The 70,427-nt window shown below is 42.4% G+C and overlaps 2 protein-coding genes and 1 long non-coding RNA gene across 4 annotated transcripts; 2 read left to right on the plus strand and 1 right to left on the minus strand.

The window, feature by feature from the left end:
- Window positions 1–2,393: 2,393 nt before the first annotated feature.
- Window positions 2,394–35,434, minus strand: BBS2 (Bardet-Biedl syndrome 2). Its single transcript, XM_012447919.2, has 17 exons — window positions 35,160–35,434; window positions 29,966–30,193; window positions 24,825–24,950; window positions 24,515–24,577; window positions 23,341–23,418; window positions 19,457–19,561; window positions 19,287–19,373; window positions 16,043–16,178; window positions 15,687–15,826; window positions 14,583–14,727; window positions 14,327–14,498; window positions 13,252–13,381; window positions 11,928–12,059; window positions 11,238–11,375; window positions 10,470–10,582; window positions 3,715–3,863; window positions 2,394–2,876 (listed from the first exon to the last, which is right to left on the minus strand). The coding sequence occupies exons 1-17, from the start codon at window positions 35,271–35,273 to the stop codon at window positions 2,770–2,772; spliced, it is 2,163 nt and encodes a 720-aa protein (XP_012303342.2). The 5' UTR covers window positions 35,274–35,434; the 3' UTR covers window positions 2,394–2,769.
- Window positions 11,682–16,484, plus strand: LOC135277247 (uncharacterized). Of its 2 annotated transcripts, XR_010344841.1 has the most exons (3): window positions 11,682–12,099; window positions 12,964–13,019; window positions 14,160–16,484. It is a non-coding gene; the product is annotated as an uncharacterized LOC135277247 (long non-coding RNA). The 2 variants fall into 2 exon arrangements; XR_010344840.1 differs by lacking the exon at window positions 14,160–16,484 and having other exon boundaries at window positions 12,964–13,950.
- A 6,788-nt stretch (window positions 35,435–42,222) lies between the features above and the next one.
- LOC110567062 (interferon-induced transmembrane protein 3-like) lies at window positions 42,223–42,498 on the plus strand. Its single transcript, XM_064382942.1, has one exon. It carries the CDS (start codon window positions 42,223–42,225, stop codon window positions 42,496–42,498), a length of 276 nt encoding a protein of 91 aa, XP_064239012.1.
- Window positions 42,499–70,427: the final 27,929 nt, after the last annotated feature.

Here is a 70,427-nt window from a genome sequence, read left to right on the forward strand (position 1 = left end):
ATAAGAACAACTTAAAGATGTCTTGCTGCAGGTCGACTACTTCTAGCCTTGCCATGAGTATTTTTAGGTCTAAGATGGAAGTCTTTTGGCTAAAGAACAATAGAGTGACCTTTGATGAGACTGTTAGGCTCCCTAAAAATGAAAGGCATTATATAATTTAAAACTAGCACCAACTAGAGATTTTAACCTCAAAGGTATAAATTAGACTATGGTTAAAACAGAAAAAAAGACTCAACAGTTAAGACTCAAGTTTCATCTTGAGTGACTAGACAGGTCACAGGTCACTAACTCTGTGATCTGACAAGGAGGTTATCTATGCTTCAGTTTCCTCCTCTGTGAGGCAGATTTATATATGTACGTATGTATGTTTGTTTGTTTGTTTGTTTGTTTGTTTTGGAGATGGAGCCTCCCTCTGTCACCCAGGCTGGAGTGCAGTGGCACGATCTCAGCTCACTGCAACCTCCGTGTGAGGCAGATTTATGATGATACTTTACCACTTTGGAGGTTACTGAAAATAATACAGTATTTGTGGATTATCTCTTGAATTTATAGGTTGAAAATGGAAAAGTATTCGCATATTCTCATAATTAGGATTCCATAAGGCTTATATTTCAGATATAGGAGGGGCGATCCTAAGTGGCCACACTGAAACCAGTAAAATTAATGTATACCAACCTCAGGGAGATGCTCCACTTCCCCTAAACTGCTTATGAATGCTATTAAGATATTAAAACTACTGAAGTTTCACTCATTAAACCAATCCTGAAATCTACCTTAGGGTGACATTTTTCCTAGGGAAGAGACTGCTACCTGTTGGCACAAATACCTGTGTTCTCACAGGCACACAGCTAGATTCCATCTCCCGGCCTCCCTTGCAGATGTGGTCGTGTAACTCAATGGAATTGCGAGTGGAAATGATAGTGTGCTACTTTCACACCACACTTTTAAAAGAAGGAGGCATGTTTCCTTCTTACTCTCTTCTACAGGTGCTTAGCTATATGGTCATGCTCTGCTTAACAACAGGGATACAGTCTGAGAAATGCATTGTTAGGCTATTTTGTCATTATGCGAACACTGTACAGTGCACGTATACACACCTACATGGTATACCCTGCTCCACACCAAGGCTATATGGTATATGGTATAGCCTGTTATTCCTAGGCTACAAATCTGTACAGCATGGTACTATACTGAATACTGTAGGCAACTATAACATAATGCTAAGTATTTGTGTAATTCAACGTATCTAAACACAAAGGTACAGTAAAAATACAGTATTATAATCTTATGGTGCTTAAACTTCATTATCTGGCACATGGCTATAAATAACCACAAGGCCCTAGGACAGCCCTTGTCAAATAGGGTTCCAAGTGAGATGATAAAGCTCCACTGCCCTAAGGCCTCCTCCACTGTATGTACTGAATGTGAAAACAGTCACCCAAACCATTTTCCTTAGGCTTATTCCTTTAGTGAACTCAAAAGTTCATCCTACAGGATGACAGAGCTACATGATTAAAGGAACCTGGGTCCTTGCATAACTACAGAAAAATCCTTACATAATAAATGAAAAATGTGTCATGGTTTTGAGGTCTATTTGTTACAGCAGCTAATATTACCCCAACAAAGTGATCACTCTAAATTGACTCTTCCTTGATGTAAATTTGTTCTTTGTACCCCTCTTTCGGTGATTAAAAAGCAGCACACAAATCAAAATATCCACATTTTTTTTTTAAGATGGAGTTTCGCTCTTGTTGCCCAGGCTGGAGTATAGTGGTGTGATCTTGGCTCACTGCAATCTCCGCCTCCTGAGTTCAAGCAATTCTCCTGGCTCAGCCTCCTGAGTAGCTGGGATTACAGGTGTCTGCCACCATGCCTAGCTAATTTTTTGTATTTTTAGTTAAATGGGGTTTCACCATGTTGTCCAGACTGGTCTCAAACTCCTTACATCAGGTGATCCACCCACCTTGGCCTCCCAAGTGCTGGGATTACAGGTGTGAGCCACCGCACCTAGCCCAAATATCCACTTTTTTTTTTTTGAGACAGAGTCTCACTCTGTTGCCCAGCCTGGAGTGCAACGGCATGATCTCAGCTCACTGCAACCTCCACCTCCTGGGTTCAAGCGATTCTCCTGGCTCAGCCTCCTAAGTAGTTAAGACTACAGGTGCATGCCATCACGCCCAGCTAATTTTTTGTATTTTTAGTACAGATGGGGTTGCACCATGTTAGCCTGGATGGTCTTAATCTCCTGACCTCGTGATCTGCCCCCCTCAGTCTCCCAGAGTGCTGGGATTACAGGCGGGAGCCACTATGCCCAGCCGACATTTGTTTTCTTCTACAAAATACAAATGGGCAATTCTGATTTGATGGTGATTTTATAATCAATCAACACAAAGTTTAACATCTGTACATTTTAATGAAGAAGTAGATTATTTGAAAAGTACAAATTCAATTACAATTTCAAGAAAAAAGATGTATTAGTATACCATAAATAAGCAAAAATTGGACTTTGAAGCCCTAATACTTCAAAAGCATTCATCCTATTCCATACAAACCTAGTATCATTCAGCAACAGTACTACTGATTTAAAAATAGCAAGCGAATATATCTTCAAATGTAGTTCTTTAACTTGCACAACTCACCAAGGTTATTTTCATCCTTAGCACCCTGGGTTCACGAGGGTGTGATCCAAAGTAAACCAGCATAGATTTTTAACAGAAAACCTTTTCCAGGAACTTCATGACCTATATTTTCCTCTCCTATTTTCCTCTCCTATGAAGAAGCTGTCCCCCCTCGCATGATTCTGAACAGTGTGTTGATATTATTGCTTCGAATTGCATCCCGACAAGCAGTAATCACCTGGTTCTTTGGTTTTCCAACTGCATGAGAAGAAACATCAGAAAGTGAAAGATTATTAGACATGAAATTATAAAATTAGAGGCCAGTTTTAAAACAACGTAAAACCAGGAGAGAAAAGAGTTATATGTGAAATATAAATAATTTATCTTACCACTCCCTAAAAAAGATAACTTGGTGAAGGAATTTATTTAAAAAACTGACTTAGAGACCAACTCAAACCTATACACCAAAGTCAGTTTTACAGAAAAGGATCAAAGCTCATATTCACCTGGCAAAGATTATTTCTAAAGAGGTCAAAGCATTGACCTAAAACAGCAGAATTCAGGTATAAATCTCTGGCTATATTTCTGCATCCTTGGGTTTATCCTATTGTTCTTTTTCTAAATTTTTAAGTTAGACACTTAGCATTAATTAAGTCTCTTTTTTGCTAATTGGGCCTTGTATATATATAACCATAAATATGTACTACATATACCTATATAGTATATATACCTACTATATATACCTCAAAGGAAATATATAAACATAAACATATACTTATATATAATTGCAAACATCTTAGACAAACATACATTTATGTTTATATATTTCCTTTGTGGTATATATAGTAGGTTTTTCTTTAGAGGATACAGGAAGATGTAGGAAAAGGAGCTGCAGGTTTTCTTTTCCGTTGAAGTCTACAGACTAAAGCCAAACACCAGGCTGACTGAAACACAAGTGACATCGGTGCCAGCTCTGGAGTGTGAAAGGTATGCTACTTTCAGCCCCAATATGAATTACTGAATGCTTCCACCATCTTCAATGAGTACCACCAAAAACATTAAAGATAAAAGTGCAGCATTACGAAAAGAGACTTACCCCGCAGACGACCTGCTCTTTGAATTGCTTGATTTACTGCTTTGAGGTTTCCCAACAGTTCTGTGTGATTGTTACAGCGAATTTTATAACCATTTAGCAAGTCTCTATTAAGGTCATAGAGTTCCATATAACGACTCTTCATTGTTTTCCTGTGCAAATCAGTAGAAATTTGACATCATTTCATCTTGATGTGGCAAGCTTAAGAAAAACTTGCAAACTTCTTAGACATATAAAGAAAAGAAGACACCATTTTTTAAGCTATATTTTCATTAAAATGGAGTAACTGCTAGTTTGCTTTGAAAACATAGATAAGTTCCATAAAAATATTCTATTCCTTCCAAATAAACAAAAGACAAGTGGTCTTCCTTGGTTACTGGTCAATAGTTGGTTTTGATTTAGGTGGTTAAGAATGCTCAAGCCCGGCCAGGTACGGTGGCTCATGCCTGTAATCCCAGCACTTTGGGAGGCCGAGGCAGGCGGATCACCTGAGGTCAAGAGTTCGAGACCAGCCTGGCCAACATGGTGAAACCCTCCCTGTCTCTATTAAAAAAAAAAAAAGAATGTTCAAGCCCACTGTGTTGGGAGTAGGGACAAGTGAGCAAGGTGACAGCCCACCTTCCAAGTTTCAGATCAATATTCATTAAACTAAAGTGGCCCGGTCTTAAAGTATTTTTAGACAACCCAGCCTTGTATTTTATCAAAGTTTAAAAAACAGAGTCATAAAATTAAAATGAAAATGAGATCTACACTACACAACAATGAAAATGACTAAAGAAAAATAGAGCTGAAGATACCAAATGCTAGCAAAGACTTGGGGCAACTAGAATTCTCATGCATTGTGGACAGAAATGCAAAATGCTGCATCTACTTTGACAAGTGATTTGGCAGTCTCATACAAAGTTAACACACTCTGAATAACCCACCAATCCCATTGTAAGGTAAAACCCAAGAGAAATGAAAACATATATCTGCAAAAAACTTGTAAGCAAGTATTTGTAGCAGCTTTATTCTACTCACCAAAGTCTGGAAACAACCCAATTATTCTCAACTGGTGAATAGATAAATATCATATATCTCCATACAATGGAGTACTACTCAGCAATAAAATAGAAACAAACTACAGATACATGCAACAATAAGGATGAATCTCAAAGACATTATGTAAGTGAATGAAGCCAGACTCAAAAGGATATACAGATATAGTATGATTCTATTTATATGGTATTTTGAAAAAGGTAAAACTATAGGAAAAGAAGTAAGATGAGTGGTTGCCAGAAACTGGAGGTTAGGAGAGGTTCTGATACAAACAGCCACAAGAGTGACAGAAATATTCTTTTTTTTTTGAGACAAAGTTTCACTCTTGTTGCCCAGGCTGTAGTGCACTGGTACGATCTCCGCTCACTGCAACCTCCACCTCCTGGGTTCAAATGATTCTCCTGCCTCAGCCTCCTGAATAGCTGGGATTACAGGTACCTGCCACCACACCTAGGTCATTTTTTGTATTTTTAGTAGAGACGGGGTTTCACCATGTTGGCCAGGTTGGTTTCAAACTTGTGGCTTCAAGTGATCTTCCCACCTTGGCCTCCCAAAGTGCTGGGATTACAAGCATGAGCCCGGCCAGTGACAGAAATATTCTATATCTCAATTGTGGTTGCAGCAACATGATTACATACGTTTCTCAAAATTGATTAAACTGTAAACCTAAAAAGGGTAAATTTTCTGCCTGTATGAAGTTATATATCAATTAATTTGATTTAAAAAATAAAAATAAATATTGACATTTGCAGTCAAATGCCTAAAGCCAGTAACCCTTTTTGACTTAAGAGAGAGACGGAAAAACTAGAGGCCCTAGAGATAGTTGGCCAAAAAGAGCAAATATCTATCTCAATTTACAGATGATACAAGAATACATCTAGAAAAACTATAAGCTAATTAGTAAAGGGCATGTTATCAAATCAACAGATAAAAATCACCACTCATATATACAAACACAAAACCATAATTATAGAATAAGATATAATGTAAAAGATATTTACGCTTATAAATATCTTGTAATTGTCTAAAAATACAGAAAATACCAAAGCATAAACTTAAGAAACATCCAGTATCCATAAGAGGAACCCATTAACGCACTCCAGAAACACACAAAACATGACTTGAACAAATATAAAGACATGCCATGTTCTTAGATAGCAAGAGTGAACATCACTGCAGTGGGGTCAGTTCTGCCTAATACATTTCACATCATCTCAATTATAATACCGATTTTTGTTACAGAGCTATAACATTTCATGATGAAATTCACTGAAAGGAATAAACAAGCACAAGTAGCTACGAAAAACCATGAAAAAGAAAAACAACAGAGCTTGGGGACAGGGGCACCTACCCACACCAGATATTGAAACATACAAAACATCCATAAATGAAAGAATGGCACTATCAGTGGTAATTGCCAGGGCTAAAGGTAAGGAAGAACGGGTAGTTACTGTTTAACGGGTACAGAGTTTCAGGTTTAAGAGATAAAGAATTATGGAGATGCTGGTGGTGGTAACACACTATTTTTTTTTTTTGAGACAGAGTCTCACTCTGTCACCCAGGCTAGAGTGCAGTGGTGTGATCTCGGCTCACTGAAACCTCCGCCTCCCGGGTTCAAGCGATTCTTCTGCCTCAGCCTCCCGAGTAGCTGGGATTACAGGTGTGTACCACCACGCCCAGATAACTTTTGCATTTTTAGTAGAGACAGGGCTTCACCATGTTGGCCAGGCTGGTCTTGAACTCCTGACCTCCCACCTAGGCCTCCCAAAGAGCTGGGATTATAGGTGTGAGCCACCACGCCCGGCATTGTACACATTGTGAATGTATTTAATACCACTGAACTGTACACTAAAAGTAGTGTATAGTAGTTAAGATGGTAAATTTCACATTATGTATATTTTACCATGAGTGGGAAAAAAACCAAACTGTTCCTTCTCTGCTCCCACACCACAACAATCAACACAGAAGACTTCTATGACCAACTGTGGAGGTTTTTCCCACACACCAAGAAAACAATCAATTCTGTAGCAGACACCAGCTGGGTGTCCTCCAATTCTGTTCAGACATTGTTCACCTGGAGACAGTGTCAGATCCCACAGATTGAGGGTTCAGTCCCACAAGACTGCTCCGACTTCAGACAAACGTCACAAGTTCAGGCTGCCAGAACTTCAGACTGACCTACTTCAAGTTAGGGTTCCCACGATCCCCTCTCTGGGTTTGATTAATTTGCTAGATCAGTTCACAGAACTCAGGGAAACTTAATGGCACTTACTAGTTTATTATAAAGGATATTACAAAGGATACAGATGAAGAGATCCAAAGAGCAAAGTATTAGGGAAAGCACTTGGAGCTTCTATGCCTTCACTAGGTGCATCAACCTTCAGGAACCTCCATCTGTTCTGGTGTCCAGAAACTCTCTGAATGCTGTCCCTTTGGGTTTTGATGGAATCTCCATTATTTAGGCATGACTGACTAAACCACTGGCCATAAGTGATCAACTTAATTCTCAGTCTCTCTCCGCTCCCTAGAGGTTGGGAGAGAGGTGGGCAGAAAGTCCCAATCCTCTAATCCTGCCTTGGTTGTTCTGGTGGCTGACCCATATCCTGAAGCTACCTAGGAGCTGCCAGCTGTAAGTCAATCATTAGCATACAAAAAGACATCACTTTGGAGATTCTAAGGATTTTAGGAGTTATTATGTCAGGAAACAGGGTTGAAGATCAAATACATATTTTACGATATCACATATCACAATGAAATTTATATTTTCTTTTTTAGAGATAGGGTCTTGCTATGTTGTCAGGCTGGTCTTGAGCTCCTGGCCTCAAGCCATTCTCCTGCCTCGTCTTCCCAAAGCACTGGGATTATAGGCATAAGCTACTGCACCCAGACAAAAAATTTTTAAATAAAAAAGAATGGCTGAGGCAGGAGGATAGCTTGAGCCCAGGAGTTCAAGACCAGCCTGGGCAATATAGTGGGACCCTGTCTCTACCAAAAATAAAAAAAAAATTAGCTGGGTGTGGTGGTGCATGCCTGTAGTCCCAGCTACTCAGGAAGCTGAGGTAGGAGGATCCCTTGTACCTGGGAGGCCGAGGCTGCAGTGAGCTGTGATGACACCACTGCACTCCAGCCTGGCTGGGCAACAGAGCAAGATTCTGTCTCAAAATAAAATTATTTTTTAAAAAAGAATGCTATTGTCAAATGAAGAGACAAGACAGATCAATGGAATAGTACAGAAAATCCAGAAATAGTTTCAACTGTGTACAGAAATCCGATATATAATAAAGGCAGTATCTGAAATCATTGTGAGCATGATGAACTTTAAAGGAAGTAGTTATTAAAATAATGCAACATGGCCAGGTGTAGTGGTTCATGCCTGTAATCCCAGCACTTTGAGAGGCCAAGGCGGCCAGATCACTTGAGCCCAGGAGTTCAAGATCTGTCTGGGCAACATAGCGAGACCCTGGCTCTACAAAAAAACACAAAAATTAGCTGGGTATGGTGGCACACGCCTGTTGTCCCAGCTACTCCAGGGACAAAAGTGGGAGGATCACCTGAGCCAGGAGATTGAGGCTGCTGTAAGCTGTGATCTTGCCTTTGCACTCCAGCCTGGGTGACACAGTGAGACCCTCCTCTCTCTCTCTCTCTCTCTCTCTCTCTCACACACACACACACACACACACACACACACACAAATAATAATGTGATAGTCATATGGAAAATGATAAAACTGAGTTTATTATATGAACACCAGGATAAACTCCAACTGGAACAGAGACTTAATGTAAAAAAGGAAAATGTACAAGTACTAAAGGAAAACAGATAAATTTACTCTATACCCTGGGGGTAAAGAACTTTTCTAACTGTAACTCAAAATGTAAAAATATTAAGAAAATGTGGCTGGGCGCGGTGGCTCACACCTGTGATCCCATCACTTTGGTAGGCCGAGGTGGGCAGACCACCTGAGGTCAGTAATTTGAGACCAGCCTGGCCAAGAAGGTGAAACCCCATCTCTAAGAATATAAAAATTAGCCAGGCGTGATGACATGCACCTGTAGTCCCAGCTACTCAGGAGACTGAGGCAGGAGAATTGCTTGAACCTGGGAGGTGGAGGTTGCAGTGAGCTGAGATCGTGCCATTGCACTCCAGGTTGGGCAACAGAGCAAGACTCTGTCTCAAAAAATATATAAATAAAAAGCATTAAGAAAATAAGTGATCAATTTTACTACATACAAATTTTTTAAAGCTTTTACAAGGCAAAACCAACATTAAAGCAAAATTTTTTTTTTATCTAAGCAAAGGGAAAATCCAGATGACAAATTCAGAAAAACATATTTGCAACTCATATCACACATAAAAGATTAATATACCCACTATGGTTTGGATGTGGTTCGTCCCCGCCAAAACTGATGTTGAAGTTTAAATGCCAGTGCAGCAGGTTTGGGAGGCAGGCCTAGTAGAGGGTGTTTGGGTCATGGGGGCAGATCCCTCATTAATAGATTAATGCCATCTCTCAGGAATGGGTTCTTGCTCATGCAGGAATGAACTAGTTCTCAAAAGAGCGGGTTGTTATACAGCGAGGCTACCCCTCAGGCTTTGTCTCTCTGCCCATGTCCCCTTCTCCTTTGACCTTTTCTGCCATGTTTTGATGTCGTGCACGGCCCTCGACAGAAGTCAAGTGGACACCAGTGCCATGTTTCTTGAACATCCCAGTTGGGTGGCTGGTACATATGAAATCATTATATTCAACTACTTTTGTATGTGTTTGAAATTTTCAACAATACAATTATTTTTAAAAACCATTTACTTCTGAGCAAAACCATTATCATTATTTGCCAACAATTCAGGCCTCTCACGAAAAAACACAAGCAGCACTCTGGGTAAACTCTTGCCCCTAATATATACATATAAATTTCATCTATCACTTGTTAACTATTTTACTGAATTTTTTCAGTATATTTTATTGGCAAGGTAAATTTGGCATCCTAGCAAGCACCAAGGAAGAACTGCACATACTTAACTTTTTTATTGTAAAATGTTACATATTCAGAAAAATTCAAAGAATACTTAATGAAGTCAAACAAAACATCAAGACAGAAGTTTCCCAATGTATTTTTTCTGCACATAGTCCCTTCTTCTCTAGGAGAAAATACTATCTTATATGATAATCTCTTCCCTGAATTTATTTATATTTGTACTTATTGCATGTTTCCCAAACTATATAGTTTACTCTTTTCTCTAACTATATACACATGGATGCATTTTATACATAGTCTTTTAAGTCTGTCTTCTTTCAGTGTCCATTATGCTTATCAGATTTTTTCTTGCTCTTACATGTCATGGAGATTCATGCATTCTCACTGCTGTGTAGTATTCCACTGTATGAATATATCACAATTCATCCACTATCACTACACTGTTAATGCTAATTTGGATTGTTTCCACTTTGAGATTTTTATAAACAATGCCTTTACAAACATTCTTTTATAAATATCCTAGTTTATATGCATACATATAACTAAGCTATAACTTTCTTTAAGCTACAAACCAGGAATAGAATTGCTGGGTCATAGAGGACAGCATTTTCAACTTTACTGATAATGCCAACTTATTTTCCAAAGTCACTGTAACAAATTACACTTCTACTGGTAACATCTGAGTTGCTATTCCATACTGCTCACATTTTTAACCTTGCACCTGTACTAACCATGGTAAATACTCACATGTCCCTCATCAGACGAGCATCCTCAGCTCTGACCAGCAAACTTCGGATCAGATTAGAATGATCAGCCATGTCAGCACTGAGCTTCTGATGCACTGAATGATGTTCATCCACCTGGAGACCATGGACACTCAGGAATTAAAAAGGCCTCACAAACTTACTGAAACCAGACAGATGAAAAGACACTATTTACCAGATACAGAGACCCCCTTCTTTCCCCTGTTCACTTATGCCAATTAAGCTACCTCCTGTTATTTCACCTCTTTCTCAACAAGTTAATTCATCTGTGCTGCCTCCAATTTCAACAGGACACTCCATGTGAATCCTCCACATGCTTTAGCACCAGGAGCCCCACAACACACACAGTAATATTTTAGGGATTTGCAGTGGGAATATTGTATACTTTGGGGCCAATCAAAATCCTCTTTATTTTGCTCTTTTATTTTGAATTTGGGTTTTGGGAAAGACCTAAACTGAAGACCAAAGCAGATACTACAAATAAGATGAAGAGCTAACAAAGGAAAATATTCATTTATAAATGTATCACCTTAAACCAAACAAAGCAAGCATGGTTCTCAAGAGTTAAACACTTCCTTTTATAAAAGAAATCCTTTAACTAGTAAACTTTCCAATACTAGTTCAATTTTTATTTCAAGAATTGCAAAAATTATTGAGAACATCACTATAAGTTCATTAGCAGTATCATTAATCTCCTCAAACATTATTAGACTACCACATTCTCACAAATGCATCTACCACGTGCCCTCACCTTAACTAGCACCTTTCTTAATTCCTCAAAGTAGACAGGAAAATCCGCTTCTACTTGAAGGTCTTCAATAGCAAAAAATGATGCCATCGACTGGATGATATCGCCAGCCAAATCAATATCATCAGTATTTACAGTGATCTACCCAGAGAAAAAATAGACAAGTTTAGCATCCTCAGGTATTAGACAAACTTAGCTGAAATAGTACCTGAATTTCCCTACACTCAACAAAATTACTGAGCATATATTTATATGCAGTGTTGAATAAGGTAAGTTTAGCTCTCAAAGAAATTACAAACCGCATTATTTCCAGCAGCTAGCTAAAAGGCAAATCCTCTAGCCTTAGAAATTAAATGACAAACAATGAAAATATTTCTGTTGACCTCTGTATTCCCAAGCCTTTCCCAATTAGACAAGGAAGAGAGGAAGGGAAGGAGGCAGAAACATCTATTCCAGATTCTACTCCAGTGTCTAAGATGGTAACAGTAACAGACTAAGTTAAAACATGTGAATAAAATAAAACAAAACGTGGTTTTACAACCTTGACACTGATGTCCCCCACCTCACTTTGGACTAAATGGTAAACACCACATAAGAAATCTCCCCTCCCATTCCATGATCTAAGTGGTTGAATAAATAAATGAAAATAAATTTAAAAAGAAAAAATCTATGCCCCATGATATTAAACATTACCTCTCCACTAAGTTTTATTTTTATATACAGATGGCCACCATTCCGTAAAGATGTGAAACACACTTGAAATGGAGCATTCTGAAAGTGAGTGTCTTCTGGTAACAGAAAGTTCTGACTGAGCCATACAACAACCTTAAAAATGAACACAATGAAATGAGCCTCCATTTTTAAGGTACAGACATTCTTTTTTTTTTTTATATGCCCTCTAGATATGAAGGTACAGTCATTCTTCAAAGAAGAGTTCTCCTTCTTTCTAATTTTACTTTGTTGAGGAAAAAAAAATTATACTTCATCCCATACCAAGAAAACACTGAAACACTAGTCACAATCCCTTTTCTCACCTCACTCCTGCTCTTAAGTAACATTCATAATTATGCCTTGCCCTACAGCAGATGTGATTTTATATCATCCTCTACTTAGACATAGTCTTATATGCAATGTACAAAGATTCAGGTATGTTGCTGATTCTGTTACACAACAGCTCTTCTGTGGGTATAACTTGGATAATATAGTGTGCTTAAAACTATTCCATTCTATTCTTTAAGAAATGTAAAATGAAGTATACAATGTGCACACACCACAGATACATCCATGCAATAAGGAAAATATAAGTTTTAATGTTAATAGCAGTAACACCGTGCAGTGGCTTGCAACATGGGTTCCACATGAGAACCACCCATGAGGCCTTCTGGAAGGGCCCACATATAGAGTTTGTGGTTCCACAGGCCAGGCAGGGGCCTGAGAATCTACATGATTAAAAAGTCTCACCAAGAATTCCAAAGCTTAGCCAAGATTAAAGTCCGCTAGTATTAGTACTTTCAAATTTACAAGGTGCTATTATCATGCCAATCATGTAATCCTCGGGGACTCCCCCAGTAAAGTGGGTAAGATTATCCTCACCTACAGATAAGAAAACTGAGGTTCACACTGGTGAGGGGAATTCCCCAAGATCACTAAGAATTTAATGAGTTAAGGTAGCACTTAAAGCCAAAAACGTTCTTAGCTCCAAGTCCCACTCCTTTTCATCTTGCTGCAGGTTCGTCTTGAAATACTCTCTTGAAACCATAACGGGAAGAGAAGAATTAAACACTGGTAATAATTCACCGATAACCAAGGATTGCTCAGATGCTTTTTCAAAGTGAGAGAAGACATTTTAGGAATATTTTTATTACAGGTTGTAAGTCACCCCCAAGTTAGAGAATTCTTTCATATCATATTTACTGCTACCAATATAACACATTCATGTCATTTCCCCTTTCTATGAAATAACATCTAAAGGATTCTACCGTGCAAAAGCATTGAAAGAGAAAAGTGAGATACTCACCCTCTGTGCCCGTTCTGCAATGGTAAAGTTAACATAACTGATTGGCTCACTGGCAGAGTCCAGGCTGGTCAGTGCATACATGGAGAATCGAGGGAGCTGTCTTGTCAATTCAAATACATGAAACTGGGTGCTATGGCCAATAGATGAAATACAAGAGAATTGTTTTGTATAAAATGTTGCTTCAAAGTGCAAGGCCCAGAATATAAAGCCACTACTGGGCTACCAATTGATATTTAAGGATTTCACTTAAGAAGAAACCCCAAAACACATGAGGGTTAAAGTAGTACAGCAATATATTAGATTTAAGATTTAGAGATAGCATGAGTCTACATATATACCTGCATGCACTAAGGATTTAAAACACCATAAAGGGGATGTTAAAAGTTTCTTATCTTCCACAAGTATAGCAGTTCTTCTTCACTAGCTGAGGTTATGTATGAATGTAATATAAAGGTACATACTGACTCTTATACTTTTAGTGGCCAAAACTACAAGTTGACAAATTATCAATTAAACATTTTGTGATTATGAGATCACCTGATTAAAAACAGAAAATAACCATCTTAGCCAGGTGTGGTGGCTGACACCTATAATCCCAGCACTATGTGAAGCCAAGGAGGGCGAATGACCTGAGGTCAGGAGTTCAAGACCAGCCTGGCCAACACAGTGAAACCCTGTCTCTACTAAAAATACAAAAATTAGCTGGGTGTGGTGGCTGGCACCTGTGGTCCCAGTACCCAGGAGGCTGAGGCAGGAGAACTGCTTGAACCTGGGAGGCGGAGGTGGCAGTGAACTGAGATTGCTCCACTGCACTCTAGCATGGGCGACAGAGCAAGACTCTGTCTCAGTTAAAAAAAAAAAAAACCATCTTAAATTTACGTATCAGTTTTTTCTTTTTCTTTTTACAGGTTTCAAATTGAGGAAATGAAAGATCATGGGAAACTTTGACTGGGTAGATAGAACCATTAAACAGTTTCTCAGGATCCCCATAATCCACTGGGCAAATGGAAAATGTATTCATCTTGCCCTCCTCTAAGAGCTGTTTTTAAATGAACTGTGACTTGCAAAGGGTCACCTGCTTCTGTAACCCACAAATGCTTTCAAGTGCAGATCCACAGGGACATCTTTGGGAGGTGCAATAGGGATGCGGATGGAACTGGAGAGGTTGTGAATGCTGGGATGTACCACGTGGCTTTCACCTGCAAAAATTCCCTCTGCAAAAATCAACACTGCTCGGATGATGGTGTCTGCAGGGAAGAGGAAAAACAGTTAAAGAACAACTCCAAGATGGCACAGGTGCCTCTAAACACCAGCTGTAAATACTGTCTTACCATTAGAAGTAGAAATGCATACTTCTGTATGAGCAGTTTGGGTCTCATTCCCCAAACTGACTGAGAGCATGGTGTGGAGCCTGGTATTAGCTGGAATTATGCCCCGATGCCCATCAGCCTCATTCAGTGGACTGCCCAATTCAGCCTGCAAAACACCCCACCCATTTCCAGCTCAATCACCAAAACACTGAACCAATATCAATTTTAAATAATATCACTACTCAGCTTCAAAATACATAGTCTACAGCACCTTATTAATATAGTAATCTGATTCTTTAGAATTCAGAGAATTCACCTTATTCGCACTCCCTTGCTCTGTCTGGCCCTGTGGGAAAATACCCTTGCCTCTTTCTATAGGTATGGTCCACTATATCTCATCATGACTTTTACGTTTTTTAAGTATTATTCTTTTAAAGAAAGAAAAGAAATTCCCATAGTACACCAAACTCAAATACAGTAACACATGACAGGACAAATTAAAGTAACATTTCAGCCAGTTTGCTGTACATACACACAGTGTTTTTATAGTCGCCAACTTTTAAATGATTTGTTTTTGAAAAAGATAAAAGACATTCTATACATATTGTTCTTGCCTTTTGTCACTTAATAAGACCACAGATATCCTTCCATATCAGTCCAAGTATTCATTCTTTGAACTGCTTAAGATTCCCCAGCACATACTCTCTACTGCTGACGAACACTTAAGTTGTTTCCAGCTGTTTTCACTGCTATAAATAAATAATGCTGCAGGAAATATCCTCGAACAATCAGGAAAACATTTCTGCAATTTAACCACCTGGAAGTGAAATTTCAAGATCAAAGGATATATGCCCTCTCAATTCTGACACTGGCAAAAAGGCCACACCCTGGCAATGACACTCCCATTCTTCTACATTTGCCAATCCTCCCTGACCTGAGGTCAGGAGTTCAAGACCAGCCTGGCCAACACAGTGAAACCCTGTCTCTACTAAAAATACAAAAATTAGCTGGGTGTGGTGGCTGGCACCTGTGGTCCCAGTACCCAGGAGGCTGAGGCAGGAGAACTGCTTGAACCTGGGAGGTTCAACGTTTCAGCCTCCATTACCCTGTCACATTAGGACCTACCTTGGTGTTTTCCTCATAGTTACGGAGTTCCAGCAACAGATTCTGCTTCTTCTGACTCAGCTCTCGGATTAGGTCCTGCTCTACACTGGTGTCCATGAGGTTCCCCCTCATTTCAGCCATGCCAGGCAGGTAGCCCCGGACTGAACAGAAGGAAAAGACCCCAAGTATAACCAGGCATACATTTAGGTCATCAATTAACTGCTCTTAAAAACAAAAACCTAAGTTCTCCCCAACTTTGGTGAATTTATTAGAACTAGGGGATCTCAATACAAATACTTCTAGTGAAACTTCCTGGTATTTTGACCCAATCAAATGGAAAGTGTGACTTTTCAAGGATTTTCATCATCCCAATTTACTTTCCCCATCCACTGAGCAGCAGATTAACTGTATGTGGCCATCCATCCGGTAATCTCCTTCTACCACACCAGCAATTGCAGAAGAAAAATTGTCCTTAAAGATGACCTCCCCAGTTCGGTCACTTCGAGCATCAACCTAAAAATAAAACAAGAATTTAAAAAGTTGCTTACGCTATATGTTTAAAAACCACAAAATTTAAAAATAAAAATCAGCTTTAAAGGTCATTCAGTCTAGCAGTTTTCAAGAGTGTTCTATAAAGCCCTACGACTTCTCAGGAGATACCTATAACTGCTGGGGCCAAGACGGACCCAAAGGAGCCTCAACCAGCTGTGCTTTCTTCCTTTTAAATAAAAGCTGTTTTTCATACTGGCCGTCACACAATGCTTCACTTGAAGAAACAGGTCTGCTAAAAGCCAGTTCATACAGTACACATAGCACAGTGCAAAGGGCCTGGGCTTAATAGCCAAACTGCTCAGGTTCAGACTCTAGCTCTGACAAATACTATCCACGGCATCTTAGTGTCTTAATCACTCTGTGCTTGGTCTTTTAATCTGAGGAACAATAACCAGAACATGGAGAAAGTAACAGTAATACACTTCATAGGGTTATAATGAAATTAACATATATAAACAGGGCCTGACACACAGAAGTACATAATAAATGTTAGCTCTGTATAAAAGTTGTATCTTTGTTACATATAAATGTATAAAGTATGTTTAATCTGAAGTTCGAAAACTGTGGAGTTAGCCCAGTCTTCCACCACATGACCTTTTACAACAACCCTGTTAAGAGTCCCTCTTCCACATAAAAACTATTCAGATATCTTAGAGAGCTTTCCTATCCTCTAAGTCTCCCATTTGCAAGAGATAGAACAAATAAATAAATGACTGATCAGAAACAAATGCATCTCAAAAGCAATAATAAATGACCATCACTTAAAATATGATTATGAGGCCAGGCGTGGTGGCTCATGCCTGTAATCTCAGCACTTTAGGAGGCAGAGGTGGGCAGATCATGAGGTCAGAAGATTGAGACCATCCTGGCTAATACAGTGAAACCCCATCTCTACTAAATATGCAAAAAATTAGCTAGGCATGGTGGCATGTGCCTGTAGTCCCAGCTACTCAGGAGGCTGAGGCAGGAAAATTGCTTGAACCTGGGAGGCAGAGGTTTCAGTGAGGCAAGATCACACTGCACTCCAGCCTGGGTGACAGAATGAGATTCTGTCTCAAAAAAAAAAAAAAAAGAAGATTATGTTCCAGGCAAGGACACAGGTATTATCAACAAAAGGCTAGCTACAGAAAATCTGGCAGAGCAATCATTTCAATGACCAACGCTACTCACTATTTTTGTCTTTTCATAAACAATCTTCTGGGGAAAATTTTGCAACCAAAACATAAAGTAGTTTAGGTCACAGCCTATCTCTTGTCTACAGTATATCACTGTCAAGTATCCAAGCTATTAATAACATCATAGAAGCCTGACAATTAGGAATGCTAAAGCCTATGAAAGAACGAATGACCTGTATTTTTTTTACCAAAGCACATTACTATAACTCTGTAACTCAGACTGACTTGAACTTGCATCGTTTTAGTTAAAGCCTAGCTACCTAATGGCTTCTAGCACTGCATTTCCACAATATTTAGCAAATGGAAGGTTCATTTGCTAACTAAGAAGAACTACAAATTAATCTTTCTGTGGATATTCTGATCTTTTGCTTAATCCAACACGGAGGTTTTACCCTGAAAGAAAAGGATGGCCCTCCAACTCATCAAATGACATACAAAAGATGAAGTTAATTGGCTAGCAGCATTTATTTAGTACTTTCACACCCATATTCACCAGTTGGATCTGTATGCTTCCCTTTTGTATATTTCTGTTAAATGTAGACAATCGGTTTTTCCACTTATATAATTTTCTTATCTTTTTCATGCTCAAGAACAGATTATATAATAGAAATTCCTTAAAATTTCAAAAACATTTAACTAAAAAAAATCTAGGTCAAGAGTTATATTTCAAGGTAACCTGACAAGTTTTCAAATCTAGTAGTTTTCTAATTCTTAAATCAGTCATAATAATTTATATTCCCTCAATATATGGTCCACTGCTATGGTCTGAATGTGCCCTAACAAAATTCGTATGTTGAATCCTAACAGCCAAGGTAATGGTATTGGGAAGTGAGAGGTGAATAGCTAATAAGGGCAGAACCCCCATGAACAGGATTAGTGTCCTGTAAAAGAAAGCCCAGAGACATCCCTTGCCCCTTCCATCATGTAAGGCTTCTGTCTATGAGAAAGTGATCCCTCACCAGACACTGAATCTGCCAACACCTTGATAGGGGACTTCCCAGCCTCTGGAACTATAAGAAATAAATTTCTGTTGTTTATAAGCCACCCATGCTATGGTATTCTGTTACGGCAGCTCAAACCAACTAAGATATCTATTTCACAGACTTTCATATTTCTTAATAAGCAACTATACAGTCTTCTAATTTTTAGTACCCATAGTAATGACAAATCTAAGTGGAAAAGCAGAAACTGACATAACAACTCTTTACAATCTGTTCTTCACATAACACCAAAGGAATGCTTATAAAGTGCTAGAGAAAAGTAAAGATATATCAAAGAAGAAAAGATAAGAATTTGCTCATCCCCTTCAGGCAATCCAACACTGACAGACAAGAAAGCGAGGGCATTTTGTATCCATGGAGATCTGGCAGCTACCTAGGCAGTTTCTAAGAAGACAATCCTGACTTGCCAAAAGACTGTAAAAAATTCTGATTTGAAGTTAAAAAAGGAAAGCAAGAAAAAGGATTTTATTTTAAAGTTACAGCTCAGAAAACAATATGCTAACATGATTCTTCCCATTAGTGCTAAGTTTTCAGGCAGTTCTGAAGATTTATTAGAAAAGAGCTATTCAAACAATTCCTTAAAACTCCTTTTTTACTGTCCTACTCCCTAGAATCATCCTGGATGATGGATCTCAGTCCTTCAAAAAAGAGGTTTAGAAAGAATCTCCCTGAAGATTTCCCCCAAACAACACTTATAAGACTTACACTCCCTCACTTTGCAGTTCTTGATAAAGATAGCAGGAATAATGTGTCAAGAGTATTGAGTTAAATGTGAAAACACAGCCAAGGAACTGAAGTTTACATTCCAACATTACGGTTCTAAGTCCTATAGTAGATACACCTTAGACAATTATTAATTTGAATTACACCTGAACTTTGCTATTCAAACTTACCTTCCCATTGGACCAACCAGTTATGAGTTCATTCACTCCATCAGAATTAAGGTCAAAAGCATGAATGCTCATGGCATGATTTTTCGACTGAAAAAGAATTCCAATAATTAGCACAGAAGTCTCACAGTAAGTATCAAGTCGCTGAATATCAAAGGCTGAATTATACTAACTTTAATTCTCCAGTATCGGGCTGTTTTGTCATAAACTCCAACTGTGCCATTGGAAAGGGCATAACCAAATCGACTGCCATACATGGGACAAAGAGAAGTGACTACCTGGAAAACAATACATAAAAACGTAACATCTTTTCATTAAGGCTCAGTTTACTGTGAAGTACAGCTTTATAAGATTTCACACGCCTTGTTACAACTATGTTAAAATTAGATTTAAAGGCACTTCCAATCCATTAGTGGGGAATGTATTCCTCTTCTCTATGATACATGTCATCTATTTCAGAGTTGTATAATCAGATTTAAATAAACTCACAGAATTTGGTGTTTTAGAGCAATCTTATGTGGCAAGTTTCAGGAAATTATTTTTAAAAAACAAATGAAAACTAACGGACTAAGGAAGAAATAAGCTAAGTACACAAGATCAAGAATATGCACATACAATAGATATTATGTATGTTCACCCAAAAGGTTTTAATGATTATTACTTAACTTATAATGTCCTACAGTCTAAATTTTTAAGACTTACAACAATCCACAATTGAATATCTTACTTCATATGTATACTTTTCTATGACATAATTTATTGTTTGCTAGCTAGAAGTAAAAGAAAGAACACACAATCCTTTGAAAAGTAAAAACCCAAGCACATGGATCTGTGTAGTATGTAACAATATACAGAATGCATATATGATACAGAAATAGTTATAGGACTGTTCAAGGATTTGACATCCTTAAAAGGATAAAATTTTACGTACTGAACAAAACTTTCCTTTAAAGTTAAAACCAAAGCTTAATGATATCCATGATTCTGCAGATTACTTTCTAATTCTGCTCCTAATACAAGAGATATTAAGAAATAAATTGTATAAAGCAGAGAATAGTTATATAATTTCCTTTACACCTACAGCTTTTCTACAAAACCACCCACTTCACTTAACTATGAATACAAAGTGCTGTGTAGGATTCCAGAATTATTTAGCTCAAGGCATTCTTCTGACAATACTTAGTATTGTTCAACTGCCAAATGAATCATGATTTTGCTGATCTGGGGAAAAGATATTTGAACTAGGAGCAAAAACCTAACAAAGAGAACAGGAAAATGGCCCTGCAAATGAACAATGTTATAAAGTCCATATTTTCATAAATTTAGCCCCAGATTCCTGAGCTCCTTTAGTGCTTCCTTAGTTCACCAGTTCCTTCCTTTCATGGACTAGAAGATCAACAAGTCCCCTCAAATCCCTAACTCTATTCCAGGTTCTTATCCTCTTTTCTAGGATTTAGGAAAGAGGTGTTTCAAATATTTCAGTCTCCTCACATCTAGTATTAACAAGCAACAGAAATCCAACAAAATCTGAATGATTCCCACCAAAGGAGAAAATATTTACCACAAATTAGAATGAAAGGGATATGAGAATGCAGGACACAGCACCTATCAGCCAGGGATTCTCAAGTTTTTTTTAGTGGTGGGGGAGGTTGCAAACCCCTTTAAGAATCTAATGAAGGCTCCCGGCCCTCCTCCAGAAAGCACAGGTAAGCACATGCACACAAAACAGACTCCAGGGCCAAGTGCGGTGACTCACGCCTATAATATGAACACTTTGGGAGGTCAAGGCAAGTGGATTGCCTGAGGTCAGGACTTCAAGACCAGCCCGGCCAACATGGCAAAACCTCGTGTCTACTAAAAATATAAAAATTAGCTGGGTGTGGTGGTAGGTGCCAGTAATCCCAGCTACTTGGGAGGCTGAGGCGGGAGAATCGTTTGAACCTGGGGGGGTGGAGGTTGCAGTGAGCCAAGATTGCGCTATTGCACTCCAGCCTGGGTGACAAGAGCAAAACTCCAACTCAAAAAAAAAAAACAGACTCCCTGTATAGACACGCATCCTCAGACTGCTCCTTTTGGCACTCATTTGTCCTCTTCATTTTTTTCTTTGTCCACAACTATCATTTTACATCATACTGCCTATGAACATATAAAAGGTATAGTAGGACTTAGTAAAACCTGGTAACTCTTGCTAGAGGATAAATTCGTTAAAGTCACTGATAACACTGTACGTCAATATGTAGGTTTTGCTTTTTGGTCTCCTTTTTAGTTACAGGAAAAGAAGTGACCGTCTTAGACAGCTTTTATGACTGGCATGAAGCAAGCAATTTAAGGACAAGTGGCCAAGGTTAGTTTTGAGACCAGTGTCCTCAAGCTTTTCTAATATAGATTCCTAAATACCACATAACTAAATTTTGCAGAATCCCACCATTCTGATCTCTAAGACTCCCTTTCACTGGTTTCTTTCTGTCCATTTACAATGTTCACAAGCCATTGCTCCTTTATCTTTTTCTTATTCCTTAAGAATACCTTAAATTGTTTTTTTCTGTTTCAGTCTTGCCCAATCCTGAAAACTAGCAGCAAATAAATATCATAAGAATGTCAAAACCATAAAGGATACAGGTAATCTTTAGATATTGCTTTTTATTTTCTTTTTGTCTTTATTTTCCTAACTCTTAATACTGTTACTTTATTTATTTATTTTTTTCATTTTAATTTTGAGACAGAGTCTTGTTCTGTTGCCCTGGGTAAAATGCAGTGGTGTGATCATAGCTCACTGTATTCTCAAGCTCCTGGGCTCAAGGGATCCTCCTGCCTCACTCTCTCAAGCAGCTAGGACTACAGACATGTGCCATCATACCTGGCTAATTTTTTATATTTTTTGTAGAGATGGGGTCTTGTTGTTGCCCAGGAGGGTCTCAAACTCCTGGCCTCAAGTGATCCTCCTACCTTGGCCTCCCAAAGCACTGGCATTACAGGCATGAGCCACTGCATCAGGCCTAAACATTACTTTTTAAAAATAAAGTTTAAACTTTTTAAAGAAATATCTCAGGTTCTGTTACATGAGTAATTCTAATCACAAGTTTCTAACACCTAATTTTTTTTTTTTTAGAGCTAGAGTAACTAACACCTAATTTTTAAGCTTACCTACAGAAATGTGCCTAAGAAGTACTGAATTTGCATGAAGAAAAAAAATACAAAAATCTCATTTATGCATTTCAGCCCTATTCAATACATATGATCAGGAGGAGGAAGAAGAGGCATAAAGGTTCAAATGCTGACCATGACACTTCATAGCCAAGACACTGTACAAGTAACTCAACAAAAATGTAACATCAGGCCAGGCACAGTGGCTAACCCCTGTAACCTCAGCACTTTGGGAGGCCAAGGTGGGCAGATCACTTGAGGTCAGGAGTTCAAGACCAGCCTGGGCAACATGGCAAAACCCCATCTCTACTAAAAATACAAAAATTAGCTGGGCATGGTGGTGACACGCGCCTGTAGTCCCAGCTACTCAGAAGGCCAAGGCATGAGAATCATTTGAACCTGGGAGGTGGAATTTGCAGTGAGCCGAGATCACACCACTGCACGCCAGCCTGGGCAATGGAGTAAAACTCTGTCTCAAAACAACCAACCAACCAACCAGAACATCAGTTTCCTCATCTATGGAAATAATAATTTATCTTCCTATTAGGGTTGTTGTAAGGATTCAATAAGTTACTTCATATAAAGTACTTAGAGCACTACCTGGCATATGATAGGTACATAATAAATAGTTGACATTATTATTATTATTTGCATGTATTAACTAAGAAACGCCTTTATGTATTCACCTATACTCAATAATTTTTCTCTATTTAATCAGTCTTTTCAAAATATACCTTAATTAGGATTTTTACTGCTTTTCTTTCCATAACATACAGCTCTGTCTGACCCCCACAGTTTTTATCCTAAAACCATCTGGGTTGGGAGATGCCCCAGCACTCTCACTTGATGTTTCATCTAACAGTGCTGATTTATCTTGCCCAAGGTTACTGTAGTTAGAGGTGGCACTTCTTACCTCTGTTTCTGTCATTTCTGCCACAATCTCATCTTCCTTAAAAACTCGGATGTCAAAATCCTCAGATCCAACAAGCAGCTGAAAGGGAAATATCATACATGTTTAGGTAAGTGAAAACAACAAAATTTTCATAAACAAAACAAAAAGTTGCACAATACTTTCCATGCTGCTACTGCCACCGAAGACTGACTACCTCCTAATAGTCTGATGCTCAGGAATGCTCCCTCTATTGGGAGGATCAGCACATTCAGTCAGTGAAGAAACAGGGACTACTATACAGCTTTTATCCTGCCATCGGAATTGCACATCTTGCCAGAATAACCTATTTCCCTGAGTACCTGAAAATGCTCCCTGGATCAGCAACTTTCTCTGCCTACAGATGGAAGCCCTGTTCAAACACCAGAGTCCAGTGTCCATGGATAAGAGAGGGGCAAATCAGTGCCCAACACAGCACTTCACACCTACTGCTCAAGAAGCTAATTTCTAGGGTAACCATAAGAATAATTTCAAAGGCTAAAAGCCCATTTCTAAAACATTTAGATTCCTCAAAAAAGTTGGCCAAAATAGGCCGGGCGTGGTGGCTCACGCCTGTAATCCCAGCACTTTGGGAGGCTGAGGCAGGTGGATCATGAGGTCAAGAGATCGAGACCATTCTGGTCAACATGGTAAAACCCCGTCTCTACTAAAAATACAAAAAATTAGCTGGGTACGGTGGCACATGCCTGTAATCTCAGCTACTCAGGAGGCTGAGGCAGGAGAATTGCCTGAACCCAGGAGTCGGAGGTTGCGGTGAGCCGAGATCCCGCCATTGCACTCCAGCCTGGGTAACAAGAGTGAAACTCCGTCTCAAAAAAAAAAAAAAAAAAGTTGGCCAAAATTGAAAACTACATACTAACATGGTTTCAAAGCATGAGGAGCAATTCATGAGACTGCGGTCCTCTACCCTCTCTGTACCCTCCTGAGTCTCTGAAACACCATGGCTTTGACCTTTGTATTTATTAGATAAGCACAAGTGATTTACTGTTCAAAAGAGAAGAGAAAGACAAATGAGGTCAATTAGCTCAGCATTTAGGCATTCTCCTCGGAAAATCAGCCAGGAGAATCCTTTTTGTCACTGTCATGAGAAAATTTATTCAGCTAAACACAGAAGAGAGGTATCTCCTCCCCCACATACCTCTTTCTTTCCATCACCGTCAAAGTCACACAAGGCCAAGGAATGAACATTGTCTCCAGTAACCTGAAAATGAAACCCCAAACCATTAGCTTGCCATCTTTTTTTCATTTACTCCAAATATATTAGCTACGTGAAGGAGAGGATTACACAAAACACAAATGAATGTTATTCAAATTATTCATATCCTTTTTTAATACACAGAATTATAAATATTGTTCTGTATTTTAATTATTCAGTAGAGTTGGTGGTTAAAAAAGAACAAAAGTAAAAATGCTTAAGAGTACCAAAAAGAATGTTTTCTTCTTCATACCGTCCAAAAGAGATCACTTCCTTCATGATTGAAACCCTGCAGAGCACAATTGCCACCAATAATCGCAAGAGGGGAAGAAATGTCTCCCAAAGTCCCCAGCACAATTGCATTTGCCCCATCTGCTACCTAAGAAAAGTAAAAGGACACATTATCTTAGACATAATCATCTGCAGGCACACTGAAGGTAATGTATATCCATATTTTTGTTTGGATACCCAAATTCCTCTGTCAACATTTGTGAGACGTCAGATGGTCTCCTGAGAGGGCAGCCAGGGCTGTCCACTGAGACCTAACGTTGTGGCTTCTGCAAGGATGAGCATAGATGCAGGGTAAATCAGAGCCTTGGCTCTCACACTAAGCTGCTACAAAAAGCTGCTATGATACTCTGGGGCTCTCTGGGACCACAGGTTCCAGAGGGCAAATTCTCCGGAGAATCAAGACTTATGCATTTAAGCACCCAAACTCAGAATTTGTTTTAACAATTTTGGATAGAGATCTTTTAAATACTTATAATCCAGTTCTTTACTACTCTTTTAAATTTTACTATTCTTTGTACTAAAAAGTACAAAGAATAATAAAACACCCATGGTCCCACCATCCAAAATAAGTATCTGAGATTTCTTGAATAATTTACATAGGTATAAGTTAATTTATTTCTGAAAGACTCAAGGACATCTTTATAAACACTGTCTATTGTATAGGAAAATAATCGTTACTTACAGAATCTTTAAGTAGAAAAACTATAAAGATTGGCTATACAGGAAAGAAAAGACTTCATAAGAAATTAAAACTGTTAAATGGCCAAAGAAATAATAAAGTTAAAAGGTAAACAATGAAGTGAGAAAAAAAGCCCTACAATACATAAGACAAAAAGTTAATATAAGAAAAAGGTTAGTAAAAGGCAAATAAATACAAAAACAGTAAACACCGTAACCAAAAAAATAAACAAACAGGAAATATTAGAGATGAAATACAGTCAACAAACATGAAAAATGTTCATTCTCACAATATATCATTTTTCACTTTTTGGATTAGCAATGAAAAAGAACAATAATATCCACTACTAGTTAGGGCGTAATAAAACAGGCACTATCATTATTGAGGGGGGTATGGAAAATTGTAGTATTTCTAGGGAGCAGTTCACCAATGCCTATTGAAAATCTCATTTAAAAAAAAGTCTTGGGCCGGGCTTGGTGGCTCATGCCTTTAATCTGAGCACTCTGGAGGCCAAGGCAGGCAGATCACCTGAGGTCGGGAGTTCAAGACCAGCCTGACCAACATGGTGAAACCCCGTCTTTATAAAAAAAAATAAAAGAAAATAAAGAAAAAAAAAGTCTTTGACTAGGCAATTGTAAAGCTGTGTCCTTGTAATGTGAATTTATATGTCAACTTGGCTAGGCAATGGTACTCAGGTATTTGGTCAAACATATTCTAGAGTTGCTGTCAGGGTATTTTGCTGATGACATTAACATTTAAATCAGTAGATTCTGAGTAAAGCAGATTATTATCCATAATGTGGGTGGGCCTCACACATTACTTCGCCCATGCATTAATTGGGCCAAATTCTGAGTAAATTGAGTAGATTTTGAGTAAAACAGATTATTATCCATAATGTGGGTAGGCCTCACACATTAACTGGCCCACTCACATTATGGATAATAATCTGCTTTACTATTAAGTCCTTCCATACTTTTTATTAAGTACTTTCTATTAAGTATTGTTAATAGAAAAAAAAACTGACCTCCCCCAAGGAAGAAGGGATGCTACCAGCAAACAACCTTTGTACTTGAGCTTCAACATCAATTCTCTCCTAGGTCTCCAGTCTGCTGGCCCACCATGCAGATTTTCCACTTGCCAGGCTCCACAACTGTATAAGTCAATTCCTGAAAACAAGTATTTCCCCCTCTAATATGTACATATCCTATTGGTTCTGTTTTTCTGGAGAACCCCGACTATTACAATCCTAAACACAATTTCCGTTCTGAACAAAAACAATGTGACCTTGAAACAAGCAAAGGGCAAAAAAGTCCCAACCACTAAAGAAAAAAAGTGATCAGCTGGACTTCATAAAAATGAAAAACTTTTGCTCATCAAGAGATATGTATCTACTGGAACAAGCCACAGACTGAGAGAAAATATTTATTACATAGAAATCTAACAAAGAACTTATATACAGTATATCCATGAAATATCTACAAATCAATAATAAAGAGACAAACTACCGACACTTCACAGAAGACAAATAAATGGATAATAAGCACAAGAAAAGGTGCTTTGCATCAATGATTACCAGGGAAATGCAAAATGAAACCACAGTAAGATATCACTTTATACCTTTCAAAATGGCTAAAATTAAAGACTGGCAACAACAAATGTTGACAAAGGTTGTGCAGCAACTGCAACTCTCCTACTGCAGGCAGGAGTGTAAAGTGATACAACCACTTTGCAAAAACAGTTTGGCAGTGTTTTATAAAGTTCTTATAAACCATACAGCCCAGCAATTCCACTCCTGGGTATTTACCCAAGATAAATTAAAACATATATCCACAAAAAGTCTTATACAAAAAGTCTTATTTTTAAAAAATCCTTAGATAAAAATTGTTGTTAAAAACTGAAACAACCCAAATGTCCATCCACTTGTCTATCACCGAGAGAGTGGATAAACAAACCACAGTATATTCACACAATGGAATATACTATGTTTGTTACTCAGCAACAACAACAAAAAACTACTTTTGTATGCAACAACATGGAAAATTCTCGCAAGCATTATGTTAAGTGAAAGAAGCCAGACACCAAAGAATACATTCTGTATGATTCCATTTGTATGGAGTTCATCAACACGAAAAGCTAATCTAAGGTGATAGAAGTCAGAACAGCGAATGTCTATGGAAGACAGAAATTGACTGGAATGGGGTATACTTTCTGAAGTGATGAAAATGTTCTATATTTTTATTGGGGTATTGGTTATAGGGATCCAAACTCATTGAATTGTACACTTAAGGTCTGTGCGTTTTCATGTATGTACATTTTACCTTCAACAAAAAATATACAAAGAAGAAAACCAAGTTTTGTGGCTCACGTCTATAATTATAACACTTTGGGAAGCTGAGGCAGGAAGATTGCTTTAGCCCAGGAGTTTGAGACCTGCCTGGCCAACATAGTGAGACCCCATCTCTCTAAAAAATAAAAAATAAGCCAGGTGTGGTGGCCTACACCTGTAATTCCAGCATTTTGGGAGGCTGAGGCAGGTGGCTCACTTGAGGTCAGGAGTTCGAGACCAGCTTGGCCAACATGGTAAAATCCCATCTCTACTAAAAATACAAAAATTAGCTGGATGTGGTGGTACATGCCTGTAATCCCAGCTGCTTGAGGGGGCTGAGGCAGGTGAATCGCTTGAACCTGGGAAGCAGAGGTTGCAGTGAGCTGAGATCATACCACTGCACTTCAGCCTGGGGGACAGAGTAAGACTCAGGATCAAAAAAAATAATAATAAAAATAAATAAATTTTAAAAAATTAGCTGAGTGTGGTAGTACACACCTGTAGTCCCAGCTACTCAGAAGGCTGAAGTGGGAGAATCACTTGAGCCCATGAGGTCAAGGCTGCAATAAGCCGTGATAGTGCCACTGCACCCCAGCCTGGGTGACAGAGCAAGACTCTGTCTCAAAAAACAAAAAAGAAGAAAGAAAGAGAAAGAAAACCATTTGCATTTTCAGGAACTTATCCTTAGGAAATAATCAGGGAAGTAGTCAAAGGTATACAGTTATTACACTATGAACTGTAATAGAGAAACAATGGAAATAATATAAATGTTCAACAACATGGAAAGGTTAAACAAATTATATTAACACAACAAAATACCATAGAACCAATAAGAATGACATAACGGATATGTAGTAACTTCATACAAAGATGTTCACAACATATTATTGAATGAAAGAGCCACACATAATAGTCAGGGAGTGGAATGTCCATTAACTGATAAACAGATAAGTAAAATGCGGTATATACACACAATGGAATATTATTCGGCCATAAAAATGAATTATTGACACATGCTACAACATGGATCAACCTTGAAAATATTATGCTAAGAAAAAGAAGGTAGTCACAAATGATCACATATTATATAATTCTATTATTTAAGAAATGTCTAGAATATGCAAACTTCTAGAGACAGAAAGTAGACAACTGATTGCCTAAGGTAAGGAGGTTAAAGAAAAATGGGGCATGATACCAATGGGTATGGGTTTTATTTTGGGGGTAAAAATGTTGAAAATTGATTGTGTTGGGGGTTGTACAGCTCTCTGGATACACTAAAAACCACTGAACTATATACTTTCAGTAGGTTAGTTGTACATGTGAATCATATCTTAATAAAGCTGCTATAGAGTAAAAAAATAATAATAAAAGGCTACATGTATATATGATTCCATTTTACTACAAAATGTATTCATATATGCTTGGTAAAAAATTTGGATTCAAAAATCCAAGAGTTAAGTGTTATCTCTAGATGAAAAAAATAGGTATAATTTCTTTTACTTCCCTATCTTTTCTGTAATAAATACGAACTGCTGTAACCAACTTCATGCAAATCAAGTATTTTGAAGGCTTTCATGGTTTATACCAGTGACACAGAACTAAGTAATTAACCCAAAAGTAATAAATTCAACTGTTTCAACTATTCATATTTATAAGAGAAAAGACAGGGAAGTTTGTAAAACTTCATATTTGGGCATTAAAGTTGGGTATTAAAGTTGCAGCAGCCTGTAGGTGGCAGGCTACAGTAAGGGCTTCTCCTATAACTACTGCACTAAACTTTAATGCAAGTCCACCAGGAGACCTGTCTACTGGCTTCCCAGCTCTTGGCTGAATTCTCAACAGGAGATCTTGACAGATGGTAGTATCACAGATATACCTCATAAACTCAAGTGTCACCAAGTGCTTAGCACCCATAACCAAATAAATAAGTTCCGTGTACATAAAGCAGACATTAACAGCAAAATCTCCATGTTGTTTATCTACACTGTAACAGTCACATAATAAACATACCAAGATATATGATCTCATCTCTTCCAAGCATAAGAAATAGACATTAATGAGGAATGACAGTTTTATGGTAATGAAGGTTATTACTTGCCTCTCTGTAGAACAAATCTGAATTATTGTAGACATCATAAGCCAAAAGATTAGTCTGTGTCCCCACTAAAAGAGTATCACAGCCAAGCTCAGGGTTCAATACGCCTGCAGTCAGGCAGCTGACTGCCTGGTTAATGTTGAGAAGAGAAACATCAGATTCCAGGGGGCTCTGGAAGACCCTGGATGCACTGAAATGCTGGTTCCGTGTATGAGGATTATGAATAAAAACCTAAAACAAAAACCAGTTAATTATATTACCTTAAAATATAAAAAATTAGTATCATACTTTAAAAAAAACATGTTATTAACACATCAACATTAACAAGAAGTCACTTTAATCTCCTATAAAACTTAAAACACTTATACATAGTTCAATGCATGAACAACTTTCAGTCATTATGAGTCATGGAAATCAGGTGGTTCTTAGCCTTGTAAGCAACAAGGTAATGGAAAAGATCTAGTCACTGCTTACCAGGCCAGCTTACATGCTACCCCCTAGCAAGATGTCAAAGTACTCTTAGAAACTAGACTTTTCCTGATCAACCTAGAATAAGCTGCTACCATCTTCAATGTGATTGGCACACACCGAGAAGATCATGGAAAACAGCATAAACACTTCCTTTATTATCTTTCATCCAAGCACCTAATGAATTCACTTCCTAGACCTTAAAATGGTCTGCTAGTTAGTAAATTTGTTTCACAAACTTAAACTGAGTCATGCAAATCAAGTATCTTGAAGGCTTTCATAGTTTATACCAGTGATGTAGAACTAAGTAATTAGCCCAAAGATAATAAATTCAACAGTTTCAACTATCATAAATAAAATCTGAGTGTTTGCATAAATTATTCAACTTTCTTGGACTTCATCTGTAAAAAGGAGGTTTGCACTAGAAAATGCATTCTCAAGAGGGGTGAGATCACTCCCAGGACAAGTAACTGGGTTTCCAATAGGGGAATCATGTAGCCCTTCCCAGAGCCACACTATAAAAAGAGATATACAGTATATCTGAGGTATTAGAATTTCACTGGGGAAATTTTCATGATCTAAAAAACCTCCAAGGTGGGCAATATAAAAAAGGAGGGGGAGATGAGAAACACTGGACTAGGAATTCCTCAAGCCCCTTCTAGTTTTAAAGTTTGTAAAATTTACATGAGCATTTCATCTCTTTTGCATAAATCCAAACAGAATTCATTTTAAATTAATACCTACCCAAGGCAGCCTCTTCAACAAAAAATAATTTTTAAAAGAATTGACTAAAAACATAGATAAAGTGTGCAGCCACATGTTCCCATCTGTGTAGCACTTTATAACATGCTTTGATAAATGTTAATTACATTTGATCCTGACACCAATCCTTGATTTCCAGGTGAAATCAGAAGAGTTAAGGGCCTTTGCTAAGGTCTTGAGACTGGTGACAGGGCTAAGACAAGGGCCTGGAGTGCTTCAGACCCTGAGCTGTAGCCACCATATCACACTTCGTTTTATAACAGTTCTGAACAAAGCAATCCTTACAGAGTTTTCCAGAAATCAGATATGTTGAGAAAGAACAGGAGGGAAAATATCTTATCGGCTCCATATTCATTCTTACTGGAATGGAAAGACTTTGCAATTTTTACCAAGAGCAACAAGGGTCTCAGGAGTCAGATTTCTCCCCAGTTCCCTCCTGCTGTTCTCTGCACCCAGAGAGTCCACAGGGAGACAAGTCTGTCCCTTCAGGCGAGGAGAGAAAACCATCTCAGTCACACAACAAAATGACCACTCCCAGGGCTTCCAAAGGACTGGTTGAAGTTCACACATTTGTTCTAGCTGAGGAGATGCTATAAAGAATATAAATTAAACTGACCCCTAAGCATCACCATGAGAGAAAAAAATGTCCCCAGAGGAAAACTCTAACGTTCACCCTGCAAGAGATTCCTTTCATTTATTTATTTTTTGAGATGGAGTCTCACCCTGTTGCCCAGGCTGGAGTGCAGTGGCATGATCTCAGCTCACGGCAACCTCTGCCTCCTGGGTTCCAGCGATTCTCTTGTCTCACCCTCCCAAGTAGCTGGAATTACGGGTGTATATTTTTAGTAGAGACAGGGTTTCAGTTGGCAAGGTTGGTCTCAAACTCCTGACCTAAGGTGATCGGCCCGTCTCAGCCTCCCAAAGTGCTGGGATTACAGGCGTTGAGCCACTACCCCCAGACAGACATTTCTTTTAAAAATATCCTTGCTAAGGTCCAGAGTCAGCTCCATGTTCACAACAGGGTCCCAGATATAATGATAAAGTCCTGTTTCTAGAGATGCAGGCTTTAACCCTAGCTGGAATGTTTAATTGCTTTTAAGAGAATATATTCATGGCATTACTTGAGTTGTAAAATATTACTAATTCTTTTTAAGGTCTCAAGATAAAAGATCAGGCCAGAACTTTTTAGATTTGTTTATAGTTCTGAATACAAAGTAACTGTCCAATTACACAAGACAAGGGACCTCCTTTTATTTTTATTTATTTATTTACTTATTTATTTTTGGCTATTTTTGAAAACAGCCCTAGAATCAAGCATTCCTACCTTCCACTCCAGGTCACAGTCTGTATAAGGGCTGCCCTAGGGACCTCTGCCTGATCACCCTGCTTCTACTCCTACACCTACCTCCCTGCATCCCATCACAGAACATCCTCCACATACCAGCCAGTTAGCCTTTATCTAAAACATAAAGCGACTTCCAACACCCATTTTATCAAAACCCTTAGGGTCTTCCCTACTTACTCAATATAAATACCAAGGTCTTTGCCATGGCCTACAGGTTCCTATATGATCTGGCTTGTGGCTACCTCATGGCCACCCTCATTGCCTGCCAACCATAGCTGCTTCCTCGTGCTTCTGAAACACACCACACATATCTGCACCTCAAGGTCTCTGCACCTGCAGATCCCTTTGCCTGGAAGGCACTCATCCCACAAATCTGCAGAGCTTGCTTCCTCAGTTCCTTCAAACATCTTATCAAATGTTCTTAGAGGCCGTCTGATCGCCTGTGTAAAACAGCAAGCTCCCACCATACTGAATCCCTTATTCTTTTTCTCCTGTGAAGACACTTGCATATTCAGTTAACTGCCTGGTTCCCCCTCTCAAATATAAACTATATGGGGGCCATTCTCCGATGCACCTGCTGAGCTAAGAACATTGCCCAGCATGTAGTATGCCCTCAAATTAGGGGCTGAGTTAATATCAAGGGGATATTTTCAGCCCATTTATATATCTGCTATGCACCTACAGCACAACCAACATGAAGTTCTTTGTAACATCTGTCAGTGCCTTTTTTTTTTTTTTTTGAGACAGAGGCTCACTCTGTTAGGCTGGAATGAAGTGGAGCAATCTCAACTCACTGCAACCTCCGCCTCCCAGGTTCAAGTGATTCTCCTACCTCAACCTCCCAAGTAGCTGGGATTACAGATGCCCACCACCACAACTGGCTAATTTTTGTATTTTTAGTAGAGACAGGGTTTCATCATGCTGGCCAGGCTGGTCTCGAACTCCTGACCTCAGGTGATCCACCGGCCTCGGCCTCCCAAAGTGCTGGGATTACAGGCGTAAGCCACTGCGCCCAACCTGTCAGTGACTTCTAACAGTAACAATAACTAACATCATGATGTGCCAGACCCCATATTAATAGCTTAACTCTGTTATACTACTTAAGGAAAACGAAGCCTTTTTACTTCCATATCCCAAGGCATATCATACAACATACAACATACGTGGAAGTGTCCTAAAAACTATAAATTGTTACACAAATGCTAGCTCATTAAATCCACTCTGGGTCAGACAACACGCACTCTGGCCACATTCCACGCTTTTAGTTGAGTGGCTCCAAGCTCTGTGTTGAACCTCTCTGAACTGCAATTTCTAGTCAATAAAGTGAGAATCATAAAAAGAAAATAACAGATAACAATTAGTGACCACTTCCTATATGCAAAGTGCTTAGCTCATGACCCCATGTATTATGTACTATTATTAAATACCTTGCCCAAGGTCATGAAATAAATAGATACTGGAGCCAAGAACCACCATACCTATGCCATGCTGCTGCCCTTGGCCTTGTAGCAATGATGTTGAGATGATTCATGTAATAAAGTTTTGTGCCTGTTTTAAGTTATTAGCCTTGTCACTACCGTCCATGTATTTTGGGCATGCCTCCATCAAATACACAGGGCTTTGATATGCCTTGTCTGTTAGCTTCTGGAATATAAGCTTTCTGAAAGTAGGGACTCCAACTTTACATCTGAATCTCCAAAATCTATACAGGAGGTGTTCAGTAGAAGTCTGGTGAATGTTAAATGATCATGTCTCTTTTATCTCTTTGACTCTCACACCTTGCACAGTAATGACACATAGTAAGCACCTAATACTTAGTGAATAAATTAGGGGGAAAGAACTGAATGTACATGAGAAAGGATCAAAAGTGCAATTTGAATAATTTAGGAGTCTTTGCATTCTTTTGTTGTTGTTCCATAAAGGAGCAGTGTGAGGGGCCGGGAGGGCTGGCTCACGCCTGTAATCCCAGCACTTCGGGAGTCTGAGGTGGGTGAATCACTTGAGGTCAGGATTTCGAGACTAGCCTGGCCAAGATGGTGAAATTCTGTCTCTACTAAAAATACAAAAATTAGCCGGGCGTGGTGGGGGGCATCTGTAATACCAGATACTCGGGAGGCTGAGGCAGGAGAATTGCATGAAACTGGGAGGTGGAGGCTGCAGTGAGCCGAGATCACGCCACTGCACTCCAGCCTGGGCGACAGACCAAGACTCCGTCTCAAAAAAATAGAAGAAGAAGAAAGAAGAAGAAGAAGCAGTGTGAGAGAGTGGGAGGAATTCCGACTTCCAAGTGACAAGCTGAGGCCCTTGACTTGAATCTAGGGTCGGTTATTACTGCTAACCCGGACCAAGCCCGTTCCCTCCAGAGACGTCTCTTCTCTAAGCTATGTCCAGGGACCGACGTCGCCCGACTCTAAGTGCCTGACGACAAGAAAACGTCAACTGCTCAGAAAAGCTGTTCCTCTAAGACCCCATTGTCCTCAGAAGGATGGAGCTACAGGGTGACGGTTGCCGGGGACACGGGCTGGGGGCGGGGTCGGGGAGGAGGCGGGGTCCCAGGGGCGCGGCCGGCGGAGGTCCTGGGGTTCCCTGGGGCCCGGGCTCCCTGCCGGTGGGGGCGGTTACCTTGCCCGCTTGGGTGGCGGCCGCCAGACACGGGTGAGTCCCGTCGTAGCGCCCTATGGCCACCATGCGGGGGCTGATTTTGTGGCGCAGTTTCAGGGTGAACACGGGCACCATGATGGCGGCGGCTTAGGGGAGGAGGGCTGGCGCCTCGAGGCCAGCGCAGTGGAGCCGGCCTCACGCGCCTGGGTGAGAGGCGCAGGGACAAGACCAGCTCGGGCCCAACCTCCTGAGGCCACCCGCGAAACAGCCCGGGACGAACTCATACGGATACCGCCGGCTTCTCCTGCGGCTGCGCAGACCCGTCCGCTCCTTCTGCGGCTGCGCGTTAGTGCCGCGGCTCCTTCTGCGGCTGCGCGGTGGAACCTCTGCTGGGTTGCGGATGCAGCTGGTTCCCCGTGCGGTAATTTACCCTTGTGGGTTGAACTCTACTGACCCGTCTACAGAGACTGTCTCTGAGCCAGTGCAGCCCAGATGTTTCCCCTTCTAGAACCACAGCCAAGCTGCACCCCTGCAAACTCTACACAACGCTACCCTACTCTAGAGGGTCATTAATTAAGTAAATCTTTCTTGAGTGTTGGCTCTGTCCCTCGCTTTGGTGATTGTGTGGAGGAAAACCATACCAATGCTTAGACTCACTTTCAGTCTAGGGCTCCTGGTAAGGCTCCCAATATATTTTTAAGTGCAAACCTGCAAAATTGAAAAGTGACCAACAAAATTTCCTTGAGGGTCTATTGTATGTCAGACACTGTTCTAGATAATAAATAGTAGTAAACAAAAGACAAACCTCTGCTTTCCTGGAACTGACATACTAGTCAGGGCAGACAAGCATTAAACAAGAAATGCATGTCATTCGATAGCACTAGAGAGAAAATTAAGGGAAGGAAGAGGAGAGAGAGGGTTGGAGGGAATGCAATGTTAAATAGGGTGGTGGGAAAGAGACCTCTCTGAGAAAGTGACATTCATACATGGACTATTAGGAAGTGAGAGAGCCAGCTTCGATGGAAGGTGTTCCTCCAGAGGAACTTCAGGTGAGGCCCCGGGGACTCACTCTGCTGCCTTCTGGAAATGGACATTCTGGGGTGGGTGATGAGATGAGCGAGGACCACCAGAGGAGACTTGGAGTAGCCAGCAAAGAAGTACAATCAGGAGAGTACAGTGTCCTGGACACTCAGTGAAAAGAGGGTGGCCAGGAGGAGGAAAACAACTATGTCAGATGCTGCAGGTAGCTCTTGAAAGATGAGTTCTGGGCCAGGCGTGGTGGTTCACACCTGTAATCCAGGCACTTTGGGAGGCCAAAGCAGGCGGATCACTTGAGGTCAGGAGTTCAAGACCAGCCTGGCCGATATGGCGAAACCCTGTCTCTACTAAAAATACAAAAATTGCCGGGTGTAGTGATGGGCACCTGTAGTCCCAGCTACTAAGGAGGTGGAGGCAGGAGAACTGCTTGCCCCCAGGAGGCAGGGGTTGCAGTGAGCCAGATTATGCCAATCTACTCCAGCCTGGGCAACAGAGTGAGACTCCATCTCAAAGGAAAAAAAAAGAAGGATGAGTTCTGGAATAATCTTGATACTTGCATTTTGTAATTACAGTTATACAAATGAGCATTTTTTTTTCAAGCTTGGTGTGTCTGTGACTAATTGTGACCTCTTTTGGAGATAAAATCAAAATACTAAATAATGTTAAAATACTAAGTTTGATAATCTTTACTTTTTAAATTTTATTTGTATTTTATTTAGAGACAGGGTTTCACACTGTCACCCAGGCTGGGGTGCAGTGGTGCCATCACAGCTCACTGTAACCTCGAACTCCTGGCCTAAAGTAATGCCCAGCCTCATCCTCCCAAAGTGCTAGGATCATAGGTGTAAGCCACTACTCCCAGCCTAAATTTAAAGATCCTGATGAAATATAAGACCTGAGCCAGTGGCCCTTCAGGCCCCCTCTGATGGACCATGCTTCTGAGACCCACCTCTTTCTACCCCATCTCCACCCTCACCCTTCTGTTGCCTGTCTAGACCCCAAGTCCTGTAGCAGCTTCCTGACTAGCCCTGCCATGGAAATTACCCTGGGTCATTAGAACTTAACTTTGTTTTGTGACATCCCTTCTCTTTAGTCCCCAGATTCTACCTACACAAAGTCATCATCTCACTGAATCCACTCAGCTGTGTTACTAGCTGATCACATCTTGATCAGCCACCTCTCCTAGGAATAGCTTGAAGAGAATGACTCCCTAATGGACAACATTTCAGATCCTTTATTTTGTCCTGACAAACATTTATTGAGGGTCTCCATGTTCTAGATGGTGTTCAAGGACCTAGGACTCCTGGCTCACATGATCCTCCTGCCTCGGCCTCCCAAAGTGCTATGATTACAGACATGAACCACCATACCCAGCCACATACTAACTTATTTAATCACCACCACCCTCGGAGGGAGACACTGGCATCATCCCCATTTTACTAGAGAGGAAACCGAGTTGTGGGAGACTCCGTAATGTAAGCCTGAGGTCACACAGCTGATAAGCGGCAGAACCAGGATGGCTGACCCAGGTGTTCGGGCCACAGAGCCTGAGCTCCTCACCACTGCACTCTCCTGCCCCCTGCAGTGAACCTCCCAGAGCACCAGTGGCCTCATCTAGAAAAGAGAAATATTAGCAGTCCTCACTCTTAAAGCAAAGCCCAGCCTTCAATTAGGGCTCTCAGAAGTGGTTATTATTATTACCTCTAGGTGAAACGCTGCCTTTGACTGGTTAGGGTCACTGTTCTAACAAATTTGGTCTTTTTTCTTTTGCTAGTAGCTATCATTGTTCCCAGTTTCCTTGGGATTGGAAAACCAACCTAGTAGCCAAGTTTTAGTGGGACTTGGTCAGGACCAAAATTTAAGATCCTAATTTCCAAGGGTCGGGGAGCCCGTCGGGAGGGTGCCTTAGGCTACCATTAGGCAGCCTGACATCTGCCACGCCCTCTTCTTGTCCTCACATTGAGTTTGCAAAGCACCCCCACTAGAGGGTGTGCAGGTGTAAAAAACAGAGATTTGGGTTCCTTAATACTGGATTAAAGGCCTGGAGGGAGGCAGCATGGGGGGCTCCCCAGCACAGGAGACTCCAGCAGCCGCAGGGCCCACCCTGAGGAGCGGACTTGGGCAGGGAGGCCACGTGGAGACAGATTTCTGCCTTTTTCTTTATGCACTGTATGTGTTTATGCTATTTTTACAGCACTCTTGTTTTACTTTTGCAATTTAAAACAAAACAAAACCTTTAAAATAAAGTAGTGTAAGGGTAGGGGTTGTCTGTGGATTTCAGGATCCAAATCCAGGTCCTCTCCCCACCTCTCTTGATCCAGAACGGGCCTATAAAGGACCCCAGTCTTCAATTTCCCCAAAGTCTTTAAGGCAACTGGCAATCAGGACCACTCCTCAAGTCACAGAGGGACGGGGCCGGGAGACCCCCGGGGGCAGAGCAGGACGAACGGGGCTGGACTCCCCACCCAGCTTCTCTTAGGCAGCAGTCCTCCCAGGCTTCCTGTCCTTCAGTCTTCCATCACTTGACTTCTTTTCGGGAATTCTTGGTAACTCTGTGATGTATCTGCTGTGGATCATGGGGGTGAGGCTGTCCATGCTGGTCTCTTCTGTCAGCTCATTTCACACTTGCAAGAAATGAAATTAAGACTCATGTTCAAAGTCATTTTGCAGTGTGTTATATGAAAAACAGAAACAGCACCTTCCGGTCAGGAGACGGGGAAAAGCTACGACTACTAATAGCTAACATATGTTGAGCACTTCCTCTGAGCCAGACTGCTAAATTCTTTACTTATATGATCATCTCAATCTTCCCAATAATCCTGTGAAGGAGGTAATATTATTATCCCCTATATACAGATGCAGAAATGAATTCAAGCCCAAATTTTCCCTACCCCCCACATATCCCATGGAGGTGGTAGGAAAAGCGTCAGTGTTAGTTACCCCTGACGCCCACCCTCAGAGACCCATCAGAACCTTGGATACCTAGTGGTGCCAGAAAAGGGGCAGAGGTCTCAGACCTCCAGTCTTGTGTTTGCTGCAAGCAACCTTGAGATATCCAACCACGTGACACCCTTGGCCAAGCTCTCATTGGTCTCTTGTTATGGGAGATTCTCTGACACTTTCATGGGCTCAAAACTCCCTGGAGAGGCCACTATCCCCTATCCCTCAAAGCTTCGTGCAGCTCTCCTCTCAGGCTCTTGCTATACCCCTAGGCGAGGCTAGGCTCCACAGTGTTTTCTAGATGCTTGTAGATCAAACCTGTAAATAATCTCGGAAGAGTTGCTGAAAGTTAGACTAAGTGAGAAACACTTACATTAAAATGGAATCACTGCACATCTAGAATATGTCCTGTACTGGCCAGGCACGGTGGCTCACACCTGTAATCCCAGCACTTTGAGAGGCTGAGGCAGGTGGATCGTGAGGTCAGGAGTTCGAGACCAGTCTGGCCAACATGATGAAACCCGGTCTCTACTAAAAATGCAAAATTATCTGGGTGTGGTGGCACATGCCTGTAACACCAGCTACTCAGGAGATTGAGGTAGGAGAATCGCTTGAACCTGGGAAGTGGATGTTGCAGTGAGCCAAGATCATGCCACTGCACTCCAGCCTGGGAGACAGAGTAAAACTCTGTCTCCAAAAAAAAAAAAAAAAAAAAAAAAAAAGTGTTCTATATAGATAAAGAGTAAACAGTTCCTTACTGTTTCTAAAGCTCCCCCACTGTAGAGTTTTTGAAATTGTATTCTGTTATTCTCCATTTACCTCTCCAGATCCATCCTGTCTCTCCTCTGTCCCGGTCTATGCTGAGAAGGCCAACCTTGGCAGACTTTATGGCCCCATTCCTTTGCACTGCCAGGTGATCAGATGATGGGAGGGGAGAAAGGTCAGAAAACGGATTCCTTTCCTGCTGCTGGGTATAATTTTGGCACTGGTTATATTCCTCTACCCACCACCACTGCTCTTATTGGGCGTTTCCTCAACCTTAACTCCAACTTTCCCTGGGCCCTGTAATGGCACCTCTCTCTGTCTTCTTCCTCCAGGCCCAGGGATGGCGACAGTTTCCACTGTGCTAGTCTGGGTGCCTCATCGTCTCTCCTGGGTGTCCCTAATCCTGCCCACACCTCTGTAAATTGTCCCCTCATTAAACTCTGGTTCTGTTGAAAGGTAGCAGGCTCTTCCACACCAAATATACCACTTTGGCACAAGGATTATTTTGAGCTGAAAGCAGTTGAGAAGAAGCAGATATAAGAAAACCTTTCTGTTTGCCTCCATTTGCCTAAAGCAGGATCTAGGTGTCCCTCCTCCCCTCCCTTCTGGGAAGGACAAAGGTCAATCAATGAAGATGTTTTCAGGGCCTTATTAGACCAGAGGAATCTACCTAACAAATTTTACTAACCTGACTTTATCTACCATTAGTTTCTCGTATATTTGCCTTCCTACAATATGAGGTTCCTTAGAGACTCAAGGTCCTTTTTGTCTTGTCACTTCTCTAAAAATTTATTGTGTTTTGTCAAAGATACTGTATAAGCTGAAATTCTAAATCAGCTCTTTGAGAATTACTCATTCCCTGGTTATCTCCCATGTATATATGATATATACGTGTTAATACAATCTTGTTTTTCTCTTGTTAATCTGTCTTTTGTTGCAAATGTTAGCAGGGGTCCCAGCTAAGAACGAGGAAGGATAAAGAAAAAATTGTTTTTCCTCCCCTATAAACTATAAACACTTTGTACCCTCTCTTTCCTGCTGGAAACTGACTGATACACAGACTGTGCTTTTGACTTGGCCTTGGTGAAGGAGGTTCTTGTTGGAGTTGAACATCAATGTTTCCTGTGAGGGTCGTGTGGATACAGCTCACCTCCGCCTGCCCCAGAATGGCAGCATGGTTCAGCATCTCCTCCCACTCGCTCCTGGTCCAGATCTCTGCCCCATCGCAGTTGCCTCCCAGCAGTCTCTCTGCTCCCACTTTGCCTTCACAGAGCAGCCAAATATCTTTACTTTTTAAAAGAGAATAACTTATTTCACAAGATGTTACCATTAGAGGAAAATGGGTAAGACACATGAGGTCTCTCTATATTATTTCTTACAACTGCGTGTGAATTCACAATTATCTCAAAACGAGAAGTTTAATTTTTAAAAGTTTATAGGTAAGCACAGAGGAAGGTCAGGGAGTAGCATGAAAGGCACTACGAAGAAAACACAGAAAGAAAACATGACTGTGAAATCACTGTGCTGGGAAAGGGAGAAGAATTATTGTCACAGTTCCAGGTGCTTAGGTGGCTAGCACTCAGTTCTATCAGTATCCAAAACTGGCACTTCAGAATTTAGATATTGGGGGGAGGTGGGGGATGGTGAATGGGTACCAAAAAAATAGAAAGAATGAATAAGACATACTATTTGATAGCACAACAGGGTGACTGTAGTCAATAATAACTTAATTGCACATTTTGAGATAACTTAGAATGTAACTAGATAGTTTGTAATTCAAAGGAGAAATGCTGGAGGGGGTGGATACCCCATTCTCCAGGATGTGCTTGTTTCACATTGCATGCCAGTACCTCAACATCTCATGTACCCCATAAATATATACATCTACTATGCATTCACAAAAATTTAAAAATTTAAAAATAAATAAAATAGAGAAAGAATAAAGTAAAAAAAAAAAATATTTTAACTAATAAAAGAAAAACCCAAAATGTCACTACAAGATGCTTCCTCAACATGAACTTTCAGAAATCACAGTTACAGAAACACAGCAAAGATGGTAGAGATGAGAGACTGGAGACTGGAGAATGAAGTACACCATTGCCAAGACCCCAGCCTGCCCTGCACTGATTTCAAAAAGGTTTAGAGCTGTGCTCTCCAATATGGTAGCCTGAGTCCTGTGGCCATTGAGAACTTGAAATATGACTGGTTCACTGAAATAAGGTGTAAGTGGGAGAACCATCCCAGCAGGCTGACCACAGCTGGTCTTCCCTGGACACCATGAACCACACTGTCCAAACCTTCTTCACTCCTGCCAACAGTGGCTGCCCCCCCAAACTATGAGATGCTGAAGGAGGAGCATGAGGTGGCTGTGCTGGGAGTGCCCCACAACCCTGATCCCCCGACATCCACCGTGATCCACATCCGCAGTGAGACCTCCATGCCTGACCATGTCGTCTGGTCCCTGTTCAACACCCTCTTCATGAACTCCTGCTGCCTGGGCTTCATAGCGTTCACCTACTCTGTGAAGTCTAGGGACACGAAGATGGTTGGTGACCTGACTGGGGCCCAGGCCTATGCCTCCACCGCTAAGTGCCTGAACATCTGGTCCCTGATTTAGGCATCATCATGACCATTCTGCTTATCATCATCCCAGAACTCATCTCCCAAGTCTATCAATAGATCAAGAGAAATCATCCAGGCCAGGAGCTCTGCCTGTGACCTGTTTCCCACATACTCCACCTTCCCTTCCTCGCATTGCCCCCGGAGCCGAGTCCTGCATCAATCATTTATCTACACACACTTTTCTACAATGACATTCAATAAAGTGCACGTGTTCCTGGTTAAAAATAATAATAAGTTGTAAGTGTGAAATACAGGGTGGATCTGCAAGAATGCATATAAAATAAGAATTGCAAGTATCTGATATTTTTTATATTGATCATATTTTGAAATCATAATATTTTACATATATTGAGCTAAATAAAATATATTATTAAGGTTTTTTTTTTAAATGAGAAAAGCCCTGGTGTGAAAACATTTTTCGACACTTACTGAAGAAACCAAAGAAATCTTCAGAAGTATTTTGTTCCCTTTTGCATCACTTCCAGCAAAATACAAATTTGCTGTTATTTCCCCTATTGAGAAAAAAAAGAAAAAAAGCTTTCTCGGCTAGGCGCAGTGGCCCATGCCTGTAATCCCAGCACTTTGGGAGGCTGAGATGGGCAGATTGCTTAAGCTCAGGAGTTCAAGACCAGCCTGGGTAACATGGCAAGATTCTGTCTCTACAAAAAAATATAAAAAATTAGCTGAGTGTGGTGGCACATACCTATGATCTCAACTACACAGGAGGTTGAGGCAGGAGGATTGCTCAAGCCTGGGAGGCATAGGTTACAGTGAGCTGAGATCACACCACTGCACTCCAGTCTGGGTGACAGAGTGAGACCCTGCCTCAAAAAAAAAAAAAAAGAAATTTTCTCTATGAATAAATAGTCCAAATAGTATATGTATACTTCCCCCGACTCCAGAGGTAGAGCTTAACTCTTCTCCCATTTTTAGATGCGCTGAACTTCATGACTTGAAAAAAGTCCAAAAAGTAGAATATGGAAAGGGAAAAATAGTGACTTCATAGGAGAGAGCCTGGCAGACACCATTTTAACCAAGTGACCAAGGTTAACATCAGCAGCAGTAGAATTTGGTATAAAATACTCCCTGATATGATGAGATGGGAAGGGCATGTCATCTCTGTGCTTTTCTTCCCCAAATCTATAAACTCTGTCTAATCATAAGAAATCAGCAGATAAACCCAAATCGAGGGACATTCTATGAAACACCTGACCAGTACGCCTCAAAACTGCCACATTTGTGAAAAATAAGGAAAGTCTGAGAAACTGTCACTGATTGGAAGAGATTAAGGAGACATAAATATTAATTACAATCCTGGGTGCAATCCCGGAATGGATCCTGAAGCAGAAAAAGGACATTAGTGAGAACATTGGTGAAATCTGATTAGAGCTGATAGTTTGGTTGGCAATACTGTAGCAATGTTAATTTCTTGGTTTTGACAAATGTACAGCAGTTATGCAAGATGGTAACTCCAGGAAGTTGGGTGAAGGGTCTGCAGATGTCTTGCCTAAGGCTGGAGATTAGGGTGGTAATAGAAGAATCAATAGTAAAGAACTTTTTGGGGCGATAAGAATGCACTATCTGTATTTTGATTGTGGTGGTGGTTACATAGCTTCATATATTTGTTGAAATTCACCAAACTGTTCATTTAAAATAAGCGTGTTTTATTTGTAAATTATGCTTCAAGAAAAGTGATTTAAACTATGTTTTAATTAAAAAAATGGCCAAGTGCTATGACTTACACCTGTAATCCCAGCACTTTAAGAGGCCAAGGTGGGTGAATTGCTTGAGACCAGGAGTTCAAGACCAGTCTGGAAAACATGGTTAAACCCTATCTCTACAAAAAGTACAAAATAATTAGCTGCGTGTGGTGGTGCTCACCTGTAGTCCCAGCTACTTGGGAGGCTGAGGTGGGAGGATGGCTTGTGCCCAGGAGGTCAAGGCTGCAGTAAGCCATGATCACGTCACTGCACCCCAGCCTGGGCAACAGAGTGAGACTGTCTCAAGAAAATAAGTTAATTAAAAAAAATAAGATCATGCCAGTCCCATATATAAAATTCTCCAGTGGCTTCCCATTACACATGGAATAAAATCTGAACTCTTAACCTGGCCTACAGAACTCTGGTGTCTGCAAATTATCCCAACATATCTAATTTGATCTCACCTCCTGGCCTTGGCACTTACAGTTCCCTCCACCTGGAATGCACCTGAAATGTTCTGCCCCAAATCTTTCCAAGACTCGCTGTTAAGGGGTGGGGTCTGAGCCTCCTCCACCTATCTCAGCCTAAAACTAGGCACCTCCTACCTCCAGGTTCCAGATTGATCTCCTCAAGCTAGGCTTCTCCGTTCATCTGAGAATCAAAACTCAGGGATCCACCCCTGACTCCTGCCCATCCGCAGTGGAACTCAGATGGCTCTGCAGGCCCTCCCAACTTTGGTCGAACTCAAAAGTCTCACTAAGTATCGCTCCCAGCTCCACATCCTAGCTCAACATCAGCTTGCCCTTCCTCCCACACTTCCTTGGCCTGGCTTCCCCTACAAGAAACATTCTAGCCTAACGTCATCCAAGCACCTTCAACAGCTCCTGGCACTAGTGGGTGCTCTTTAAATATTTGGTGAAGAAATTTATTCCAGTAAGTCAACATTCACATCTTGAATAGCTCATCTGGCAGGACCTACTATACCACCTTACAGTTCTTTCTACCTGGAATGCTCTGCCCAAGATTGTTTCAAACCTGGCTCCTACAATCGAATCTCAGCTCAACACTTCCCTCCTCAGAGAGGACTGCCCTGCACCCCCAGTCTCTTACATCACCCTGCTCTGTCAATTCCAGCCTGTAGGATTTGCCTGCATAACTTCTCCCCATTGGAAAGTACAGAATAAATTATCTGGTTTTGACTAATACGCATTGAGAAACGGTGCTTCTTTTTCTTGTTTTGCACCGTTTACCACCTCTGTATCATGTAGATAACCTGATATTCACTACATGCAATCCTGAGTATGATCCTGGACTATGATCCTGGAACAGAGAAAGGACATTAGTGAGAAAATTTGGGAAATCTGATTGGAGAGTATAGTTCGGTTAATAATGTTACAGCATATTATTACATGCTATATAATACAATGGTATCCTCAAGATTCCAGGCAACATGAGCGAGCCAGAGACTGCAGAAGCAAAGAAGGGAAGCCAGGGGAGAGTGATCACTGTTTGCACACACATGAGGACCAGGACTTCATGTTTTTTATTCAAAGATTTATTTATTCAGTCAATTACTCTTAGGAAAATAAACAAGAAAGATTTGACCCACCAGGGTCCAAATATAATAGCCTTGCCAAACAATTCACTCAAAGAAAGCGCATTTTGATTGATTTTTGTTGATGTCATTGTTACTTTTCTAACATTCTCTGGCTTTAGGCATAAGCTTTTTATTTTTTCATTTTTTATTTTATTTTTATTTTTTTTGAGACAGTCTCGCTCTGTCACCCATACTGGAGTGCAGTGGCACAATCTCAGCTCATTGCAACCTCCACACCTCCACGTCCCAAGTTCAAGCAATTCTCCTGCTTCAGCCTCCTGAGTAGCTGGGGTTACAGGTGCCTACCACTGCACCCACTAATTTTTGTATTTTTAGTAGCAACCAGGTTTCACTGTGTTGGCCAGGCTGGTCTTGAACTCCTGACATCAAGTAATCCGCCCACCTCGGCCTCCCAAAGTGCTGGGATTACACACATGAGCCACCACGCCTGGCCAGGTGTAAGCTGATTTTGAAATGCCTGTGTATATTACATGAGTTGTGATTGTTTTCAATCTACCAATAAACTCTGCTATATCTTTTCGTTGTCAGTATTTGTGAAAAACTCCTCCCACTTTCATCTCCACCTGCCAAGCCCACACTAGTAAATGAAATTGATGGGAAGGTGTGACCTGAGGTGTGCTAACAATGACAAGCCTGCTTTGCCAGAGCAACGAAGAGCTGAAAAGTCTTCAAATGATTCTGAAATTAGAAGAGGCCACACCTGGATGCAGTAAGCCCAGGTCTCAAGGAGCAGAGGAACCGGCTTCTGGCCGTTTCTGTCCTGGGTTCAGATCAAAGCTGATAAATGGAGTCTATTCCATTTTCCAAGGAGTGTGCTCTTTATAGCCCCCCGGAGCCATTCCTGGGTGTGACCAGCATCAGACGCTGGCTCAGGCTTGACTCAGCTTTAGTAACTACCTATGTGAGCAGGAAGCCAACCTCTGGAGCACCTGTTCAGGAAGGTTTGAGTTGTTCTACTTTGATATGAACTCCTATAGCTGAAAGCAATATGCAGCTTTGTGGATCTGAGCATCATGCCCTCAGGGGACACAGAAGACTAAAGGAAACTCCAAGTTCCATTTCCACACTCATGGCATTTCCAAGTAGGAAGGGGCCAGAGAGATCACCAGGCCAGGCTTCTGCCTGAGGCGACAATCACCATCCTGCCCGTTTGAATACTTCCTGTGGGCGGGTAGCTCACATCTCACACAAAGGCCATTGTATTTCAATGCAGTTCCCAGGTTGAGACAAGCCTAGACAATAAAGCAAGACCCTGTCTCTACAAAAAAATACGAAAAAAATTTAAAATGGGCATGGTGGCACACACCTGTAGTCCCAGCTACTCAGGAGGCTGAAGTGGGAGGATACTAGAGCCCAGGAGGTCGGGGCTGTAGTGAGCTGTGATCACACCACTGCACTCCAGCCTGACAAAACGAGACCCCGTCTCTGGAAAAGAAATTCTCAGCAATGTCCAACTTATAATGAGCTGCATTATCAGTCTCTCTGTGGAAACAGCTTGGCTTCATTACTCTGCCCATGTCAGCTTCTCGAGTATTTGAAAATGTATCATCTTCCCTCCAAGCCTCCTTGATGCTGAACCCCCCCATGTGGCCCCTTCACGGGATCCTGGGGAATGCAATTCCTAGTTTCTTTATCAACCTGGGCACACTTTAGCATCACATCTTCCTTAAGGGGCCAGCTCCGAGAGAAACAGAATTCTAAAGTAGATGTGGATGTGTCATGAGACCCCCCCTCCCGCTCCCTACACCCAAAGTCCCCCTTTCTCTCTACCCATCTCAGCTCCCAGGTACAAGCCAGAGGTAACACAGACATCAGGGCTGTGCCGACACCATGGAACTCTCCAAGGAAGACACCAAGAAACAAAGACCAGCACACATTTTTTTTTTTTTTGGCAATTGATTAGAGATTTATTTTGCCAAGGTCAAGAACATGACTGGGAAAAAGAAACGCAAGTCACAGTAGGATCTGAGACCAGTGCTTGTTGTAAAGAGGTTTTAGGAACTTTGATTTTTTTTTTTTTTTTTTTTGAGACGGAGTTTCTCTCTCGTTACCCAGGCTGGAGTGCAATGGCGCGATCTCGGCTCACCGCAACCTCCGCCTCCTGGGTTCAGGCAATTCTCCTGCCTCAGCTTCCTGAGTAGCTGGGATTACAGGCACGCGCCACCATGCCCAGCTAATTTTTTTGTATTAGTAGAGACGGGGTTTCACAATGTTGACCAGGATGGTCTCGATCTCTTGACCTCGTGATCCACCCGCCTCGGCCTCCCAAAGTGCTGGGATTACAGGCTTGAGCCACCGCGCCCGGCAGGAACTTTGATTTTAAAAGAGAAACAGCAAGCAGGAGAGGAAAGGAAATAAAAAGGAGAGAGGGTAGGCAATGAAGCCAAGTGGTTACATTTTTGCGAGGCTCTGATTAGCACTCAGTGGATCTATAATACATTTTTTATGTGGAAAGAGGGAGTAGGGGAGAGTCAATGATGCATTTTCTCATGTTCAGTAACTCTCCATTTTGAATAAGATAAAGTAAGCATGTGAAATTACAGCTATCTATTTGGGAATGAAAAAGGCAGTTTCTTGTATGACTCGATTCCCAAACTTAACTTCCCTCCAGTGTGGTGAGTTTGGGGTCCCGAGATTCTCTTTTCTTTCAGCAGCAGTAACTATGCCCACCTTGCCCTTGGCGGTTGTGTGTCACCACTTAGCCCTGCCATCCTGGGACCCAATTACTCCCATTGCATTTAGGTTTCCTAATTTAGCAACGGCAGCTCCCACTGTAAGTTCTGGCCTGCAAAGAAATCACAGAGTTGCTGCTTTTTTTGTTGTTTTTGAGACGGGGGGGAGTGCAGTGGCACTATCATGGCACAATGCAGCCTCAACCTCCCAGGCTCAAGTGATCCTTCCGCCTCAGTCTCCTGAGTAGCTAGGACTACAAGTGTGTGAACCACCACACCCAGAATTTTTGTATTTTTTGTAGCTATGGGTTTTGCCATGTTGTCCAGGCTGGTCTCCAATCCTGGGCTCAAGTGATCTGCCCGCCTCGGCTTCCTAAAGTGTTGGGGTTACAGATGTGAGCCACCATGCCCGGCCTCACAGAGCTTTTTAAGGATGTGGGGGCTCCCCTCACAGATTTATTTCTCACATTACTGGAAAAAGTATGTCTTTTGGATCCTCCCAGTTGGTTGACTAGGTCTTAAATAACAAATCCATCGACAAAAGTGAACTGGTCGAGGTGCTGAGGCTTGATGGATCCCTGCAGAACACAGAAAAGGCGTGCTCACCTACGGAAGCTATGCTCACCTGCAGAAATCACCTACAGAAAGCGTGCTCACCTGTGACTGTGAAATGAAATTGATGGGAAGGTGTGACCTGAGGTGTGCTAACAATGACAAGCCTGCTTTGCCAGAGCAACGAAGAGCTGAGAAGTCTGAAATGGAGAGTAGGTTTTGGGACACCAAATAGGATGAACAGGCAACAGTGGAAGCTGGGACCACCTGTTTTGGGGTGACTCAGTATCTCAGAATGTGAGCTTGTTTGGTTTTTTAAGTAAATTTCTTTTTATTGGAGAAAAGAAAAAGAAACAAGCAAGACCTGGCCACATGTTGTGTATGCATAGATACCAGTCAGTCAAATACCGCATTTTAAACTTTTTAAAAATTTTTTATTTCCACAGGTTATTGGGGAACAAGTGGTGTTTGGTTACATGAGTAAGTTCTTTAGCAGTGATTTGTGAGATTTTGGTGCACCAATCACCCGAGCAGTATACACTGTGCCCAATTTGTAGTCGTTTACCCTCACCCCCTTCCCACCCTTTGACCCTGAGTCCCCAAAGTCCATTGTGTCATTCATATGCCTGTGCATCCTCATAGCTTATCTGCCACTTATGAGTGAGAATATTCGATGCTTGGTTTTCCATTCCTCAGTTACTTCACGTAGATAATAGTCTCCAATCTCACCTAGGTTGCTGCAAATGCCATTAATTCATTCCTTTTCATGGCTGTAGTAGTATTCCATCATATATATATACCACAGTTTCTTTATCCACAGAATGTGAGCTTGTTTAGAGATAGGGACCTTGCAGAGAAAATCAAGATAGGGTGTCCTAATTGAATGCATTATCCAATATGACTGGTGTCCTTAAAAAAAGGAAAAATTTGGACATGGAGGCACACTCACAGGGAGGCTACCACATGAAGACGAAGACAGAGATTGGGATGGTGCTTCTAATGCCAAGCAATGCCAAGGATGGCCAGCAAACCACCAGAAGCCAGGAGAGGCGTGGAACAAATTCTCTCACAGCCTCAGAGGGAACTGACTCTGCCAACACCTTGATCTTGGACTTGTAGCCTCCAGGACTGTGAGAAAAGACATTTCTGCTGTTTAAGCTGCTTAGTTTGTAGTACTTTGTTAGGGCAGCCCAGGCAAATGAATATACCATCCCTAGGCCTAAAGGAATAAGGAAACTCTGTCTCAGGAACCCAGTGAGAGGATACCTGGCTGGAGTCGCTGGAGGCAGCACAGTAAGGAGGGAGCTGAGCACTCAACCTCTCTCACCTCCCACACCCGTCTCCTGCTTTGCCTAAGCCAACTAGAAGCTGGTGAGGAAGGGAGGTGGGTGATGCCAGCCAAGAGTATGCACCCACTTGGAGGGGACGTTGTCCATGCTTCCCTTCTGACCTATCAATGTGGGGTCCTTAGTTGATGGAGCAGGAAGGGAACTCAGGAGCATCTGATCTAACCCTTTCCTTTGACCCCTGGGGAAACTGAGTCTCAGAGAGGAATGTAACAATGCAGCCAATCAATGCAGAGTCAAGGCTAAGTCAGCTCTCTTGACTCCCAGCTACGTGCTCCTTCTGAACAGCAGGGCTGTTTTTTATCATTGCTGTCTTTTTTCCTTCCACTCACCCACCTAACCTCTTTAGCAGAGAACCTTTTAAAATGTTTTATTTAATTTCTTATTTGAATAGGTAATACTTTGATATGCCACATGAGAAGGTATAAAAGCACATACATGAGGATGTGGAGAACTTGGAATCCAATCCTTGTGCATTGCTAGTGGAGCTGTAAAATGGTGCTGTAGAAAACAGGATGAGTCTTCAAAAATTAAACAGAATTACCATATGATCCAGCAATTCCACTCCTACCTATATACCCAAAACGAATGAAAACAAGGACTCAAAAAAAACACACTTGTATCAATGCTCACAAATGCATTATTCGTGATAATGCTTGCAGCCCAAAGACAGAAGCAACCCAAGTGTCCGTCAACAGAAGAATGCAGAAGCACAATGTGGTGATACATTATTCAGCCATAAAAAGGAATGAAGTTCCGACACCTGCTATAATATGGATGAACCTTGAAGACATTATGTTACGTGAAATAAGCCACCCACAAAAGGACAAATATTGTATGGTTCCACTTATGTGAGACACCTAGAGTAGTCAAATTCATAGAAATGGAAAGTAGGATAGAGCTTACCAAGGGCTGTGGGGAGGAGGGAATCGGGAAGTATTGTTAATGGGTACAGAGTTTCTGTTTGGGATGATGAAAAAGTTCTGAAAATAATGGTGGTGTTTGCACAACTTTGTGGCTTAATGCCACTGAATTGAAAAAAGTGGTTAAAATGGTAACATTTACATTATATATACTTTATCACAATAAAACATACATTTACTTTTATTTTTTGAGACAGAGTCTCTGTCACCCAGGCTGGAGTGCAGTGGTATGATCTCGGCCCACTGCAACCTCCACCTCCAGGGTTCAAGCGATTCTCCTGCCTCAGCCTCCTGAGCAGCTGGGATTACAGGTGCCCACCACCATACCCGACTAATTTTTGTATTTTTAGTACAGATGGGGTTTCACCATGTTGGCCAGGCTGGTCTCAAACTCCTGACCTCAAGTGATCCACTCGCCTCAGCTTCCCAAGGTGCTGGGATATTTACTTTGAGGCCAGGCATGGTGGCTCATACCTATAATCCCAGCACTTTGGGAGTCTGAGGTGGGTGGATTACTTGAGCCCAGGAGTTCAAGACCAGCCTGGGCAACATGGGAAAACCCCATCTCTACAAAAAACAACAAAACAAAGCAAAAGTATATTTACTTTAAAAAGCATATAAGGTGTACAATGAGAGAAAGTCCCCCTCCCGCCCCAGTCCTCACCACCAAAATCCCCTCCTCGGAGAGTCCCACTGAGACAGTTCCCTGGGTCTCCTTCCACAGATGGTCTGTGGTTACACAGATAAGTCCTCTCTTCTTATATGCTCTCCCTAGCTTTTGTGTACTCTGTAAATGGTAGCATACTACCTGCATGGTTTTATATTTTCCTTTTTTCATTTAATATACTTTGGAGAGCATCCTCATTTTTTTAAGGCCACATAGTATTCCTGCACAAAGTCTTTTATTCAGGAAGTATTCAACTAATATTTGAAAATGACAGCACTTGCATTTTAATAAGTACAGCATCTTAACTCCAAAGAACGAATTAGGAATAGTAGAATTTCAGGCCGGGCACAGTGACTCATGCCTGTAATCTCAGCACTTTGGGAGGCTGAGGCAGGAGGGTTGCTTGAGTCCAGGAATTTGAGACCAGCCTGGACAACATAGCGAGACCCTATCTCTACCAAAAATAAAAAATTAGCCAGGCATGGTAGTGCATGCCCATAGTCTCAGCTACACAGAAGGGTGAGGTGGGAAGATCGCTTGAGCTCGGGAGGTGAAGGCTGCAGTGAACCATGATCTCACCTCTGCACTGCAGCCTGGGTGATAGAGCAACACACCCCATCTGAAAAAACAAACAACCCCCCCCCAAAACCCCCAAAAACCTGAAATGGTAGAATTTCATATTTGTAAGCCTGTGAAGTATGTATATGCATGGGGAGAGGATGGGATAGGAATCTAGTCTTTTAGGTCAGCTTTACAAATTTTATGGGGGCCACATCTGGAAAAAGGCCCTGTGCTAGATGCTGGTACAATAAAGAACAGCTAACAACTGTATGGCTCTCACCCCACAGCAGCTACTGTTCTAAGCACTTTAAGCATGTTGACTCATTTCATCCTCACAACAACTTGATGTTATAGGTGCTATTATTAATTACCCCCATTTTACAGGCCTGGACTCGAAGGCAGGAAGAGGTCAAGTATCTTGGTTAAGATCATTTGGCAATGAAGGACAGAACTGGGATTGAACCCACAGAGTGGGGCTTTAGGGCCCTTGTTTTTGTTTATTACATGAGCTTGCTCTTATTAATTACACGCAGACACTTACTGAACTTCGTGCCAAGCCCTGGGCTTCCTAACGAGAGGGATATAAAGATGCCTTAGCCATAAACCTCATCCTTAGTAGCAACAGGGACACAGTTCACCCAATACAAGGCAGACAACTGATCCGTGTTATATGAGAAGAATATATAGAATGTTCTGGAGGCTACAGGAGGGATGGTACCTAATACTGAATGCCATGTGGAGGATGTGACATTTAAGTGTGAAAGTACTAACAGCCATTTGTTATATCAAATCTTGATAATTCTATTATCACACCCATTTTATAGATTTAAAACGATTACTGTAATCCTAGCACTTTGGGAGGCTGAGGCTGGAGGATTGCTTGAGCCCAAAGTTCGAGACCAGCCTGGACAACATATGAGACCCAGACTCTACAAAAAAAATTTAAAAATTAGTCGGTATGGTGGTTCATACCTGTAGTCCCAGCTGCTTGGGAGGCTGAGGCAGGAGGATCACTTGAGCCCAGGATGTCAAGGTTGCAGTGATCCGTGATTGCACTACTGCACTCAGCCTGGGTGACAGAGTGAGACCCTGTTTAAAAAAAATTGGTTGGGCGCGGTGGTTCACGCCTGTAATCCCAGAACTATGGGAGGCTGAGGTGGGTGGATCACAAGGTCAGGAGTTCAAGATCAGCCTGGTCAAGATGGTGAAACCCCATTTCTACTAAAAATACAAAAATTAGCCAGGTATGGTGGCAGGCACCTGTAATCCCAGCTACTAGGGAGGCTGAGGCAGGAATTACTTGAACCCAGGAGGCGGAGGTTACAGTGCGCTGAGATTGTGCCACTGCACTCTAGCCTGAGCAACAGATCGAGATTCTTTTTCAAAACAAAAAAAGAGTAATTGAGGCTCCCGGAGATGCATTAAAGTGGTGGAGCAGGGATTCTCTTCCAGAATCTTCTAACTCAGAGCCACACCTGGCCATCGTGACCCTGGCAAGGTCTTCCGCATGCTGTTCACATCTACCCTCCTCCATCGGGGACGTCTGGGTTCTTTAGTGGGGTTGGTGCGAACCACCATCCTTGGCAGGGCTGCACCAGGCAATTAACAAGCCAAAAGCACTTTGAAGATAAAATTGTCCATAAAAAGGGCTGGTTCCCACAGGTGCAGGCAGTGAGGCAGGGACAGTCTGGGGAGAGAGGATTGTGGTGACGACAACGTGGGATCCTTGAGCAAGGAGGTTGAGTTTCCAGGACCTTCCAAAAATTTCCTTCTCTTCCCCCAGAGGAGGCTATGATTTGAAACCATCCCTATACAGTTTATAAAATTAATCAGCTGAGAAGGGAGGGAGAGAAATGAAAATAAACCAAGCTTTCAGTACATTCAGCATTAATCACTAGGTCGCCTTGCTCCCTGACCTCCTTCCTCATGGTCATTCACTGCCTCTTGCCCCAGAGTCACGTAAGCCCTGCCACCCCTTATCTGCTCTATAGATAACAACTTGAACATTGTGAAACATTGTTTTCCATTTGAGAGAGTCTTTCAAGTACTACCTAACGGTGAAACTACTGACATCAGCTGGTCTGAAGGACTCCACTGACATCAGTTGGTCAGAAGGACACCATGAGAAGCTGACTCACCAAAGAACACAATTTCCACATTCTGATGATTTCATCCCTCTTACCCCAATCAATCAATGACCCCAATTTGCCAGCCCCTCACCTGCCACGATCCTCTTAAAAACCCCAGCCCAGGCTGGGCATGGTGGCTCATGCTTGTAATCTCAGCACTTTGGGAGGCTGAGGCGGGCAGATCACCTGAGGTCAGGAGTTTGAGATCAGCCTGGCCAACATGGTGAAACCCCATCTCTACTAAAAAAAAAAAAAAAATACAAAAATTAACCAGACATGGCAGTGCACGCCTGTAGTCCCAGCTAGTCAGGGGGCTAAGGCAATAGAATCATCTGAACCCGGGAGGCAGAGGTTGCAGTGAGCCGAGATCACGCCACTGCACTCCAGCCTGGGCAACAGAGTTCACCTCAAAAGACAACAACAACAACAAAAAACAAACAAACAAACAAAACCCAGCCCAGCACTCCTCAGAGAGATGGATATGTGTCTTCTATCTCCTCATTTGGTGTTCTGCAAAAACTCTTTCTCTGCTGCAAACCCTGCTGTCTTAGTATTTTCATCTGTTACTGTATCAGGGACATACAAATTTGTTGGTCCTATAACAGATTGAGGGCAAAACATTCCAAACTTCAGCATGAACCACTGTCCTCTGAATTTTGGCATAACTACGTCCCACCTGTGCTGTAATTTATTTAGTACTATCTTCATTAAATTGACTCACTTAAAAATTATTCATCCTGGCCAGGTGTGGTAGCTCATGCCTGTAATCCCAGCACTTTGGGAGGCTGAGGTGGGCTGATCTCTTGAGGTCAGGAGTTCAAGACCAGCCTGCCCAACATGGTGAAACCTCGTCTCTACTAAAAATACAAAAAATTAGCCGAGCTTGGTAGTGGTGCCTATAATCTCAGTTATTCAGGAGGCTGAGGCAGGAGAATTACTTGAACCCAGGAGGCAGAGGTTGCTGTGAGCCGAGAGTGCGCCACTGTGCTTCAGCCTAGGCGACAAGAGTGAAACTCTGTCTCAAAAAAAAAAAAATTATTCATCCTAAGCACTTAATCTTTACAAAGTTATAACTTCAATGCACCTATAATTTCTTTTTCATATACGTAAATTAAAACTACTAAAACAACACAAAAAACAAAGTTTTTCTGTGGATTGTCTAAAAGTTTCTCCCTTTTGGGAACCCCAGGCTAGGGCACCTCTCTCTCTGGCGAGAGAAGATTCACTAACCCCACACTTCCTCTTGCTTCATGACTTTTGGCAACTTTATTTTCTTTCTCTGAGCCTCAGTTTCCTTATTCCCAGATTCCTTGCAGCTCTTATATAAGGAATTGGTGAAATGCAGCCTCAAGCCAGTCAGCCTGGGTTAGACTCCTGGCCCTGCCCTTTCTTGCAGTGTGGCCTCAGGCAAGTTATTTAGCCCATCTCTGCCCCGGTTGCACCATTCTCTGAAATGGAGATTACTTCACAGGGCTGCTGAAGAGCTTTTCGTCTCCTCTAAGACCACCCTGGCCAGGCACAGTGGCTCATGCCTGTAATCCCAGCACTTTGGGAGGCTGAGGAGGGCAGATCACCTGAGATCAGGAGTTAGAGACCAGCCTGACCAACATGGAGAAACCCCATCTCTACTAAAAATACAAAATTAGCTGGGTGTGGTAGTGGGTGCCTATAATCCCAGCTACTTGGGAGGCTGAGGCAGGAGAATTGCTTGAAACCAGGAGGCGGAGGTCACACAATTGCACTTCAGCCTGGGCAATAAGAGCGAAACTCCGTCTCAAAAAAAAAAAAAAAAAGAAAAAAGAAAAAGCCCACTGTGACTATCCAATTATATACATCACCTGTCGCCTGTCCTGGCAACTTCTGGGCCTCTTTACTCATACTTTTTTTCCATAGCATTCATTACCTTCTAACGAACAACTGCAGGATCTAACAAACTGCATGACTGATTGGTTATGTTTACTCTATTTCCTCCTGCCCTCTCTGAGAACGTAAATTCCACTAGGGCAGGGATATTCACCAGTTTTGTTTGCTGATGTATCTATTCCAAGTACCTAGGTGGAAGACTGCCTGACCCTCAATTAATATTTCTTGAATGAAGGGAATGACTGAATGACTCCTGAGTCTCATAGGCTCCCACATGTGTTAAGAGCCCCACATCCCAGAAAAAGTCAATAAAACCCCTGACAAAGAAAGTATTCCCTTCAGTTTCATATTTGAAGGAATAAGGGCTATTAGGGAACAGTCTGACTCAAAGGAAGGAGGTATTTTGCACTTTCTAGAAGTATTAAGAATACATCAAAGGAAGTGAAATTGTCATCAAAATCAGTGCCTTTCAGCAAGTCCAGTGGATGTGGGCAGGGCTGCTGCCCTGTGGGCTTTCAAAGAGGTATGTACAGGGAGAGCCCCCACGGTCACCTGCTGGCTGTGATTTCTACCTCCCTGCTGGGTTGGGAAGTTGTAGTTACTTTATTAAGTCCTTGCTAAGTACCAGGGCCTTCCTATAAATTATTTATTCCTCAAAACAATTAAGTGTTGGCTGAGTGTGCATGGTGGCTTACGCCTATTAATTCCAGTACTTTGAGAGACTGAGGTGAGAGAATCGTTCGAGCCCAGGATTCAAGACCAGCCTGGACGATATAGAGAGACTCCATGTCTACAAAAAATGAAAAAAAATTAGCCAGTCACAATGAAATGCATCTATAGTCCCAGCTACTCTGGAGGCTGAAGCAGGAGGACCGCTTGAGCCCAGGAGTTCAAGGCTGCAGTGAACTATGATGGTGCCACTGCACTCCAGCTTGGGCAACAGAGTGAGAACTCTTCTCTAAAATACCAATCAACAAACAAAAATACAACTAAATATAGTGATGGAATTATGCCTATTATACGGATGAGGGAAGAAGGATGGAAAAAGAAGTGAGCTGCCCAGGGCCACCCAGTTGACTGATTAGTAGCAGAGTCTGGCTGGAACCCTGGCCTGCTCAGGCTTAGGCTTATGGTCCCAGGCTATAGCTCCTGCTCAGGGCACTCCCAGACCCTCACTCTCACCACTTGCCCCTGGCCCATGGATCTTGGGCTTCCCTGAAACAGGACTGAAATGAGCTTCCTTAGAAGCTGATGTAGAAGTATATTTATTCATTATGGAAAGATGGTTACAGCATCACTTGAAAGCCACACCTTGCTTTCTGAACCCAAAGGAATGTCCCACCTCATCTACTAGGCTAGTCTCCAAGAAATCTTGGCTGTTTCCAGTTGGATCAAAGGAGCCTGCTGGCCAGGTATGGCGGCCCACGCCTATAATCCCAGCACTTTGGGAGGCAGAGGTGAAAGGATTGCTTGAGCCCCAGGAGTTTGAGACCAACCTTGGCAACACAGACTGTTTCTACGAAAAAGAAAATAAAGAAAAGATAGTTGGGGATGGTGGCACATGCCTGTGGTTCTAGCTACTATACCATATGACTATATTACCTATTCAAAAACAAATAAAACTGGCCGGGCATGGTGGTTCATGCCTGTAATCCCAGTCCTTTGGGAGGCCAAGGCCAGCAAATCATCTGAGGTCAGGAGTTCGAGACCAGCCTGGCCAACATGGTGAAACCCTGTCTCTGCTAAAAATACAAAAATTAGCTGGACTTGGTGGCAGACACCTGTAATCCCAGTTATTCAGGAGGCTAAGGCAGGAGAATTGCTTGAACCCAGGAGATGGAGGTTGCAGTGAGCTGAGACTGTGCCACTGTACTCTAGCCTGGGCAATAGAGCGAGACTCCATCTCAAAAAAAAAAAAAATTTAAATAAAACTAAAAATTGTTAATGTTAAAAAATAAAGATGATCACAATCTATGATTGGGGAGAGGGAATGTTGCAAAATAGCTTGTTTAATATAAGCTAATTGTTTTTGTGTTTTAAAAATGTATGTATGTCACCAGTAATGGGACAAACTGACATCACCCATACTCCCGGCAGGACAGACTGAAGACACAGCATCACTTCTGCTGCTGACAGAAAGGCAGAACTTGTTGTATCTAATCATGAGAAAGTATCAAGTAAACCTTGAGGGGCATTCTACAAAATAACTGGCCTATACTCTTCAAAACTGTCAAGGTCAGCCGGGCATGGTGGCTCACGCCTGTAATCTCAGCACTTTGGGAGGCCAAGGCAGGCGGATCCCTTAAGTCCAGGAGTACCAGACCAGTCTGGGCAACATGGCAAAACCCCATATCCATTTTTTTTTTTAAAAAAGAAACCTGTCAGGCCGGGCGCGGTGGCTCACGCCTGTAATCCCAGCACTTTGGGAGGCCGAGGCAGGTGGATCACGAGGTCAAGAGATCGAGACCATCCTGTCAACATGGTGAAACCCCGTCTCTACTAAAAATACAAAAAATTAGCTGGGCATGGTGGCGCGTGCCTGTAATCCCAGCTACTCAGGAGGCTGAGGCAGGAGAATTGCCTGAACCCAGGAGGCGGAGGTTGCGGTGAGCCGAGATCGCGCCATTGCACTCCAGCCTCGGTAACAAGAGCGAAACTCCGTCTCAAAAAAAAGAAACCTGTCAAGGTCATAAAGAAAAAGAAAGGCTGAGGAATGGTTTGCACGTGAACAGAGAATAAAACACAAGACAACTGAATGTAATTGTTGGTTTTGGGTTAGATCCTGAACCCGAAAAAAAAATTGTTGTACGGGTCATGAGTAAAACAGCTGTGGAAATGTAAGTAAGGTCTGTAGACTAGATGATAGGATAGCATCAAAGTCAGATTTCCTCCTATTGTTCATTGTATTTGGTTGTATAAATTAATATCCTTGCCTTCAGGAAATATATAATGATGTACTTAGTAGTAAAGGGACACTGTACTCTAAAATAGTTCAGAGGGAAATATATATATGTAACGTAAACGTCTACATCTATGTAGTGAGTGAGCGGGGAAAGAGGAATGATAAAGCAGATGTGGCCAAGCACACATGTGAGTAAAGAGATCTTTGTATTGTTATTGCCAGTTTTCTTTAAGTTAGAAATTAATTCTAAAACAATAGAAGAGTCAGTCTGAGCCAAAATCTTACTAGGGCTTATTTCTGGGTGGTGGGATTACTGTTACATTTTCTTTTATTTTTGCTTTTCTTTTATCTTTCTTTCTTTTTTTTTTTTTTTGAAAACGTTAATACAAGCGTATGGCAAAAATAATCCAAATGCAAAAAAACACCTCTCGTGTAAGTTTCCCTCCCAGCTGAGTGTGCTTTCAGCTTTCTAGGCCTCTTGGAGGCAGCCACCTGGTTAGTTCAGAAATACACTTCTATTCTGTCAGGTTCTGCACTTTTTCTTTCTATTTTTTGAGATAGAGTCTCACTCTGTTGTCCTGGCTGGAGTGCAGTGGCGCAGTCTTGGCTCACTGCAACCACTGCCTCCCAAGTTCAAGCAATTCCCCTGCTTCAGCCTCCCAAGTAGCTGGGATTACAGGCACGCCACCACACCCGGATAATCTTCATATTTTAGTAGAGATGGGTTTTCACCATTTTGGCCAAACTGGTCTCGAACCACTGACCTCAGGTGATCCACCCGGCTCAACCTCCCAAAGTGCTGGAATTACAGGCACGGGCCACCACACCTGGCCGGTTCTGCGTTTCTGTACCAAACAGGTAGGTAGTGGTCTCCCAGTAGATGTAGTCTGTTCACAAACAAATGCATATGGTTAGCTTGCCTCTTCCTACTTCCTCCAACCCCCCACCAAAAATAGTGGTATCCTGATCCATACCAGTCTGCACTGTTTTTCCTTTAACATAATATCTTCGTGATCCTTCCATATGGTGACACATAGAGCTACCGCGTTTTTGCAGTTGTTTTGTTTTGTTTCTGAGACAGGGTCTTGCTCTGCTGCAAAGGCTGGAGTGCAGTACTGTGATCATGACTCACTGCAGCCTCAACCTCCTGGCTTCAAGCAATCCTCCCACCTCAACCTCCCACGAGGCTGGGACCACAGGCATGTGCCACCACACCCGGCTAATTTTTATTTATTTATATTTTTTTGTGGAGACTGGATCTCACTCAGTTGCACAGCTGGTCTCAAATTCCTGGGCTCAAATGACCCTCTTATGTCAGCCTCTTAAGGTACTGAGATTATAACTGTGACCCACCATGGCCAGCATACCTTATGTTTTTATGGGCTGTTTAGAATTTTACCACATGAACATATCATAACTCATTGAACCCATTCTCATTGTCGTGAACATTTAAGCCTATTCCAGTCTCTTACAAACAAGATTGCAATGAATGATAGCCAACGTGTAAAGAAATGTACAGAATAATCTCCCACGAGTGGAGCTGCTTTGTGAACATACATGCGCCTTTTACGTTTTGAAAGCTACAGTGGTCACCATCCAGTTTGCATGTCACCATCAGCACCTGATCACACCGACCTTCTCACAGCCACCCTGCACAGTACACTTGATATTTTTTGATCTGCGCTGGCCACATGGATTTTTTTTTTTTCAGACAGAGTTTTGCTCTTGTTGCCCAGGCTGGAGTGCAATGAGCTCAATCTCAGCTCACTGCAACCTCCACCTCCCAGGTTCAAGCGATTCTCCTGCCTCAGCCTCCTGAGTAGCTGGGATTGCAGGCATGTGCCACCACATCCAGCTAACTTTATATTTATGAGGTTTCACCATGTTGGGCAGGCTGGTCTTGAACTTCTGACCTCAGGTGATCTGCCCACCTCAGCCTCCCAAAGTGCTAGGACTACAGATGTGAGCTACCAATCCTGGATCCCATGCATTTTTTAATGCTATCTGTTTGTAGTTTTAACTCTTATTTCTATCATTAAAAGTGCAGGTGAAAATCTTATCGTTTACTCTAAAAGTCACTTGTATTATTTTTTTCCTCTGTGATGTCTTCCTGAGCTTATAGGAATGGTCTGATTTTCTACCATGGACCCAGACCTTCTACAGGGAAACCCACAGTATTAATACCAGGCTGAGCCTCTCTAGACCTCTCTGGGTGGTAGAAAGAGAAGGATCTGCATCTTCTGGTACATTTGGACCAACGTGTGTCTCATCATATCCAATGACTCATGTCTCCTTTCATGTTTTCTAGCTATAAACCCAACAGAGATAATTTACCACAGGTACGTGACAGCAGCCCAGCCAAGGGCAGCCTCCCTGTCCCACGGCAGGCCTGTCCCAGGACGTTGCAGGGCGTCTATCTGCCCATCCCTGAGAAGTAGCACTTTTTAGTCACTCCGGGTTTGTTTTCTCCCCACGTCTTTCAAAGCTTCGATGGGAACAGAACAGTTCATTCAACAGGAGGCCCTGAAAGGCCCCTTTGTGCAGCATCCATCCCAGGAACCAGCTCAATGTTCTCTGAAAGAAAAAAGGCATAGACAAAAGCTGGCATCTGAAGAACTCTGGAGGTCAGGCCCTTGGTAATGAGCCTCATTAGCATGCAAACGCACGCAGACCAAAACTTCAGCTCCTCCTGAACCTAGTTCTGAGCAGATGTTGATTTTAGAGGTGGGAATTTTTTTCCCTTCAGCATCTGTGGGGATGCTGCACAGGTAGACTTTTTCTACCTGGAGATGTAGCTGAAACAGGTCACTTCCCAGGCATTCTGCCAGCTTCTGCATTTCTGTACAAACAGGAAGTGGTCCCCTGGCAGATGTATTCTGTTTATAAACAAATACATGTGGTTAGCTTGCCTCCTCCCTCTTCCTTCATCCCCCCACAAATGCAGTGGTATCCTGATCTATTATCTCGACCATCCGTGCCTTGTGCACAGAGCCTGGGTTTAGGAACCAGATAGACTGAGGTTCAAATCCTCACCCTGCCGCTTCCTGGCTGGGTGACGTTGGACGATGACCTCTTTGAGCCAGTGTTTTCATCTCAAGTACAGATTTACAATAGTACCTATTTTGCAAGTGAGGTGCCGGTGTCTTGGTATGCAGAAAAGATGCAGAAATGAGATTTGGTGACCAGAGAAGAATAGAATTAGAAGCAATTCATTGGCCAAGATTTTCCTCCAAGGAGGTGAAATCAAGGAAGTAACCACTGAGCTCTAAAAAAATGCAATCAATTCCTAACATTTCCTTTTGAGTTGAAACTCAGAAACTTCCTATTACCCTCGAAGTAAACACACATACACACAACAACAACAAAACAAAAACAAAAACACCCTTGCTCTGGCTCCTAAGGCTCTGGATGTGTGTGACTTGGCTCCTATTCACTTCCCAGCTGCCAGTCTATCACTTGGCCTTGGGGCTCTGGGGCTCTGCCAGTGTAGCCATCTCTAAGGTCTGAGACTACTTAAGCTCCTTCACCTTCCCTCCAGCCTCTGACCCTGGAAGCTCCCTCTCCCTGGGATATTCTCCCATCCTCCCCTCCCTGCTGGCTAACTCTTGCTCAACATTCAGATTTCAACTGTAGCATCACTTACCCAGGACTGCGGGGTCTTAAGCCCCTAAACGGGTTATTTGCTTCTGTGGCTCCTAGGGCACCTATAAGTTCCACCTTATTATTTTTTTTTTTTTTGAGACGGAGTTTCGCTCATTACCCAGGCTGGAGTGCAATGGCGCGATCTCGGCTCACCGCAACCTCCGCCTCCTGGGTTCAGGCAATTCTCCTGCCTCAGCCTCCTGAGTAGCTGGGATTACAGGCACGCACCACTGTGCCCAGCTAATTTTTTGTATTTTTAGTAGAGATGGGGTTTCACCATGTTGACCAGGATGGTCTCGATCTCTTGACCTCGTGATCCACCCTCCTCGGCCTCCCAAAGTGCTGGGATTACAGGCTTGAGCCACCGCGCCCGGCCAAGTTCCACCTTATAACACACACCGCACATGGAATTTTTTTTTTTTTAAGACAGACTCTTGCTCTGTTGGCCAGGCTGGAGTGCAGTGGCGCGATCTCGGCTCACTGCAACCTCCGTCTCCCAGGTTCAAGCGATCTCATGCCTCAGCCTCTGAGTAGTTGGGATTACAGGCACATGCCACCACTCCTGACTAATTGTGTGTGTGTATGTTGGGGGGTGGTGTATTTTTAGTAGAGTCAGGGTTTCATTAAGTTGATCAGACTGGTCTCGAACTCCTGACCTCATGTGATTCACCCACCTTGGCCTCCCAAAGTGCTGGGCTTACAGATGTGAGCCACCACACCTGGCCATGTATGTGGAATTTCTGACTCCCTGTTTTCCTTGCTGGGCTTGCAAGCTCTGTGGGGATGTGTTTCTGGAGCTGGTCCCATGGCTGGCACACAGAAGGGGCTCATTGAGTACCTGGGTGAGAAAGAAAAGGGGAACTAAAGGAAAAGAGGGTGATGGGGGAGACGTGAATATACTGGGGTGCTCCCGGGGTTCCCACAGCAGAGAGCAGCCACTTGTTCATATAACCTCTGGATCAGGTCCCCTGTACATGGGATGAAATGAAGCATATGGTGGCTTTAAGGAACAAGCCCTTTGAAATCCCTTCTGAGCTTTACTGAGTACTTAGCTCTTTCTTCTGCTTTGGAAAGCTTCAAAGTCATTTTCAAGCCCTAATTACCCCACACACCATAGCCCCAGGCAACCGCCAAACTTGGCCTCAATACTCCCAGTTGCAAATTAGAAAATTGAGCCCCAAAGTAAAAGCTTGCCTGGGGCCCAAAGAGAAAATCCACCTAAAATGTCCCTTGTTCCTCAGGAAACCACCTATGGAACAAGGGCTGAGGGCTGAGAATTCTTTGGGCCTCAGTTTCCTCACATGAGTGTGAGACGTTCCCTGCTGTATAATTCCTTGATTCTTCCCTGTGGATTTACCCAGTTTAGAGGCTGCAAGGAGGTAGCACCCAGGCTTTCAAACATGTGAGGATATCAATGTTTTGTTTTGTTTTGTTTTGTTTGTTTTTTGAGACGGAGTCTTGCTCTGTCACCAGGCTGGAGTGCAGTGGCACGGTTTCAGCTCACTGCAATCTCTGCCTCCTGGGTTCAAGCGATTCCTCTGCCTCAGCCTCCCGAGTAGCTGGGATTACAGGTGCGTGACACCATGCCTGGCTAATTTTTTGTAAAGGTTCTTTTGAAAAATCAATAGATCTGGCAACACTGGACTCACCAATTCCATCTTCATATGTGTAACACTGGCTGCAGTTGAGCAGTAGCTGCCTCCTTTCTACAACTCATGTTTTCTCCAGTTTGCCACAGTCCCCGCTCCTCCCTACTGTCTCTGACCTGGCTCACAGCACTCACTTGTGAAACCTGCTAAACCCTGTAGGCATTCGATTCACAGCTCTTGCAGTAAACGCTTTCCCCTTAGTCACTACTTCTAGCTACACTAGTGTTCCCTCAGTTTCTCAAAAAAGCCAAACTTTTTCCAGCCACAGGGCCCTTGCATATGCTGTTCCCTTTGCCAGGAATGCTCTTTCCTCTACAAGTTGCAGCTGAAAGGTCACCTTCTTTGTCTGAATTGGGTTTCCCTTCATGCGTCTCTATTCTCCCATATCACATATCACACTGTGCGATTACTCATGGGTGTGATAATTTGTCTGCCTTCTCACTCCCCTATTAGAATGTTAGAATTAGGAGGGTAAGGACTTTCTTAGTTTAAAGGGCTACCTGTGAAGCATGTAGTCTAGAACCCGGCACATCTTAGGACCTTGGTAAACATTTGTGGAATAAATGCGTGATTGAATACATGAGTGGATCTCTGCCAGGGATCCATTCAATGAGAAATGGCTGCTAGGTACAGTGGCTCACACCTATAATCCCAGCACTTTGGGAGGCCAAGGTGGATGGATCACTTGAGGTCAGGAGTTTGAGACCACCCTGGCCAACATGGTGAAACCTTGTCTCTACTAAAAAAAGTAATACAAAAAATTAGCTGGGGGTGGTGGCAGGCCTGTAATCCCAGCTACTTGGCAGGCTGAGACAGGAGAATTGGTTGAACCTGGGAGGTGGAGGATTCAGTGAGCTGAGATTGTGTTACTGCACTCTGCCTGGGTGAGAGAGTCTCTCTCAAACAAAAAACAACAAAAAGAAGTGGCCAGTCATCTCCGTCTTCCTGCTTCCTGTGAGGTTGGTAAAAGGATGTCACTTTCCTGGCCTCCCCATGGGATTCACTCTGGCCCACGTCAGCAGGTACATGTGTTCTACTTTTCCAGAAGCCCTAGGATGAAAGGTGGGTAAAGACACTTTAGGAGCATTTGCATTCAAACCTGGGTATATTTGTCAGGCAACTGCAGATGCCTACAGAGATCAAAGGGATAATGAGATGGTAGAGCTATTAACTGAGGCCTCTTCCATGTGGAGAAAAGGAGGCTTGGCTTGAACTAGATCTATAAAGTCCCAAAGTGCATGCAGAGGGAAGGAGGCTTCAATGATTAGAAGGATTTGAGGTCTCCCTTGAAGTTTAAAAGAGTTCAAAGCAAAGAAGCATCTCCTCCAACTGACTTGATTGAGAAGAATCTTATGAAGTGTTCTGCTCCTGAAGTGTCAAATCCCAGAAGGAACAGCTCCTTGTCATTGTTTAAAACTTGTCCATGTTTAAAAATTGCAATATTTTACACACACACACACACGCGCACACACACACACACTCCTGATTTTCAATTTCTCTCTGAAATCAGAAGCACTAAGCCAGGCATGGTGGCTCACATCTATAATCTCAGCACTCTGGAAGGCCGAGGCAGGCAGATCACTTGAAGTCAGGAGTTCAAGACCACCCTGGGCAATATGGTGAAACCCCATCTCTACTAAAAATACAAAAATTAGCCAGCATGGTGGCATGCACCTGTAATCCCAGCTACTCTGGAGGCTGAAACAGGAGAATCACTTGAACCCCAGAGATGGAGGTTGCAGTGAGCCAAGATTATACCACTGTACTCCTGCCTGGGAGACAGAGTGAGACTCCATTCTGGCCCCTCAACCCCACATGAAAAATCAGAGGAACTGGCAAAATTTGACGCTTATTCCCAAATACCAATATTCAACTGAAGCTTAGACAGTTTGCCATAGTCCCCACCGCCCCCTTTAACCTACAATCAGCCTACTTCACTCTTGTGTATTACCCACCCAACCCCTGAATGCACTTAAATTTGAGATCTCTAATTCAAAGATTCCCAGGAATTCATCAGCTCTGGGTATTGTTGACTCTAAGGTGATTCCCAAATGGAGACGGAGACATCTGCTCCTGGCTGAGCTGGGAACTGAGGGGCCCCAGCTCTACACTTTCCCCAGCCCCGTTGCCTCCCCCCTGCTGAGCTCTAGGTCCTGTAATTCCGGCACTGGGGCCAAGCACTTCAAAGCCAAACAAGGTCTAAATTTAGTTGGCACAAATCCTCTTTGGCCTCGACCTGTTTTCTTCTGCCAGGCAGAGCCTTCCTGACTCTGCTCACTTCCTATTAAAATTAACAAGCGTTGCAGGCAGGCATCAAAGGCCAGGTTGTGCCTTTAATATTCTAGGCAGGCCCAGGCTGTGATCACAGCCCCTCCCCGCTTCCTCTCTTCCAACTGAACTGGGGAAAGTGGTTTGGCTGGGAGTGCCAGAATCAGAACACTGGCCATCCTTGTCTGTTTGATATCTGCACCAAGGAAAATTCCAGGGCTAGAAGAATCCCCACAGCAATTTTCTTTAAAGTGCCCTACAAAACTGGCCAATTATTCTTAAGAAGCACCCATAGAGGAATATGTTATTATCCCTATTTTATAGGCAGAGAAACTGAGGACAAGTGGCTTGCCCAAGGCCAGAGAGAGAGAGCAAGAGCGAGAGAGAGAGAGAGAGAGAGAGAGAGAGAAAGAGAGAGAATCCAAGCAGCGATAGCATACATCTGTGTCCACCCCAGGCTCCCTCAGACCTGTATCTGCCCCAGGAATTCCAGCACACCCAAGCCTTTGTGCCCAGCTGGGGTAGTTGTGGCCACCCTGCCTAATTCTCAGGCTGGGCTTCCCAGGTCCAATCTGTGTGAGGACATTAGGTCAGTAACCCACAGGCACTGCTGATGGGGGCAGTGAGGTCTGTTATCAGCCCCTTTACAACACAGGACATGAATGCTGTGGGTAATTATTCTCCTTCTATAAAGCCTCAAACTGTCACCTTTGTTTTTTCTACCTAACATTAATTGGAGATCATCTGATTTTATTTATTTATTTATTATTTTTTGAGATTGAGTCTCACTCTGTTGCCCAGGTTGGAATACAGTGGTGCTACCTCGGCTCACTGCAACCTCTACTTTCCAGGTCAAGTGACTCTCCTGTCTCAGCCTTCTGAGTAGTTGAGATTATAGGCACGCACCACCATGCCCAGCTAATTTTTTTGTATTTTTAGTAGAGATGGGGTTTTACCATGTTGGCCAGGCTGGTCTTGAATTCCTGACCTCAGGTGATCCACCCACCTTGGCCTCTCAAAGTGCTAGGATTACAGGCATAAGCCCCCACACCTGGCCTGATTTTTTTTTTTTTTTTTGAGACGGAGTTTTGCTCTTTTTACCCAGGCTGGAGTGCAATGGCGCGATCTCGGCTCACCGCAACCTCCGCCTCCTGGGTTCAGGCAATTCTCCTGCCTCAGCCTCCTGAGTAGCTGGGATTACAGGCACGCGCCACCATGCCCAGCTAATTTTTTGTATTTTTTTAGTAGAGACGGGGTTTCACCATGTTGACCAGGATGGTCTCGATCTCTTGACCTCGTGATCCACCCGCCTCGGCCTCCCAAAGTGCTGGGATTACAGGTGTGAGCCACCGCGCCCGGCCCCTGATTTTTTTTTTTTTAAGAAAGGGTCACACTCTGCCACCCACTGAACTGCAGTGGCATCATCATGGCTCACTGCAACCTCAGCCTCCTGGGTTCAGGCGAACCTCCTGCCTAAACCTTCCAAGTAGCTTGGACCACAGGTGCACACCACAATGCCTGGCTAATTTTTTCAACTTACTTGTGGAGATGGGGGTCCTGCTATGATGCCCAGGCTGGTCTCAAACTCGTGGGCTCGAGCTATCCTCTGACCTCAGCCTCCCAAAGTGTTGGGATTACAGGCGTAAACCACCTCACCCAGCCAATCATCTTATTATTTTCAGAGAACTATGTATTCATACTGGAGAAATCAACATACGACCAGTGTACCAAGGCCTGAGTTTTTAGTGAAATCCCTGCTAGGTGGGTAAGGACTCTCTGGTTTGAGCCTTGGTCCCTCTACCTAAGCGTTGTTCAAACAGAAGCTCACAGACCCCTGGGGTTTCAGAACAGGAGGAAACGGTGGAAATCTGGCAAACCTGCTCTGTGTTGAGCACCCTGCCAGGGCTGCAGGGCCTGAGCTGCTGAATTCACACTCCTGTCTTTGGGAAAAAAGCATGGCCAAAAAGTGCCTGGGGACAAAGAACAATCAGTGAGGTTTCTCCCAAGAGGGACTATGATCCCAATGCCTCCTATACAAACTGGTTTTGGGGACCATTGGCTGGGGATTGTCCCCATGGAAATCTTAGGAACAGGCATCTTCCAAACAGTTGTCTCCTTACTGGTGCCAGGAACAGAGCTGGCAGGGGCCTGAGTAGTCTTCCAGCTGTGAACCCCTCATTCTTTCAAGGAAATTATTGAGTGATGATGCCAGTGGGTGAATCTAGAGGATTCAGAAGCTCTGAGCCCCAGGCTGGTGTTCTTGCACTAGGAGAGAGAAAAGAAGAGACAGGGGACAAATGAGAGGTGAGAGGGTAAAGGAAGAATGAGAGAAAAGGAGGAGGAAAGAAAAGGGAGAAGAAGGAAAAGAAGAAGAGATGGAGCAGGCACCATGGCTCGTGCACATAATCCCAGCACTTTGGGAGGCCAAGGCGGGTGGATCACCTGAGGTCAGGAGTTCGAGACCAGCCTGGCCAACATGGTGAAACCCCATCTCTACTAAAAATACAAAAAAATAAAAATAAAAATTAGTCAGATGTGGTGATGCGTACCTGTAGTCCCAGCTACTTGGGAGGCTGAGGCAGGAGAATTGCTTGAAACTGGAAAACAAAAGTTGCCGTGAGCCGGGATTGCACCACTGCACTCCAGCCTGATGGTAGATTGAGACTCCATCTCAAAAAAAAAAAATCAGAAGTGCGGAAAGACAGAAACACCCAGTGTGTCTGAGAAAATGATATAAATTGATCCCAAAGTGGGAATGGTGAGTGCTGTGTCCCACCAAGCAATCATGGGCTGCAGCATGTTAGAAAGAATACTGGACCACAGAGAGGGGTCCACATGGCCAGAGAGTTTACGATAGTGTGCTCGGCCTCAGTAGCAATTAGGGAAGTATAAATCCACAACCAAGGAAGTGACAGTTCACATCTGTTGTATCTGTCCCAACCAGAGGGCTAACCCAAAGCCTAACACACTGTTTAACTGGCAATCAGAAAAGATTACACAGGGTGTTTCTACTTTTTTTGACTTTATTTCTTTAAAAAATTGAAATGAATAGAACCTAATGTTAATATTTGATAATGTGAGCTTTCATATTTAATTCTCGATTCTTGTCTGTTTCAAAAATAGTTGGGAATAAAAAATAATTTATTTTCTATTAAAAAAAATTTTAGAGACAATGTCTTCCTCTGTCACCCAGGCTAGGCTGCAGTGGCACCATCATATCTTGCTGCAGCCTCTTGGTTGGACCTCCGGGGCTCAAGCAATCCTCCTGCCTCTGCCTGCAAAGTCCACCTCATTTAAAAAATTTCTTATAGAGACAAGTTCTCCATATGGTGCCCAGGCTGGTCTGGAACTCCTGGGTTCAAGTGATCTTCCTGCCTCAGCCTCCCGAATTACTGGGATTATAGGCATGAGCCACCACACCAGTCAAAAAAA

This window comes from Aotus nancymaae, unplaced genomic scaffold (genome assembly GCF_030222135.1).
Source record: "Aotus nancymaae isolate 86718 unplaced genomic scaffold, 86718_ANA_hifiasm-v0.15.2.pri h1tg000030l, whole genome shotgun sequence".
NCBI lineage: Eukaryota > Metazoa > Chordata > Mammalia > Primates > Aotidae > Aotus > Aotus nancymaae.

What these genes read in the sequence shown, in the direction of transcription:
- BBS2 (XM_012447919.2), bottom strand. Translation starts at nt 35,273, where the DNA reads ATGGTGCCCGTGTTCACCCTGAAACTGCGCCACAAAATCAGCCCCCGC. An exon ending in TTTGTGGGTTACAGAAGCAG is followed by an intron (nt 13,382 to 14,326) that starts GTGACCCTTTGC and finishes TATTGGCCATAG; the next exon opens with CACCCAGTTTCATGTATTTG. An exon ending in GCTCGTCTGATGAGGGACAT is followed by an intron (nt 3,864 to 10,469) that starts GTGAGTATTTAC and finishes TGATTTGCACAG; the next exon opens with GAAAACAATGAAGAGTCGTT.
- LOC110567062 (XM_064382942.1), top strand. Translation starts at nt 42,223, where the DNA reads ATGCTGAAGGAGGAGCATGAGGTGGCTGTGCTGGGAGTGCCCCACAAC.